The following is a 72,089-nucleotide window of genomic DNA, read 5'->3' as shown; positions in this document are numbered from 1 at the left end:
GGACTTTCGGTCCCCCGTTCTCCTTATCGCTGCCAGCGATCACACATGTATCCCCTATCTTGTGGATGTTGTTACCTACAGGGGGGGTTTAGGGCTGTATGGCGTTATCTCAAGGGGGGGTTTGGGGCTGTATGACGTTATCTACAGGGGGAGGGCTGTATGGCATTACCTACAGGGGGGTTTAGGGCTGTATGGTGTTATCTCAAGGGGGGGTTTAGGGCTGTATGACATTATATACAGGGGGAGGACTATTTGGCGTTATCTACAGGGGGAGGGCTGTATGGTGTTATTTACAGGGGGAGGGCTGTATTGGGTTATCTACAGGGGGGCTGTATGGTGTTATCTACAGGGGGAGGGCTGTATGGGGTTATCTACAGGGAGAGGGCTGTATGGCGTTATCTACAGGGGAGGGCTGTATGGCGTTATCTACACGGGGAGGGCTGTATGGCATTATCTACAGGGGGAGGGCTGTAAGGCGTTATCTACAGCGGGAGGGCTGTATGGAGTTATCTACAAGGGGGCTGTATAACATTATCTACAGCGGGGCTGTATGATGTTATCTAGAAGGGGCTGTATGGTGCTATTTATAGGGGGCGCTGTGTGGCGGAATCTACAGGGAGGCTTTATCTACAAGGGGGGGTTGTGTGATACCCAGGGGAGGGGGCCCCAGTCAAAAGTTTGCTATGGGGCCCAGTCTTTCCTAGTTACGCCCCTGTTCTTATGCTATAATAAAAAATGGGGCTAATTTACTAAGCCAAAGGTGGCAGAATTCTAGCTCCCATTCCACCAAAAATCTGGCGCACATGCATGTTTTAGACACCTTTTGCGTTTTATAAAGTGTCTACAAAAAGGGGAATGCTAAATGGAGTCTCAAAATGTGGCAGATTTATTATTGGTATGCGCCACAATTTTTGCTAAAAAAACTTGAGTGCAGAAAGCCAGTGAAGAGGTGGTGTAAAGAAGAGAAAAGTATCTTACATGTCTAGCAAGATGCGCCAAATCTATCACACAGCGTCACCACTGAGATAAATTTGGCGCATCTTCTGCCTGCTTGGTCTCGTTTTAAGCTGTCTACATTTAAAACAGTATTACTAAATGTGCCCCAGTGTTTAATATATGCTATGGGGCCCCATGGCAGAACAAAGAAAAACAAGTACTGTATGAACTATGGCTGTAATTTTTTTATTTATTTTAATTATTACTTTTCTCCATTCTAAATGTAACTGTTAATCAAATACTTCACACAACAATAGAATTAGCCAAATAGTAAAACATGAATTGTATTTACTTTGCATAGCTACTACATAAGAGCGTCAAAATGTTTAATGTTCATACCATAAGTGTCATTTAATTTATGTTTGCAAATGAAATATAATTAAAATATAATTTGCAGGGGAATATGATGTCACATAAAAAATAAGTTAGTATTTTATAATAGAAATATAATGGTAGTTGAACATAAACAATCACCTGGTATATAGGTCTAACCATCATGTGACAAAAGGACATTCTAGGACATAATGTTAATTTCAAACTTGGTTGAAAATGTCTAAGCCGAAAGGGGCAAAAAAGGACATTAAACTTTAAAATGTTAATTTAAAAACGTCTAACCTTTTAAGAATGATAAACTGGACCAAAGTATTCAATGAAAAAAATATACTTAAGGGGAATGAATGCTTGTTAATATGGTAAATGAACAAGCATAAAAAAAAACAGGATATGTTCATGCACTAGAAAATTTGCTTTAAAATGTAAAAAATATTAATGGTTAGAAATGCAGTGTCAGACTGGGGTGCCGAGGGCCAACCAGTGGAATTGCTTCTGGGCACCCAACTCGCATTAAACTCGCCTAACCCCCTTCTTATGATGAGATGCTGGGTCTTCTGCCTGCGCCGGGACATCAGGCTGACATTTTCCCAATCTCTAGTAGGCCACAGCAAGTGCATTTGCCTTTGGGTTCTGGCGGGACTCCCTGTGTATTGGGAAGCTGCCGTAGCAATCAGTTGTTCTCCTCCACTAACTAGTGGAAGACAACAGCTGAGCACTGTAGTAGCCATTCGCTCTATGTGTTAGGCCTTATTCAAACGCACGTAAAAAATGCAGCATTTTTCTTGCGTTGCAGTTTTATGTGACATCCGTGTACCGTGCGCGTCTGCGTTTTTTACGTGCATCATGTCATCCGTATGTCACACGTTTTGTTATGTCAGCAAGAAAAACTGAAGCAGGTTTTTTTTTTCCCCCCTCATTTCTTTAGCAACTGTTGCGTGAATCATGAGCAGCACATGGATGACGTCCTTGTGCTGTCTGTTTTTTTCACGCACCCATTGTCTTCAATGGGCTGCGTGATGCGCAAAAATGCACCAAAATAGGACATGCAGTGAGTTTCACGCAACGGACACACGCTGCATGAAAAACAATGAATGTCTGAATAGCCCCATTGATTTTCATATGTCCATGTGGTGTCAATGAAAAAAATAAACAGCACACGGACGTGATATATGCTCGTGTGAATAAGTCCTTAGGCCGAGGCCCACAGAGGGATTTACCATCTCACAGTTGGGCCAGTCTGAGCCTAGAAACACAGTAGATTTAATACAAAAAGGTATAAAAAAATGTAATGCAGTAAGAGCCAGGTCCAGGACCACACTTAATGATATTGAAGCCTATTTAATAATATTTAAAATATGGTTTCTGAATTACAAAAGAAGTCGAGATACCTTTCAGCATTTGTATGTTAACTCTACCAAATAAAAATATTTTAACATTCCATGTAAATGAATAAAGCAAAGTAATAGGTAAATGTCACAGAGCCCATGGATATTAGAGACTATAACGGGGCCGAAAGATGATGGTGTGGACGCACTGTGTTGCCAACAGCTTTCGCGTAGGCCTAAACTGAGGTGCACTGTCTAATGGTTAGCTAAGTGCCCACATTCAATCTCCGGACGGAGAAGTGGATTGGTCACTATTATCCCCAGGTTGGTACCATTATAGTAGACTCTGTTGGTACCATTATAGTAGACTCTGTTGACAAATGAGGTACAATGACAGCAGAGAGATACAAGATCCAAACAAAGGCATAGGTCATAGCAGGCGGCAGGCGGGGATGGTTAAGTTCAAGCAGGATTAGTAACAGTAAATCCAATAGTAAACAGCAGAGAAGTACCAGCAAGCTAGACTAAAAAACCTAATTGATCAGGTAAAGAGCAATGGGGCAAGGGAACCTTATATACCCAGGAAAGCGGTTTTTGATGTGCGAAGACCCTTTAAGAGAAGAGTGGTCAGCGCTCACACTTTGGGAAATGCCAGGGTAGCAGAAGGAGAGTGGCAGTGGAGGAGTCTGTGTACCGGGCAGCCAGGGGGAGGAGCGCGATGATGGCTTAAACACAGCAGACGCCAAGAAACATCAGGAATGGGGGGTGACGGACGGACCGGCGGTCATGTTAGTAAAGCATTCTTTTTTCTTTATTTTTTTTACTATTTTAGCTGATCAATAGTATAACATGCTTCTTTTTTTACAAAAAATGTAAAAGGGCCTATGACACTAAACACTGTGCTTATGTTAACAGTTTCTAGTTTTAATAATGATATATTTATGTACTAATGTTAACTGTTTGTGATTTATTGGTGGCTGATTGATGGTTGCATGAGTGAATTGCATAAGTCCCCTCATGTATTTTAGTGTGATCTAAAAGACAAGTACTTGTGTGTACCTGACCTAGCTGTTGAGTTTGCCATCTGTGTGCTACTAATGTCTCTGTTAAGAAAAATATATGGTGCACGGTCCTACCCTTGCTCACACAGTAACATCTGGCTTTTAGGAATGGTCCCCTTAGACAAATAGTGGGTGTCTACTCCAAGCATCAGTTCTTGGAGAGGGCCAGTCTTATGGTAATAGGAGGTAATCTGGTATGTCTACAATACTGCTACCATTTTTCAGTCATCAAAACTTTCTATTGGTTGTTTGTGAGAGGGAGCAGTGCAGGGAAATTGACAGTCAGGAGAAGAGGGATAGACTTATCAAAGGACTAGTAGAGATAAACAACTTGTTAACTATATTACTGCAAATCTAAGTGGATATATATAACCATTAGCTAATACTGGAAATCAATTGTATAAAATGTGGTAGTGGCAAAGTACTATATCTTAAATGCTATGTAAACCTTTGAATAGCATTTTTATATATATATATATATATATATATATATATATATATATATATATATATATATATATATATTGTGCAACTTTATAAAGAGTTCTTTATTTAAAAAAATTTTTACTTTTTGAGATACAGCTGCTCTGTATTCTCCATACGGAGCAGCTGTATTTAGCGCTGACAGGTTCAGTGTCAACGGGTCCTGCGTATCTCTGACATACAGGATTCACCTGTAATCGATCACATCTATGTTGGTGGATCCTGTTTGTCAGAGACATGTATAACTCGCTTTCACTGAACCCGTCAGTCCCATGGACCTTACGGGAGCAGGATTTAGCGAACGATACAGCTACTCTGTATAGAGAATACAGAGCAGCCGTATCTAAAAAAGTAAAACAAATTTTTAATAAAAGCTATTTATAAAGTTGCACTAATCACACTGACCTTTTTATATAAAACAAATGCTATTCAAAGGTTTACAACATAGCCTTTAAAGCTACAATGATAACTAAAGCAGGCACAATAACTGACTTAAACGGGATTCACTATGACAACAGTGTGATTTGGTGAGAATGCTAAGATCAAAACCTCAAGCTCTGCATACAGTACATTTAAGTACTGTATAGTCAACAATATTGTGCCACAGAGATATCTGTACAGTTAAAGTAATGTCTTTTCACCCAAAACGTCAACTTGGCCATATGTTAGTATGGCATTACCAATAAGATCATTATGATGATATATCTGCCACACCAGCAGCAGGAGCATGGCTGTTATACACAATCCTGCTCCTGCCGCAACTGGTAGGATTAAAGAAAACTCAGATCCATCAGCTAGCTATTTCAGTGCTGTGATCGCAACACTGTGCAAGGTGAGGGGGGCCCGCTTGTAATGGCAAACTGACTTGCTGTCTCATGTAATTGCCTATAAGGACATACTGATAGTAAGCACAAACAGGTGCCTGTGCATATTACTATTTATAGGCAAATAATGCTGGCTTACAAAAGTTAAGGGGCAAAAATAAAATGATAAAGTTTAGCGGATTAAAACTGTAAACAACAGTGACAGACATTTTTTTAAATAAAATATATTTTATTTAATAAAAACTATATTGCATATAATTGCCACATATGTGGTATCCCCGTCACCGTAATAAACTGTACTATAAATATATACACTTAGTTTAGGTCAGCATCATTCAAGGTAAAAAAAAGTGGAAATATTTTTAGTTTTGTACCTGTCACGATCTAGGTGTGTGTGAACCCACTAGGCTGCTCCAAAGTAGCGGAGAGGCAGCTGACCAAGTCACAGTCTAAGCAAAAATCCATACGAGTTCGTAGCACGACGGTACCTGAAATAGTCCAGATGATGGCAGGGGCTCTGGCACGGATGGTAGTAGGTGCAGCAGGTTGCACCAGACATGGTGAATGATAGCAGGTGCAGTAGGTTGCGCCAGACATGGTGGATGACAACGGGTGCAGTAGGTTGCACCAGACGTGGCGGATGACAACGGGTGCAGTAGGTTGCGTCTGATAAAAACACCAATAAAAGGCCATACTTACAAATATACACAGCCAAGTCAGAAATGCTGATGAAGGAGAGTGAGCAGGTGCTTTAAATAATAATAGCCACTCCCACTAGTCTTGAGGGGAGTGGTGTGTGGTGCATGGGATGTGTAGTAAGAAATAATAAATGAATAGTGTATGTGCAAGTGTAATAATATAAGTGAAATATAGGGGGCAGTAATGAGTAAAGTGCCTCAATAAAAAGAAATGAATAATGGGGTGCAAGTGTGTGAAACATGGAGGGATAGTGTGTAAGTCATGAGGCGCAACGTGTATAGCCAGGTAGAAGCCTATTTGTGACGCCTTGATAATTCATAGAGCGTGCTACCCTGCTTGCTAAGCCAAACAACAACACACCATGCTCTCCCAGCATCAAAGACCCGGCTGTGTCCAAAAGAAGCAAATATAAGTAATAATGAAAAATACCTGGGGTATTAGTGATCATTTTGGCCAAAAGGACGCAAGCTCGCAATCCACGACAAGGATCCCCAGACTTGCGAGTCTTCGATGCTGGGAGAGCATGGTGTGTTGTTGTTTGGCTTAGCAAGCAGGGTAGCCCACTCTATGAATTATCAAGGCATCACAAATAGGCTTCTACCTGGCTATACACGTTGCGCCTCATGACTTACACACTATCCCTCCATGTTTCACACACTTGCACCCCATTATTCATTTCTTTTTATTGAGGCACTTTACTCATTACTGCCCCCTATATTTCACTTATATTATTACACTTGCACATACACTATTCATTTATTATTTCTTACTACACATCCCATGCACCACACACCACTCCCCTGAAGACTAGTGGGAGTGGCTATTATAGGTTGCGCCAGATGTGGCGGATGACAACGGGTGCAGTAGGACACAACTCCAATCACTAAACAGGCTCAGGATACAGGTAGCTGGGCACAGAACACTGGGAACGGGACAACACTAAGGAACCATTTGCAAGACTAACTTGGGAATTACAAACAACGCTCAGGCAAGGATCAGAAGGGCAGGGCCCTTTTTATAGTTCATGGTGATCAGGGAATAATTAATTAATTATTTATATATGCGTGCGCTGGCCCTTTAAAGCCGGGAACCAGCGCACGCACGCCCTCTAGTGAGCACTACGGGACAGAGCGGACGCATGTTCTGGTGTCTACAGGGAGGGAGACGCCGGCAGGAAGAGGAAGATTTGCGGGAGGCAGGTAAGTGGAGGTCGCGGTCCATGACCGCAGCCGTAACGTAACAGTACCCTCAAGATTAAATTAATAATAATTTAAAAAGTGTCTTGAGAGTGAATAGACATCACCTGCAGCCAGGACGCGATTTCTATTCACAATCCCGACACTTCGGTGACGCTTGTGTGGGACTTAATGACAGCAAGCGAGATAACGCTTGCTGTCATTAACTCCCACACAAACGTTACCGAAGTGTCGGGAATGTGAATAGACATTACGTCCTGGCTGGAGGCAATGTCTATTCACTGTCAAGACACTTCAGTAACGTTAATGTGTGAGTATTAAGAAAGTCATTAACATAAATCTAAAATAGGTCATAACTCCATCAAAATTGATCATTTTTCTAAATAAAAAATACTGCTGTAATCTACATTACAGCGCCGATCACATTATGTAGAAGATAGGGCACTTATAGTATGGTGACAGAGCCTCTTTAAGGGGTCAAGAAGAACTCTACGGCACATATTGTCAGCTGATCATAACAGCAATGAAAATAATAGTGATGATGATGATAAAAGTAATAATAATCATAATAATATTTAAAACAATAACATGTTATACAGTATACTTTTTTTACTAAAAACACTAAAACTAAGAAGGTAAAAGTAATTTCTACTAACCATAAAGAGCAGGCAGTGATAAAACAAGCAAGAACTTCTGAAGTACAAGAGCTCAGGGTAACTTCCCTCTTGACAATAATTGTGAGATACAGACAAGACATATTTTAATATAATTTCCAGTCATCCATAGATAAAAAATTAGAAAAACAAAAAAGTCAGATCAAAAAAGCAAAGTCAGCCATTTCTGGTTCATGCTTAAGGAATTTGTTGGCTTTGCTTTCAGCTCCAATAACAGTAAGCATCAGTCACTAATGAACTAAATAAAGAGCTTAGGTTCATTCTCACAGCAATGCTTTTGTGAATGACTTCTCGTGCATAGCATTAACCCAGGATTCCACAAGCTATGGCACTGATTCTCTTCACTCAATTGCACTACAGCAAAAGAAATAGGTCTCAACTATTCCAACAAATTAAAGTACAACTGCAGTATAGACTGAAACCTTCAGCTATAGTCTAAGAGGACATTCCACTGTGACAGTTACTATCTTAAGAGCTTGTGATTTGCAATATATTTAATTAATAACTATTATAATAATAACATCATAAATAGACCTTAGCAAGCTGTTTCGTCACTTGCAAGATTCACAACAAAAAAGGCTCATTCGTGAGGTTGGACAACAAGGACGACATTTCGATTGCAATGGCAAATTTTATTAGCCAATCAGGTCCCTCCTTTGAGAGCATGTAATGCACAACACAAGATCATTTATCAGCAAAAAATTGTTGCTATTCATTTTAAGGTGTCAAATGCAGCATGGCTATCGGAACAGATGTATGTGTTTCTACCGATTTCTAGTCCGTGGCCTAGTCAGTCATTTTAACAAGCAGTGTTAGGTAAAGATAGATAGGGAATTACTTTAGCTATTAGCTAGGCTATTACTGTGCAGGTCTGGGTTGGTAAGGGCTGTGGTTAGAAAAACAGAATTATGCCTCACTCTCTCATTGTAATGATGCTGGTTCACTGGTCTGTAAATCGAATAGGCGAAGCAATGACACAGTTCACAATAACAGTCAGTGTTAATGCAGATTTCGCAGCACTTTGTACTTCAAGGAGTTGTAGTGCATCAAACTGGAATGAGGAATAGCCATAATTGGGTTAGCACAGGCTAATCTGTGGTGCGAAGTCTAAAATATCTTCAACCGCAAGGGGGTATGGACTATGTTGCAAGAGAATAGCTAAATCATGGTCCCCAGGATAGTCCAAAAATTAAAACTGGGCTGCAGGTGTTGGAGTACTATGGAGAGAGGGGGATCAACCGCGGTCCAATGTCTGCAGAGTTCAGTACACAGGAGCGGAAGATCAGCCATAGTAAAACATATGCAGAGTTTAGTACATAGGAGAGCAATGGTGGTTAAGCACAAGGAAGCTTGAGTACTGGCAAGTCATATTAATCAGGCACAGGAAATACAAATCTGTGAGCAAATATGGGGCAGCAATCCATAACTAATCACCAAGAGCAACAAACACATGGCTGGGGCAAAGATTTAATCAAAGCCCTCTGTAGCAAAGCAGTAAAGGCTGCAAAGCAAGACCAGAGAGTCCAGAGTTGAAGTTCAGTTCCTGTCACTTATTTATGATTCTCTGCCTCTGGTAAAATCCCAACAAGAGATTGTGTGCAATTTGTGAATGTAGGCATTAGTTGGGTATTGCCAATTTTTAAGGAGTCCTCATTGGAAATGAGGAAAAAAAGTTCTATGGTTAATCACAAGTAACAGCATACATCCAGCATTTGTTTGTGCTGCGTATGTGCTCGCATTAGCACGGTGTAATTCCTCTTTAGAGAAATAAATAATTGTTCTATCCATACCATTAGGAAAATAAAAAAAAAAGATTGCTAGTGAATAACAAGTCCTGGTACGTAGGCAAACTTTATATAAGAGATTCAGTAAAGAAACACTAATCTTGCCATTTTTCGCACACTTATTGGACAGTTCAGTAGTGTCCATCATAAATTTCTCCATTTTCGTATCATACTTACTTTTTTAAACAGGTTGTATAAGATTAGAAAACCATAACTTCTTTCTTACATAAACAGTGACACTCTTGTCCATGGACTGTGTCTTGTACTGCTGCTCAATTGAAAGGGCCCCAGCTACCATACCAGACATAACCCATGGACAAGAGTATCGCTGTTTCTGAAAGAAAGCTGCCATGTATTTTTTTTAAATGTTTTTATTCTCATAAAACCCTTTTAAATCAGTCTAGCAAGATCACTGAAATGGCTGCGTTACTGTAGTCACAAACTATATGACGTGTGCCCTAGGATTATCGACAATAGTGAAGGGGCTTATGTTTATGACCTTTCAATTTAGAGACCATAGTTGAGCAAATAAAAAAATAAAAAGATTGAGATTAAAATACTAATAAAAAAGAAACGCTATTGCTGAAACTGCATGCTGAAAGTGGCATCAAATAAACCAAATTTTACTTTTCAGTCTGCAAAGCGTAAAATGCTTTGCAAAATATATTAAATTCTAAGAACATTTTACTGTATTATGTCAAGGAGTAACAGTATTTGCCCATTGCTCTGTATATTATAAGAAATATTGTACTTTGCAAAAAAAAAATTTAGAAAAAAAAATCTACTTTTACATCTGTCAACTTGTATAAAATACCCCAAAGTGATGATCTACTTTTATTATCTCTGTCTTACCGTGTACTAAATATGCGGAGAAAGCAGCTACTGAATCTGTTCAGTTTTGTAATAAAGCATTCACATTTCACAAATGTTCAGTTACATTAACCTTCCACATTTTCCTTGTAGCTATTTTAGTCAGAATTTAAAAGCATGCAAGCTAAATATAAAGATATTTAAAAGGTACTAAGTGAATATCAGACAAGGAAATACAAGCATGACATACAGGTTTTACTTTATGATTGGAGGCAAAAAAAACATAAAAGACATTATGAAGTTATGCTGCTATTATCAAGATTGAACACATTTTTTGTACTTTTTGTTTCCTTAAATATTTTACCAAAACCCAATAGACTTTACTTTACAATTTATATATTTTATTTTAACCGGTTCAGGTTAGCCGATTTAATGCAAGTTAGTTTAGCTTTTTAGTTTTTTAGACTATCAACGTGAATTTTGTCACCTTTTTTTCCGGAACAATAAAACTTTCCCCCTCTCACTTTTTTTTTTTATAATTTAGAACTATTAGACCTATAGTTTGTAAAAATAGCAAAGAATATATTATATTCTATCTTCCAGATGAATCCGTCTTTATCTTGACTTTTAACGCATTAAATACACAGTCGCAAGATTCTTTATCTTAACTTTTTCAATGACTTTTCAATGGCTTTTTTTGTGTGATAACACGCTGCAGCAAGATAAAGATGGCTACCTCCGTAGTTTTGTTTCTAGTAATCATAGCTCCAAATTTGTTATATTATTATTTGTTATTAAAAACATTTCATTTCTATAAATTACATTTACACTTTAGGGTAAATCGGTCAGTGCCAGTGCTATGGCGTTATGGTGCTAGCGCTATATTATTTACTTTATTTGTTTTTTAATTTATGTATGTTTTTTTTTTCATAATCTCACAATGAATTTATAATTTCATTATTTAGTTATTGTTTTTTACAGTCTGATTTTTTTTTCATAATCTCATAATGAATTTATAATTTAATTATTTAGTTATTGTTTTTTACAGTCTGATTTGCCAACAGCCTCATTTAAAGGGGAAATCAGCCCTATTATTGTGGCAATTGTCACTGCTAGGGCCTAGATCTAGCTGGACCCTGAAGCTGCCTCTGTGTACCAGTGTTATCAGTGATCAGTCATGTGACCACCGGGATAAATAAGGGCTTCAACACTACTGCTCCCTATATTCAGTACACAGCTCTCAGAAATCAGAGTATACAGAAGCCCTCTAGTGGCAGCTTCAGGCAGACATAATTTGATCATGTTATTGTATGGCTATGTAAAGGTAACGAAAAGATTTGGAGCTCCATCCCCTATATTGTTTTTAACCCTTTCACCATCTTAAACAATTAAATATTAACACATAACCTGTTTAAAGCACCATGTATAATATATGTCAACCCCTCTATTAATATAGACCAACACAGATATTTGGTATTACCTGCTACATCACTCTAGACGTCCAGGAGTAGAACAGGAATAGTATAATTGACCCCTATAACACACTATGTAAAATGTTTGATGCAATTAAAGAGAACCTTTCACCTGCCCATACACCGGCCTTAGGGGTGTGCGACCTATGCCTTTGCACAGGGTGCATCACTCCAGCAGGTGGAAGGGGGTGCTGCGCTGGCTCTCTTCCCCAGCTTGTTTCAGAAGCGCCCGAGCCCGGCAACTCAGCAGTCGCCTTTTTGCCCGGGCGCTTCTTCACTCAGTAGCGTCACTACCGCTGTAGCAGCCATAGCGGCTGCTAGTGGCAACACCGGGCATGAGGATGCCCACGCTGGGCTCCTGGAGTGCTCCGTTTGATGTCTCTGTCCATATATGAACAGTGTCATCAGGGGAAACTCCTGAAGTGGAATCCCCGTCCACAGCGTTGCCGAATCTGTGACCGGGGATTCCACTCCTGGAGAAGCCAATGACGTCACTGTCCATAAATGGACACAGACAACAAGAGCTTCTCCTGGAGTGGAATCCCAGGTCACAGCGTCGGCAATGCTGTGGACTGGCATTCCGCTTCAAGAGCTGCCCCTAATGTCACTGTCCATATATGGACAGAGACATCAAGCGAAGCGCTCCAGGAGCGGAACTCCTGGCCACACAAGGATTCCGCTCCTTTAGAGAGCTACAGTGGTGCTATCTACAGGAAGGGGTAGGGGTGCTATCTACAAGGGGGCTGTGGGCTGTGTGGCACTACGAACAAGGGGGCTGTGTGAAACTACCTACCAGGACGCTGTGTGGAACTACCTACCAGGACGCTGTGTGGTACTCCGTACCAGGGTGCTGTATGGCACTACCTACAAGGGGCTGTTTGGCACTACCTACAGGGGGCTGTGTGGCACTCTCTACAGGGGGCTGTATGGCACTCTACAGGGGGCTGTGTGGCACTATCTACAAGGGGGCTGTGTAGCACTGTCTACAAGGGGGTTGTGTGGCGCTATCTACAAGGAGGCTGTGTGGCGCTATCTACAAGGGGGCTGTGTGGCGCTATTTACAAGGGGCTGTGTGATGCTATCTACAAGGGGGCTGTGTGGCGCTATCTACAAGGGGTCTTTGTGCCGTTACCTATAAGGGGGCTTTGTGGCGCTACCTACAAGGGGGCTGTGTGGCACTACCTACAAGGGGCTGTGTGGCTCTACCTACAAGGGGCTGTGTGGCACTACCTACAAGGGGCTGTGTAGCACTACCTACAGGGGGAATCTGTGAGTTGTGGACTGATGGTCATTTTACTGTGAGTGGTGGGCTGATGCTCATTTTACTGTGAGTGGCGGGCTGATGGTCATTTTACTGTGAGTGGGGAGCTGATGGTCATTTTACTGTGAGTGGCAGGCTGATGGTCATTTTACTGTGAGTGGCAGGCTGATGGTCATTCTATTGTCAGTGGGGGCTGATGGATATTTTACTGTTAGTGGGGGGCTGATGGTCATTTTACTGTGCGTGGCGGGCTGATGGTTATTTTACTGTGAGTAGGGGGCTCATGGTCATTTTACTGTGAGTTGGGGGCTGATGGTCATTTTACTGTGAGTGAGGGGCTGATTGTAATTTTACTGTGAGTGGGGGGCTGATGGTCTTCAAGTGGTTTCCACCTCTGATCTCCAATTTAAATTAATGGGAGCCAGAAAATACCTGTGTCGCTTGTTTAGAGCTTTTATGCCTGCGACTTTTGCATTAGCTTCAACGACTTAAGAAAAAACTAAAAAAAAAAAAGGTCAAACAACGCTGTCAATTCTTGAAGGAATTTTAACCCCTTCAGGACACAGCCTGTTTTGGCCTTGTGGACGCAGCCGATTTTTTCAAATCTGACATGTGTTAGTTTATGTGGTAATAACTTCAGAATGCTTTTACCTATCCAAGCGATTCTGAGATTGTTTTCTTGTGACATATTGTACTTTACACCAGTGAAAAAATTGGGTCGATAAATTCAGTATTTATTTGTGAAAAACACCACAATTTAGAGAAAATTTGCAAAAATTTGCATTTTTCTAAATTTGAATGTATCTGCTTGCAAAACAGTAATACCACACAAAATAGTTACTAGTTTACATTTCCCATATGTCTACTTTATGTTTGCATAGGATTTTGAACGTCCTTTTATTTTTCTAGGACGTTACAAGGCTTATAAGTTTAGCATAAATTTCTCACATTTTCAAGAAATTTCCAAAACATATTTTTTCATTTACCAGTTCATTTCTGAAGTGGCTTTGAGGGCCTTATACACTACCATTCAAAAGTTTACTGAATATCTGACACAACATTCTAAGAAAACTGCTATTGATTTGTGTGGTAATTTACTAATTTTGCTATGTTGTAAAATTAGTTACTTGTTTTCGTAGCAGATTATAATAAGTTCATTAAATAGGTATTGGTTTGAAAATTAGGTTTGCAACATTTTTATGGGGTTACTGTGAGTAAAGAAAGACCTGTATGTTTCATGCGTAGAAGAAGTTGAATGGCAGATTTGGTATAGACCCTACCCACCAGGTCCAACCTGTTCAATCGCCAAGCGCGCTTTACCCGTTACTGTTTATGGGAGTGCCACTGGTCATGATCGACTGGGTACCTGTAGCTTGCATCTCCCATTCCATACTTAGTGCAGAACCTAGTGGTAAGGCAGCAGCACAGAATACAGCTATATTACTTAGTTTCTTAATTGGGTTTTCGGCTCTTTAGGCAACTACCTGGCAATGCTATGACATGTGTATTTTAATGTTGTATGATTGTATTATTAGGACATTATATGGTTCACCATAAGGGGGACAAAAATAGGAGATACTGCACAGGGCGCCGTAATATTCAGGACCGGACCTGCTCCTAACACATATAATCTTCAGTCATCATAAAAATGTGGTATATCCGAAAAGAGCTATGCCACCTAGGTTTGAAATTGGGATCTGTTTTACAAGTTTAATATACACTACCGTTCAAAAGTTTAGGGTCACTTAGAAATGTCCTTATTTTTGAAAGAAAAGCACAGTTTTTTTCAATAAAGACAACATTAAATTAATCAGAAATACACTCTATACATTGTTAATGTGCTAAATTACTATTCTAGCTGCAAACGTCTGGTTTTTAATGCAATATCTATAAAGGTGTATAGAGGCCCATTTCCAGCAACCATCACTCCAGTGTTCTAATGGTACATTGTGTTTGCTAACTGTGTTAGAAGGCTAATGGATGATTAGAAAACACTTGAAAGCCCTTGTGCAATTATGTTAGCACCGCTGTAAACAGTTTTGCTGTTTAGAGGAGCTATAAAACTGACCTTCCTTTGAGCTAGTTGAGAATCTGGAGCATTACATTTGTGGGTACGATTAAACTCTCAAAATGGCTAGAAAAAGAGAGCTTTCATGTGAAACTCGACAGTTTATTCTTGTTCTTAGAAATGAAGGCTATTCCATGCGAGAAATTGCCAAGAAACTGAAGATTTCCTACAACGGTGTGTACTACTCCCTTCAGAGGACAGCACACACAGGCTCTGACCAGAGTAGAAAGAGAAGTGGGAGGCCCCACTGCACAACTGAGCAACAAAACAAGTACATTAGAGTCTCTAGTTTGAGAAATAGACACCTCACAGGTCCTCAACTGGCAGCTTCATTAAATAGTACCCGCAAAACACCAGTGTCAACATCTGGACAGACGAATCGAAGTTTGAGGTGTTTGGATCACACAGAAGAACATTTGTGAGACGCAGAACAACTGAAAAGATGCTGGAAGTTTGCCTGACGCCATCTGTCAAGCATGGTGGAGGTAATGTGATGGTCTGGGGTTGCTTTGGTGCTGGTAAAGTGGGAGATTTGTACAAGGTAAAAGGGATTTTGAATAAGGAAGGCTATCACTCCATTTTGCAACGCCATGCCATACCCTGTGGACAGCGCTTGATTGGAGCCAATTTCATCCTACAACAGGACAATGACCCAAAGCACACCTCCAAATTATGCAAGAACTATTTAGGGAAGAAGCAGGCAGCTGGTATTCTATCTGTAATGGAGTGGCCAGCGCAGTCACCAGATCTCAACCCCATAGAGCTGTTGTGGGAGCAGCTTGACCGTATGGTACGCAAGAAGTGCCCATCAAGCCAATCCAACTTGTGGGAGGGCCTTCTGGAAGCATGGGGTGAAATTTCTCCCGATTACCTCAGCAAATTAACAGCTAGAATGCCAAAGGTCTGCAATGCTGTAATTGCTGCAAATGGAGCATTCTTTGACGAAAGCAAAGTTTAAGGAGAAAATTATTATTTGAAATAAAAATCATTATTTCTAACCTTGTCAATGTCTTGACTATATTTTCTAGTCATTTTGCAACTCATTTGATAAATATAAGTGTGAGTTTTCATGGAAAATACAAAATTGTCTGGATGACCCCAAACTTTTGAACGGTAGTGTATATTAGAAACTTCCCATAAATCATTTTAAAGACTGCACCCCTCAAATTATTCAAAACTGCGTTAAGAAAATTTCTTATCCCTTTAGGCGTTTCACAGGAATTAAAGCATGTAGAGGTGTAATTTACAAATGTAATTTTTTTTGCAGAAATTCATTTGTAATAAAAAAAAATCTGTAACACAGAAGGTTTTACATGAGAAACGCAACTCAATATTTATTGCCCAGATTCTGCAGTTTTTAGAAATATCCCACATGTGGCCCTAGTGTGCTACTGGGCTGATACACCGGCCTCAGAAGCAAAGAAGCACCTAGTGGATTTTGGGGCCTCATTTTTATTACAATATATTTTAGACTCCATGTCTGGTTTGAAGAGGTCTTGTGGTGCCTAAACAGTGGAAACCCCCAAAAAGTGACCACATTTTGGAAACTACACCCCTCAAGGAATTATCTAGTTATATAATGAGCATTTTAACCCCATAGATTCTTTGCTGAATTCATTGGAATTAGTCTGTGAAAATGAAAATCTACATTTCTTCTGAAGAAATATAGACATTTTTAATTTTTACACGGAATAAAAAAGAAAAAGCACCCCAACATTTGTAAAAAATAAATTCTCCCGATTACGGCAATACCCCATATGTGGTCATAAACTTATGTTTGAACACACGACAGCCCTCAGAAGGGAAGAAACGACATTTGGCTTTTGGAGCTCAAATTTTGCTATAATGGTTTTCGGTGCCATGTCGCATTTGCAACGCCCTCTAGAGACCAAAACAGCGGAAACCCCCCAAATGTGACCCCATTCATTATCAGAATACAAGAGAGCAAATGCCTCTTCAGCAGTATATAACTTGTGTGCCATTTTTTTACGTATTTTCTTTTAAACTTATTTTTTGTAACAATTTTAATAAAAGTAACAAAGAAAAAGTCCACAAATCAATTGATCAATAACTTTATAAACGACCCTAATAATTAATCAATTAGTATCTAGAATTAATAGAACTGTAAAATATAGGAAGAAATTATTTTATCTAAATTTGTGTATATGTATTTATTACGTATGCACATATAATCAATTGAATCTTCACAACTAATCAATTGTTGAACGACTAATAATTAATAACTTTATGAACGACCCTAACAATCAATTATTTGATATGTAGAATTAATAAAATTAATAATTTATATGAATGTTTGTATATGTATATATTACGTGTGCGTATATCTATACCCCATTATAGATATATATATGTAATTAATTCAATCACAACTAAATTATGCCAACCCTAATAAATAATACATTTATGAACAACCCTAACAATGAATCAATGTATTTAGAATTTACAGACGTGTAAAATATATGAAGAGATTTATGTAAGTATATGTGTGTATATGTATATATTACATGTATGTATGTATACATCTATATGATGTTATAGATATATAACATCCCTAATTATAAATTTTTTGTATTAACCAATTTCAAATATATGACTATATATAATGTAGACACATATTACGTGTGTGTGTGTGTATATATATATATATATATATATATATATATACAGTGAAGGAAATAAGTATTTGATCCCTTGCTGATTTTGTAAGTCTTCCCACTGTCAAATACATGAACAGTGTAGAATTTTTAGGCTAGGTTAATTTTACCAGTGAGAGATAGATTATATTAAAAAAAACAACAGAAAATCACATAGTCAAAATTATATATATTTATTTGCATTGTGCACAGAGAAATAAGTATTTGATCCCTTTGGCAAACAAGATTTAATACTTGGTGGCAAAACCCTTGTTGGCAAGCACAGCAGTCAGACATTTTTTGTAGTTGATGATGAGGTTTGCACACATGTTAGATGGAATTCTGGCCCACTCCTCTTTGCAGATCATCTGTAAATCATTAAGATTTCGAGGCTGTCGCTTAGCAACTCGGATCTTCAGCTCCCTCCATAAGTTTTCGATGGGATTAAGGCCTGGAGACTGGCTAGGCCACTCCATGACCTTAATGTGCTTCTTTTTGAGCCACTCCTTTGTTGCCTTGGCTGTATGTTTCCGGTCATTGTCGTGCTGGAAGACCCAGCCACGAGCCATTTTTAATGTCCTGGTGGAGGGAAGGAGGTTGTCACTCAGGATTTGACGGTACATGGCTCCATTCATTCTCCCATTGATGCGGTGAAGTAGTCCTGTGCCCTTAGCAGAAAAACACTCCCAAAACATAATGTTTCCACCTCCATGCTTGAGAGTGGGGACAGTGTTCTTTGGGTCATAGGCAGCATTTCTCTTCCTCCAAACACGGCGAGTTGAGTTAATGCCAAAGAGCTCAAATTTAGTCTCATCTGACCACAGCACCTTCTCCCAATCACTCTCAGAATCATCCAGAAGTTCACAGACGGACCTGTACATGTGCCTTCTTGAGCAGGGGGACCTTGCGGGCACTGCAGGATTTTAATCCATTACGGCGTAATGTGTTACCAATGGTTTTCTTGGTGACTGTGGTCCCAGCTGCCTTGAGATCATTAACAAGTTCCCCCCGTGTAGTTTTCTGCTGAGCTCTCACCTTCCTCAGGATCAAGGACACCCCACGAGGTGAGATTTTGCATGGAGCCCCAGATCGATGTCGATTGACAGTCATTTTGTATGTCTTCCATTTTCTTACTATTGCACCAACAGTTGTCTCCTTCTCACCCAGCGTCTTACTTATTGTTTTGTAGCCCATTCCAGCCTTGTGCAGGTCTATGATCTTGTCCCTGACATCCTTAGAAAGCTCTTTGGTCTTGCCCATGTTGTAGAGGTTAGGGTCAGACTGATTAATTGAGTCTGTGGACAGGAGTCTTTTATACAGGTGACCATTTAAGACAGCTGCCTTAATGCAGGCACCAAGTTGATTTGGAGAGTGTAACTGGTCTGGAGGAGGCTGAACTCTTAATGGTTGGTAGGGGATCAAATACTTCTTTCTCTGTGCACAATGCAAATAAATATATATAATTTTGACTATGTGATTTTCTTTTTTTTTTTATATATATAATCTATCTCTCACTGGTAAAATTAACCTAGCCTAAAAATTTTAGACTGTTCATGACTTTGACAGTGGGCAAACTTACAAAATCAGCAAGGGATCAAATACTTATTTCCTCCACTGTATATATATATATATATATATATATATATATATATATATATATATATATATTCAGAAGAAATAAATCTTGCAGCACTCCAACAGGATGAATGAAAAAGCTGTGATTTATTCATTCATCCTGTTGGAGTGCTGCAAGATTTATTTCTTCTGAATATTGATACAATCCTAGGATCTGGACTGCTTGCTTGTAACCCAGCAAAAGGATTGTATGGCATTGAGAAATGGGAGGTTGTGGCCGGCCACTAGAGGGCGCTGTGAGGTTAGTACATCGACAGTGTTTAGTGTGTGGAGTGATATACAAGAGAGGTCTAGTAAGGAAGTGTCGGGGGAGAGGTCTGAGAAGCGCTGGACAGGAAGAGACAGAGACTGGACTGAGAGAGCTGCAGCAAGTAAGGAAGACATTGTGACTCAGATAACTGTAAAAGATAAAGAGCATTCTGGCCAGCAGCAGAGCATAAGTAATGTGAAGTATCAGACACGCATTTACTGGAGTTCCAAGTTAAGGAGATCCGGCTGAGTTAAGAGGAGAGTGTTTAGAGCAAGAAGCTGAAGACGCCATTTTTGAGCATAAGGTAACATAGAGCATTAAGTGCCGGATCATCAGAGAGTGCATTGTATTACATTGCCGGACCTCAAAGATCACATTACACTAAACCTGGAAGCTAAGAGACTTTATTATCCTAAGGCACAAGATAAAGAGAACATATTTTAATCATTACGGATTATAAGAGACTGTGTTATATTGAAGTGCCGGATAAAAAGCAGAGACTGTATTGTTTACCGAGCACCAGTTATATTTTGCCTAGAGCTCAAGTTTTCACTGTTGTCATATTTTCTGCATGTTCAGTAAAGACAAAACGAATATAATCCCGGTGTCAGTAATTATTGTCCTTAAAGTCATATTACAACTTGGCGTAGTGCGGCAGGATGGATGCAGATACAATGGACGAGACAACATTATCATCCAGTGTGACCCATCCAATGATACCGGTGGGAGCCCTCTTAAATCATTTGCCAAAGTTTAATGGATCTGATCTATTGTTGGAAGATTGGAGTGAACGGCTGGAAGGAGCGGCACGGCTCTGTAATGTCGCTCCACATTTAAAAGTAGAATTGGCGCTAAGTACCTTAGAAGGAGAAGCTAGGAAAACCGTTTTGTTACAGCCAGCACGACATCGACAAACCTTCGAACAAATTCGGCAGCTATTAGATGATGTGTATGGGGATACGTCCTCTGAGGGCATGATAAGGAAGCGATTCTTTGCCCGCCAGCAGAAAGAAGAAGAGACACTGGCGCAGTTTGCAAATGGATTACAGGAAATAATGGCAATGTTGCAACGTAAAGAAGAACAATCAGCCGGGTCCTTTACCAATGTACACGTAGTATTGCGGGATCAGTTTGTAATAGGTCTCAAGAATCCACCGTTAAGGAGAACTCTGAAGGAAAAGTTAAAGAAAGAACCAGATATGACGATTCATCAATTATTGACGGAAGCTATCGCATTGGAAAAAGAGGAATCGGCCAGCACTGATACGGTGGTCAGGCAAGCAGAAATTGTAACCAAGAAGAACCCCGAAATGGAGGCAAGGATGGAGTCATTGGAAGGTGCCATGAGAGAGTTGAAAGCCGCTATTACTAATAAGCCTGACCCTGGAACTCCAGTTCGATACTCACAAGAGAGACAGTCGTTTGCGGATAGAAGGAATCAAGGTAGGAATGCTCCAGACCCTACCATCTGCTATAATTGTGGCCGAGCAGGACACATTGCTAGAAATTGCATGCGTTCTCACTATCAGAGCAATCGCAGGAATTTAAACTAGAACGACCTGTAGTTGAGGGGCAAACTACAGGAGAGTCCACGGATACATGCCCTGTGTTAGATGCTACAGATATAGTGGGGGAATGTCCCGTCGTTGTAGCAAAATTCAATGGCGTTGAGTTGTCATGTTTAATCGATACTGGATCTCAAGTGACCACTATGGATAAAGTTGTGTTTGAAACTTATTTCCCTTCCTTGTTATGTGAGAAGAGTGACACTTGGATAAGACTCAAGGCAGCTAATAGTTTACCTATCCCTATCCTGGGAGTTATACAAATGGACATTTCAATATGGAATCGTGATTTGAACAAAAAGGGGGTTATCATAGTAGAAAAAGCTATGGACTCTGACATTCCCGTGATTCTAGGAATGAATATATTGCGGGACTTAGATGGAGTAATGTCACAAGAGCTGGGCCCAAAATACTGGAAACAAATACCCACTCAACGACCTTCTCAAATGGCTTTACAGCGCACTTTAAAACATTGTCGCATTAATGGAGAACTGTTAAATTGGCCTGGAAGGGTAGGACTGGTTAAGATACCAGCCTCTCGAAGTATACAAGTACCAGCAGGCCATGAAATGTTGTTACCCTTGCCAGTGGGTACTAATAAAGTGTTAAAGGGCACCACTGTGTTAATTGAATCAGCTCTGCAGAAAGAAGGAGTAGCCGTGGCCCGGTCGATATGCAAGGTACAGGCTGGACAAGTATTATTACGAGTGGTTAATATCACGAAACAAAATGTAACCTTATTTCCCCGGGAACTAGTAGCTGAAGTGTTTCCGGTGAGGGAGGAACAAGTGGAAAGCCGTTCAGATTGGCAAGTGAGTTATCCTTGTGAAAGTGTAGCTGTGGTTACAGTGTGTCGAGCCACCACTCAAGCTAATGACACCATTGGGAGGCGATTGCTGGAGCAAATACCTTTAGAAGGAACGGATTTGACTACCAGGCAAATAGATGAAGTGGCGGGAGTGTTAGGAGAGCACTACAAGGCTTTTTCCAAGAATGAAGCAGACTTTGGGTTGACAACAACTTTAGAACATGAAATACATACGGGAAATGCTCACCCGGTACGAGAACGATACCGTACCATTCCGCCCGCTTTTTATCAAGAAGCCAAAGTGTTGCTAAAACGCATGCTAGACAGTCATGTTATCCGACCCAGTAAGAGTCCATGGGCTTCTCCCATAGTATTAGTAAAGAAGAAAGATGGAAGCTTGCGGTTCTGTGTAGATTACCGGCGATTGAATGCCTGCACCGTCAGAGATGCATACCCTTTACCACGAATAGAAGACTCTTTGCTGGCTTTGGGTAAGGCCAAATACTTCTCTACCCTGGATTTGGCCAGTGGGTACTGGCAAGTACCAGTTGCAGAAGAAGATCAAGAAAAGACTGCATTTATCACCCCTATGGGGTTATACGAATTTTTGAGAATGCCGTTCGGTCTAACCAATGCACCAGCTACATTTCAGCGCTTGATGGAAGTTTGTTTGGGAGATTTAAACTTTGAATGTTTGCTCATCTACCTAGATGACATCATTATCTTCTCAGCCACTTTCACAGAACATTTGGAAAGATTGAAAGTGATACTTACGCGTATCGAAGAACATGGTCTAAAACTAAAACCGGGCAAATGTCACTTGTTTAAAGAAAGAATTGAGTACCTGGGACACGTGGTTACTAGAGATGGTGTACAACCAATGGATGCCAAAGTACGAGCCGTGCAACAATGGCCGGTACCAAAGACAGTAACAGAGCTTAGAAGTTTCCTAGGACTGATTGGATATTACAGCCGGTTCAAGTACCAGAGAGACAAGAAAGTACCAGTGAAGTACAAGAAGAGAATGTTACTCCTGTGGAAGAAGAGTTGTCGCAGGTACGTCATTCTCAACGATCCAATTTTGGAAGACTTCCTTCTAGGTTTGAAGGATTTGTGACGCCACAGCAAGTTGCCGGGACGGCAACTGATAAACCTGGGGGAAAAGATGTAACCCAGCAAAAGGATTGTATGGCATTGAGAAATGGGAGGTTGTGGCCGGCCACTAGAGGGCGCTGTGAGGTTAGTACATCGACAGTGTTTAGTGTGTGGAGTGATATACAAGAGAGGTCTAGTAAGGAAGTGTCGGGGGAGAGGTCTGAGAAGCGCTGGACAGGAAGAGACAGAGACTGGACTGAGAGAGCTGCAGCAAGTAAGGAAGACATTGTGACTCAGATAACTGTAAAAGATAAAGAGCATTCTGGCCAGCAGCAGAGCATAAGTAATGTGAAGTATCAGACACGCATTTACTGGAGTTCCAAGTTAAGGAGATCCGGCTGAGTTAAGAGGAGAGTGTTTAGAGCAAGAAGCTGAAGACGCCATTTTTGAGCATAAGGTAACATAGAGCATTAAGTGCCGGATCATCAGAGAGTGCATTGTATTACATTGCCGGACCTCAAAGATCACATTACACTAAACCTGGAAGCTAAGAGACTTTATTATCCTAAGGCACAAGATAAAGAGAACATATTTTAATCATTACGGATTATAAGAGACTGTGTTATATTGAAGTGCCGGATAAAAAGCAGAGACTGTATTGTTTACCGAGCACCAGTTATATTTTGCCTAGAGCTCAAGTTTTCACTGTTGTCATATTTTCTGCATGTTCAGTAAAGACAAAACGAATATAATCCCGGTGTCAGTAATTATTGTCCTTAAAGTCATATTACATGCTGGCACCCGTTCACATATGTAAGCCTTCTCTCATTGAGATTGAGTGCTGCTGCTTTCTCTGTTTCAATATATAAATATATAGACACACAGTATATGAATATATATGATTTTATAGATAAACATTTATTATAAGCCCTAATTCATATTTAATTAACAAATTAATTGCCCTAATCTGAGTACTATCTAAGCTATCTACCTAACAGACTACCTAAACTATAACTAGCTGCCTACACGAAACTATCTATGTGGAGGTGGTTTTTATGTGTTTTTCACAGTCGGTGTGTCTTTATACGAGACACACAGCAGCTGCTCGGCACGGTGCTTCTTCTCTCTTACTGTCTCAGAACGATCTGACAGGGAGGGAGGAGAAACATTGTAACTAACATCACAAAAGTTTGTTGCTGCAACAAACTTTACTGTGAACACCATCATAGGTTTATCATGGTGATCACGTCATCGTGACCAGCACAAATCCGGCCCTGATGTCTTCTCTCAGCACTAAGGCTGCTAGTAGCAGAGTGTGCTGAGAGATTCAGGGCATAGGGAGAGCTCTGTGCACTCTGTTCTGACACCACGTAGATTAACGGGCTGCAGGACAAGGGACCAGCACTGCAGCCCGTTAATCTACGTGGGCTGGTCGTGAAGGGGTTAAGGCAGATTTTTTTTTTTGCCTTACAAAAAACGCTGTGTGAACATACCCTACGAGTGTAGTGCTTCTTTTTAGCCATTTTCTGTTTCTCTAAAGATTTTTTGGTAGGGGTGCCCTGAGGAAATTTTATTTTTCCAGTGCTGCGTCCAGTCCGAAAAGGTTGGGAAACTCTGTACTAGGCTACAGGATCACGCCGGCCTACACAAGGATCCCATTGTGGAGCAGCTCACTTAGTTGTGGGAACGGGGCCTATGTGAGGTACAATTTATGTTTTTGTTTGAGAGCACTGTCTACAAGGGGGAGGTGTGGAGGGCTGTATGGCACGATCTGCAAAGAGGAAGTGGGGGATCATGACACTGTCTACAGGGAGGCTTTATGGAAAAATCTACAGGGGGCACTATACTGTGTGGGGCCCACTAAGCGGACATTATACTGTGTAGGAATACTACAGGGGGCATAATATTCTGGGCACAATTAAAGGTCAAAATACTGTGTCCTTGACGGGGTGGTAATATATTATATTATTAAATATTATTATTATTATACTGTATGGGGCACTAAAGGGGCATTATAATTTTTTTATGGGCTATTCTTTTTAATGATGGGGTGGGGCACCAAAAATCATTTTGCATGGGGCGCATTCTATCCTAAGGCCGGCCCTGCATGTGAAGCTGAGTGCACCATGTAATAGGCAGTGTTGCACAAATACTGTCTCACTTTAATAAAAAAATCCTATCCTCCTCCGTTATTTAGACATCGGTGCCATTATATTTGGCACCTGATATGTAAATAACCTACTGAACTGTCAATGGGGCGTGTAAATGGAAATGGGGCATGTTCCGTGGTGATGGCGGAGCTGTGCGCGCGCTTGCTCTCCTCTCCATCTCTTGTCAGACAGTGAGGGAAACACTGTGTGATCTCGCGAGAAAGATCACACACCACAAGCAGCTGTGACACTGTCCGTAGCTGATTGGACAGTGTCACAGCAATAGTAACACGCCCCCTTGCCATTTACACGCCTCATTGGCTGTTCAGGGTATTATTTACATATCAGGCGCCAAACATAATGGCACCGATATCTAAATAACGGAGGAGGATAGGAAAAAAAAATTCAAGTGAGACAAGTGTTTGGGCAGGTGAAAGGTTCTCTTTAATGTAGAAAGCTGGCAAAGCCTGTTTAATCGGAGGAACTTTGCCAACTCCATTGTGGCCGCCAACACACTTGGAAAACCCTAATTCAAAATCCCATGTTTTCCCCTGTCATCCTCCTATCTAAAAAAAGCAAAAAAAAAGCAGTAAAGAATTTTGAATTTTAGTGAAGTGTCCCTGCATATTTAGTTAATTAAATTAATGCAGTAATACAAACATATATTTTGTACATTCAAATAAATTTGCCTTTATAATCCAAGGGCGATATTGCTGCTGTTTTGCTGTGCCAGACTATATATATATCATTCTTGATTGGGCACCTATATTGTTATTTTAGCAATCCTTTTAAAATGATTTGGTTGCTATATATAATGCAATTAAAATAATTGTAGAATTCAAAGGAACAATTTAGTTGACTAATTAAAAAGTCATCCATCTGTCAAGCTTATTATTCCAATTGCAGTAATTGGTGCTGTAGTTACTAAGTAGTTTAGTGCTATACCTCTTTTATACATTTGTACCAGTTTCTCACTTAAATTGTGTAGTGTTATCAATGACTTGATGAGTTGATGTGACACATTTATTAAACCCTCTGGAGACATGGCCTCGTGCGGAATATCTTATCCCTCTTGACCTAGAGGCCACCAGTTCCAACTGCACAGCATACCTATACAGCTGACAAGGCATATAATCTTCATCAGCAGATCTAATTAAACCATAATGACCATAATAACCAATGAAATGTAGTAGATGTGTTTTCTGGATCATTAAAGGCTGAGCAGCGAGCACTTTGTCATAAATAGACAATAAAACATATGCACAAGATGATAACACCTAATAGCAAATAAATATATGAATGTCATAGGTGAAATATGCAGAAATGTATGTATTATTCTGGACTTATTTTCTTATGTGTGCTATCCATATTCTCTAACCTGACAGACCTTTAACCCTTTCAGGACCAAGGTCATTTTGGCCCTTGGGGACCAGCCCCATTTTTTTAAATCTGATATGTGTCATTTTATGTGGTAATCCAAGCGATTCTGAGATAGTTTTCTTGTGACTTGTAAAACAGATAGTAATACCACACAAAATTGTTGCTAATTAACATCAGCCATATATGTCTACTTTATATTTGCATAGTTTTTTGAACATTATTTAATTTTTCTAGGACATTGCAAGGCTTAGAACTTTAGCAGCAATTTCCGACATTTTCAAGAAAATCTCAAAAGGCTATTTTTTCAAGGTCCCGTTCAGTTCTGAAGTGCAGTTCTGAAGTTAAAACTTCACCCCTCAAAGCATTCAAAACAGCATTCTGAAAGTGTTTTAACCATTTAGGCATCTCACAGGAATTAAAGCAAAGTAAAGGTGAAATTTACAAATTTCATTTTTTTTGCAGAAATTAATTGATAATAAAAAAAAAATCTGTAACACAGAAGGTTTTACCAGAGAAACACAACTCAATATTTATTGCCCAGATTCTCCAGTTTTTAGAAATATCCCATATGTGGCCCTAGTGTGCTACTGGACTGAAACACCGGCCTCAGAAGCAAAGAAGCACCTAGTGGATTTTGGGGCCTCCTTTTTTTTAGAATATATTTTAGGCACCATCTCAGGTTTGAAGAGGTCTTGTGGTGCCAAAACAGTGGAAATTCCCCAAAAATTACATGGTTTTGGAAACTACACACCTCAAGGAATTTATCTATGGGTAAGGTTAGCATCTTGACTCCACAGTTCTTTTGCTATATTTATTGGATTTGTTTGTGAAAATTAAAAGCACCCCACAACTTGTAAAGCTATTTCTCCCGATACCCATATGTGGTAATAAACTGCTGTTTGGACCCACGGCAGAGCTCAGAACGGGGGGAGCGCCATTTGGCTTTTGGAGCGCAGATGTTGCTTGGTAGTAGTTTGGTTTGGAGTTTTGCTGGTATTTCAATTTATAATGTTGGGGCGTATGTAAGCTGGGCAGAGTACATTAGGGCATAATAAAAGGGTATAATAATGGGGTAAACAAATAATAATTCATAGCTATGTGGCCGGTGTCACACTGATAAATGGTGCCGGATGTTTTCCGCTTTTGGAATGCTCTACACAATTTCTGTCGCTATATTCTGAGTGCCAGAACTTTTTTATTTTCTCTCCACCAGAGCTGTCTGAGGGCTTATGTGTTCCGTTACAATCTGTAGTTTTAATTGGTACAATTTTAGGGTACATCACTTTTTGTTCGATTTTTTGGGCAAGCAAAAGTAACAAAAAAACATACATTTTGACAATGTTTTTTGTCTTTTTTGAAAAATTTTTTTTTACAGTTTCCACCGTGCCTTATAAATGACATTTTACTTTATTCTGCGGGTCGATACGATTACGGCGATACCACATGTATATAGGTTTTTTTTATGTGTTGTGGCGCTTGCGCAATAAAATCACTTTTCTATAAAATTATTTTTTTTGTGTGTCACTACACAACTTTTTTATTTGTCAGTCAAAAAAGCTGTGTAAGGGCTTGTTTTTTGCGGGATGGGTTGTAGTTTTTATTAATACTATTTTGGGGTACATGCGACTTTTTTATCTCTTTTTATTCTATATTTTGGGAGGGGTGATGACCACAATAATAGTGATGCTGGCAATGGTTTTTTTAATTGTTTTTTTGCGGGAAAAATAATATCATAGTTTTATAGTTTGGGTCGTTACGAATGTGGTGATACCAAATATGTGTACTTTTTTAACGTTTTAATTTTTTCCCTAAAATAAAAGACTTATAGGAAAAAAAGCATTTTTTTGATTTTACACTTTTATAAAACATTTTTAATATATATATTTTTTTTACTTTTTTTATTAAAGACCTGCCACACTGATCGCTGCTATAATACATGACACTACCTAGGTAGTGTAACGTGTTATAAACTTTCATTGTGACGCTGAGAGTCACACTGACAGGAAGCCTCCGACTGGTCCTCATAGGCTTCTGTGCATGGCAGATCCAGAGGCCGTTGCCATGCAACCGACGGCAGCACCCGCAGGTCCCCAGCTACAACAAACTTTCCCTGCGACCAATCAGGCCCCGATCATGTCTTCGGTACCAGAGGCAGGGTTTAACAGTGCGATCCGGGTGTCAGCACTACTCTAAGACACCCGGATCGTGCTTTTAATACCCACTGTGAATTCACGTCGGCGCTGCACAGAGCCCAGCAACCACCGACGTGAATTTACTGTGGGCGGTCGGGAAACAGTTAAAAATGGTGATCATATTCTCTGCAGCCGAACCAATCGGTTCAGCTGTCAGAGAACAGGTTGCTGAGGAGCTGCGGACACTGACACCGCTGGCGTCAGAGCTATCTCCCCAGCGCTATGCTGGCAAAAGCAAGGGTCTGCAGATTCTTGTCTTTGCTGCAAGGGGTATATGCGAATGGGAAGTGAATCTACAGATTGTCGGCGTGAAAGCGTTAAACCGGTGTTCCCATCTTGACAAATATACCTATAAAGATTAACAACAAAAAATTAGGCATTTTTGTAAATACCTTCTTTTTGTAACCCCTTAATGACCAGCCTATTTTAAACCTTAATGACCAAGGTATTTTTCACGTTTTTCCATCGTTGCATTCCAAGAGCTATAACTTTTTTATTTTTGCGTCGACATAGCTGTATAAGGTCTTGTTTTTTGCAGGACAAGTTGTATTTTTTAATAGCACCATTTTGAGATACGTATTATTTATTGATTAACTTTTATTAACTTTTTTGGGGGGAATAGAAAAAAATAAGAAATTTTGCCACATTTTTTTGCGTCCTAAATCTATGTCGTTTACCGTGTGGTATACATAACACAATATTTTTATTCAGTGAGTTGTTACGATTGCAATGATACTACATTTGTTAGATTTTGTATGTTTTACTACTTTTACACAGTAAAAACGCATTTTTTTTCAAAATTATTTTTTTTGTGTCTCCATATTTGAAGAGCCATAACTTTTTTATTGTTCCGTCGATGCAACTGTATGAGGGCTTTTTTTTTGCAGGAAGACTTGTAGTTTTTATTGGTACCATTTTGGAATAGATGCGACTTTTTGATCACGTTTTATAAAAAAAATTTAAGTCAGGATTCACAGAAAACAGCAATTTTTCCATAGTTTTTTTATTACATTTTTTACGGCGTTCACCATGCGGGTTAAATAATGTAATAGCTTTATAGTCTGGGTCATTACGGATGTGGTGATACCAAATATGCATGACTTTTTAACTTTATTTTGTTTTTTTTAATATTAAAGCAGTTTGTAAGGGGAAAAAGTGGGTTTTTAATTTTTTTTTCACATTTTCTTTTTATTAACTTTATTAAACTTTTTTTTTACTAGTCCCACTAGGGACATAAACACCAGCCACATAAACACACTATAACATTACTGCAGTGTCCTGACAATGAATATACATTACCTCCAGCCAGGACGTAATGTCTAGTCAGAATCCTGACACTTCTGTAGCGTCTGTGTGATATTTACAGCAAGGCAAGAGTAGTCTCGTGAGATTACGATGTAACCTGTCATTTAAAATGAGATTACAGAGAATCACAGGTTTATTACCATTTGTCTTGTTTCCAGTATACTACTGTAGTGTGCTGGCATCAAGGGCATACATAGCATCTGCTGTTTTTATGCTATGGGGCACCTGGGTCCCCATTTTAATTGGTGATAAGAACCTGCACAGGGATGTGATCTCCACTAGTACTACAATTATAGAAAACAAAGAAATGCAAACAAGGGCGGATTGTAATGAGGGCAATCTGGCCAAGTGCCCAGGGCCCAAGGCTGAAAGGGGGCCAAGTTCACCCCAGTTCTCCCATACCGGCTGTTAAAATTACAGCTTGTTCAGAGAACCAGGGTGAAGCAGGACCCCTCACCCAATTGTATCCATGTCCTTAGGAAGCAGATACAATTGCTTACTTAAGCGCTGGTGAGACAGGGAACTATCCGTTCCCTTCCTCCCATTCGGCGCATTACTAATGACTCAGTTGGCACGATGATGTCATCACGACGACTGCGCTGTTACGCTGGATGATGCTGCATGGTCTCTGAACAGTCCTGCGTCGCTGGAGGAAGGCGCGGGAACGGGGACAGGTGAGAATGTTTTTTTCTTTTTTTACGGAAACCTCTAACAATTTAAAGCTCCTGACCTCTTTCGTGTCTCTAAGTATTCAGCTTTTTCTCTTCTGGATGGCTCATTCTGCTTTTACATCGAATTCAAAACAGTGCCAGATCTGTGGCCGCCTAAACTGAAATCTGCAAATATAAAGCACAGCGTCTTCAGTGTTTATGGGGGGCCACACTATGTGAACTGCCTGGGGCCCATGGTACACTTAATCCGACCCTTAATGTAAAATGTGGAGTTATGAAATTGGAATGGGGCATCAGGATCTCCTGATTCTGGTTTCAAGCAGCACCAGGAAGGGACCTGACTGTTATTTTTGTTTTATGTTGTTCCATCCTCTATGTACACCATTGGCAGCAGTAATATGGTTGAGAGGAATGTAAATTGTGTACAGCATAGGGGTAATTTATTAACTTTTCGACAGCAGTTATCTGTCATAGAAAAGTTTCAAAATGCCCTAAAAGTCACAATTTGTGGTGCAAATTGTGACTTTTGGCCATTTTGAACCACCCTTGCCACTTTTGTGGAAATGGGGCATGACCGCTGGAAAGGGGGACATGGCCACCATAGCTCGACAATTTTTTTTATAATTTATGCCAGAGAACTGGAGTACAGTATAGTGTAAATCTTCGCCAGCTACTAGTTTTCACTCTATTGGGGCGTAGCAAAGTAGAGTACCGCACTGGGCCCCCATCTTGCCACCCCCCAACCAGACTACTCTTCTACTCTTCTTTCCTTCGGTTCCTTCATCACTCCAGCTCATACAAGGACCTGAGGCTGGGCAGCATCAGGACATTGCATGCGATGCAGCACTGATGACGTTGAAGTGCTGCGTCGCATATAAGGGCCTGACGCTGCTCGGTGTCAGGTCCTTGTGTGACCAGCTTTAGAAGGATGAAGGAGCTGGAAAAGTGAAGAGGAGTGATATGGTGAGTATGAATGTGTTTTAGTTTTTTGGGCCAAAGGGGGGGAATGTATGGTGCAAGGGGCACGACCTGTCCAAAAGATGCAACACATTTATTAAAAGGCTTTTTCCTTTTAATAAATGTGTCGGAGTTTACTCCAACATTTCAGTCCATTAAGACTGTCGTATAAAACACCAGTCTTAATAATTTCCCCCTATGTCTTTGGAAACAGCTTGTCAAAACATATCCATAAAAGCTAAAATTTGAAGAGTAGTATTGTAAAGTGTGCTTTAATGTGATATACAGAGAAAAGTTCATAGAACACTTATGCTATGCCAAGAATCTCATTGCTTAATTGTAAAAAAAATGGTATTATTGATAAATAGTCATAACATTATCTTATATTGTATATAGTGGTTAAAACAAATGGGTGCTATTTATCCCTGTCTGTTTATTAATGCAAAAGGTCCTGTTTAACCCCAGCAGATGGTGCCTTTTCAAATACCTTGGTATGATCATTACCCCCTTTTAGGCTGAGTCTCATTTTCCCCTAATTCCTTGGGTAAGGGACAAAACCAAACTATGGAGGAAATTACCTCTCTCTGCGGTGGGGCAGGTGAACTTAATGCAAGGAGGGAGGAAGGAAAGGAGAGGGGGGAATGGGCAAGGGGATAAGGAGTACACATAGGATAACCACTGGTAAATAGGCACTCGGCTCAGCGTTTTTATAAAAATGTATTAACAATGAGTTAAAATATAACAGGAAATAGCACTAAGTGCAATCCTGTATTAAAGTGACAAATAAGCACAACATAACAATCCAGACAATAAACAAAATTAGACACCACAGGACCGGCCGGGTCACTAATTAGTAGCTCACATAAATCATCTCTACTATTCATAGATAATAATATGTCAAAAAAATTGTAGCATAAATTAGAGAATCTAATATATGAATATAGTGAGCTAGAGATAGACCCGTTGAGTAAAGAGTAGTGTGCAGACCATCCAGTTAATTGGTCAATATATTCCACATGGTAATGAGGAATTTTTATAAACTGTGGGTGTGGGGCAAATACAATCCATTGCTGCACAATATAACTGCATACATATATGTAGCCCATAAGCCTAGTTTACACAAACAATATAATTGGTCTGAAGTGCAATTAGTTATATAAACGTAATATACAGATTTAGAACCAATAAAAATCATTCAATGACACATGTCAGATCATATACTGATCGCCAAGTAGTGTGGCTTCTGAAGTGTGAATCAGCGCATAGTCGCTAGGTTCCATACATGATGTCCATCTATTGGTTTGCAGGATTTATGTTTCTCACCAGTCCGTATCGTAGCTGACAGCCAACACAAGACCATAAGAGAACCCCGAAGGCAGTGATAGCCAAAGGAAAATGATCATCCGTTCCAGTAGAGAGTTCCTTGGGGAACCGTATGGTATACGGAGTTAGTTGGAGTGGAAAAAAGGGGGGATAACACGAGCCGCATGTATGTCGGCCAGGTCAATCAGTTCATCCCATTCTCGTCGGCAAAGACGTAATGCAATTGGATCGTACATGTGCAGCAAGTAATTCCACAGGTGAGTTTGCACACTACTCGGCGTGTGATGTCAGAAAAGGGGGCGTACGCTGACACGTTTCGTCACCACGTGACTTCCTCAGAATGTAGCAAGACTAACATTAGTCACCTATTTCAATAGACCAACAACCAATCAGAAGTTCGAATCAATATTATTCGATTCAATTCAATCCTAGGTGCATAACGTAATCTCAGGTAAGTATACAAATTTGTTTTTATATTAGTGCTTCATTTTAGGTCAGCGATAAATGGATATCTACAAAAGGATAAAAAAATAGTAAAATTAAGTAAAAGGGGATTAAATTGAAGAGTGGAAAAAGGAAGAAGGGGAAACAAAGAAAGATAAGAAAAAGAGGAAAAATAGGGAAAGAAAGACAAAAGAAAAGAAAAAAGAGAAATACAAAACACACACAAAAGACACAAAAGATGCAGGCTGGGTCCCAGGAGTCGAATCACACACTGGCTACAGTTGTATGAAAAGAGTCTGTAACTTGAGTTCATTCTTCAAGCCCAGGGGATGAATAGTTTTGAGGTTGTAAATCCACATACTCTCTTTTTGTAGTAGCAGCCAATCACGGCTGCCACCCCTATTGCCTCTAGGAAGCTGGTAAATAGACATGAACGATAGTCCCTCTGTTGATTGTTTGTGGCATTCTTTAAAGTGCATGGCTTAGGGGCTCTTCTCCCCTCCCTTCTTTATATCTCTTACATGTTCAGAGATTCTCACCTGTACCTCCCTTATTATTTTCCCTACATAGATTTTTTTGCAAGGACAATATATCAAATAGACAACCATTGAAGAACCTTCTCCTCTCTCTTATCGCAGCTGTCTGTTACCATGACGACAGTGACGCTACTCTGTAACTTCAGTGTAACATTTCCTGCTGCCGACTACACATCTTTCTGTTTCCATAAGTTTACAGTGATACAAAGTGAGTAACATCTACTACATTCACTGGTTAATGTTACCTTCATAGTATCTAATACATAGATTGTTCTCCTTTTTTTACATATGTGGTTTTTAAATATTTATATTTATATCGTTTTAAATTAGACCGTCCGTACTACTTACACGGCTTCTAATCTAACCCACCATCTCACACTTATTTCATTACATTTGATTGTACATTTGATTGTACTCATGATTTTAATGTCAATTTCTGTTACAGTTTCAAACTCTGACGTCATCACTGATCTTTAATCTATACAGATTTGGCGGTTTTTTTCTTCTGCTTTATCTGATGTGCTGTGTATATAGGCTGTAACAATCAGTGTGTTTTTGCTTGGCCTGATGAAGACATCAGTTCGATGTCGTAACGCGTAGGCTACCTACCAATAAAACATTTATTTATTTATATACCTTGATTTTAAAACTTCATTATAGCAGCACCGTTATAAGTCCTTATTTGGTCTTTTTCTCACATTACTCTGGCGGTAACAATCCTTGTTTCCCAGATCGGACCTTGGCAGCAGCTATTCTTCTATTAACCCATGCACACATCAGAGTTGTGCCTGACCTAGCACAACTCCTATAGGTGAGCTTATACTTCACCCTGTGTTTTATTTTTGTTTTTTACCATTTTTATCTGCACTATTGTGGCGCCTTGCATGTTTTTCTTGTTCTCCCTTACATATTTTGTATTTTGTCACTGAGAGTTAGATGTGACCAATTCTTTTGCAGGATTTCCCTTATTATTCCCCAATGTTGTCCATATCTGGATATAAATCTGACTTTATTTTGTGTTTTAGATGTTGCGTTCATGTTTTTAAAAAAAATATCATTTATTTTTTCTTGACTTTGATCATATAGGAGATCTAATGTAATGCCCTATTGTATCCTCTTTTGATGCTTTTTCTCAAATATCCCCTTTGTTTAAACCTAAGTGCAAGATCTTGGGCTTCCCTTTTAAAGTGATTGAAATCAGACCAGTTTCTGCGAAGGCGGAGAATCTGTCCTACCGATATGCCCCGTGTAAGGGACTTTGGATGGTGGCTTTGTGCTAGCAAAAGAGTGTTGCCCGCAGTGGACTTTCTGAAAGTGCTATTCTCCAATTTATCATTGTTTTTTCGAATCAAAAGATCAAGAAAGCTGATCTCCTGAGGGATAACAGTATATGTCAGTAGAATATTACAATTGTTCGAATTGAGCACTCCCACAAAGTCCTTTAACTGCTCACTTGTGTCTTTCCAAATCATAAAGACATCGTCGATGTATCTATACAAGCAAAAAAAGTGTCTTTTAAATTGTTCACAAGGATAGACAGCCACCGATTCCAAATATCCCAGGTGAAGGCATGCATAAGAGGGAGCACAAGATGATCCCATTGCAGTGCCTTCCAACTGCAGGTAATATTTGTTATCAAAGCAGAAACAGTTATGAGTCAAAACGACTTCCAACATAGCCTCAATAAACTCATTCTGATGAGAGGACTGTGGTCGATATCTATCAAGATAATGTTCAGCAGCTTTTAAGCCAGCCCAATGGGGGATTGAGGTATAGAGGGACTCGACATCAAGTCCCACCAAAAGACAGTCAGGGGGGATATGTAGATCATACAATTTAGTTAGAATATCACCAGTGTCCAAAACAAATGATGGTAGCATTTTCACAAAGGTTTTAAGTTTTAGATCCACAAACTTGCCAAGTCTGTCTGTGGGTCCATCTGTCCCCGAAATTATTGGGCGTCCGGGTGGTAGCTGTCTATCCTTGTGAACCTTCGGAAGAATATATATAGTAGGCATATTAGGTTCCTTAAGTTTAAGATATTTGTACTCGTTTTTAGTGATCAACCCCTCTTCGAAAGCAAAATGTAGTTTCCGATTTAATTTTTTAGTAATGTCAATCAGAGGGTTTTCCTGAACCCGTCTATAGTTTTTGGATTCTAATTCTTTTACTATTTCCCCAATATAATATTTCTCTTTCAGGAGAACAACATTGCCCCCTTTGTCACTGGGTTTTATGACAATTCCTTTAAGTTCTCATAATTCATTTAAGGCTATCCGTTTGATATATGGAAGGTTGTATTCTTTGGGGTTTCCTTCCCTGAGTCGTGCTCAGTCTTTGTTGAGTGAAATAGTAACAAAAGTATTTTCCGTACAAATAGTTGGATGTCTTTATAGACTTCAAATTCATTCCCTCCCACAGTGGGCAAAAAGGACAGACCACAATTCAGTAAAGTAATATGCGCCGAAGTAAGTCTAAAGTCAGTAAAATTAATGATGTTATTTTCACATCCTAACCCGCCAGTTATTTGAGTCTCTGACGGCTTCTCCCTCGTGTAATTCTTCCCTCGTCTGATCTTGCCTCTTCTAAAAAACCCACATGGTTTGAATGAGTATTTTGTACCTTAGTTTTGCTTTGTGACAGGGGTATCCTACCTTGACTGTCCTCCCTATCACTGGAGGTATTGTGACTAGTATTATAATCATGTGAAGGTGATCTAGGTTGTGTCAATTGTCCATCACTTTTAAGTCTCTGTCTGTATTGGGTTTTATTTCTATTTTTATCTCGACCGGTTTGATTTAAGGGGGACATATTAAATGAAAAAATTTGATTATGTTCAAAATCTAGAGTATCTCTGTGGAATTTCTTCTTTTTACGTCCAGAGATCTCTTTAAGTTCTATCTCTAGCTCCTTTTTAAGATTCATATTTAATTTCTCAAATTCTGGATGGGTTTTAAATTCATCTAATTTACAAACACTCTGTGAGATTTCCATATCAAGGGTCTTAAGTTGTTCAGTTTCCTCCTCTATTATCAAGTTCATAAGGCGTTTAATATGGGCTAAGCTTTCATTGTCCCATTTTTTCATAAAAGAATCACTACGTAGATGGTTTGCTGGGAGTACCCATCTGCGCAATCCCCTTGGTGCCAGATCAGAGCTCAGGTATGTACTCTTAAACATCCCATTTTCTTCGTAGATGACTAAAAATCAATTTGCGGTGAACTTTGAACAGCCCGAATAAAGCATGAGTGGATTCTTCCTGATGCTGATTCAATTGGCTATTCAAAGCTGCTGTAATCTCAGCATCCACCGTGTCATCCAATACATATGCCATGGCAGGATAAAGACAGAGACAAAGAAAAGGGAGAGAAGGGGATAACAGAAAAAAGAGGAAAAAAAAAGGGGAAAGCCAAAGGAAGAAAAGGAAAAATAAGAAAAAGAAAAAAATGAAAAAGAAAAGAGATATCTAATTAACCCCTTCCCGCAATTTCACGTACAGTTACGTAATGGGAGCTGGTGTTTTCCCGCAATTCCACGTAACTGTACGTGAAAGAGATGGAGCTGGCTCAGGAGCTGAGCCAGCGACATCACCGCCGGGTGACAGCTGTATGTTACAGCTGGCACCCTGAGGTATCGGCCAGGACTGCAGCTAGCCTCCGATCCGACCGATTAACCCCTCACATGCTGCGTTCAATAGAGATCGCAGCATGTGAGGAGTTTATACCCACCGGCACCCCAGCAACATTATCGCTGGGTTGCCGGTGGCTGCAAAGGCGATCGGAGGCCTAATACTTACCTCCCAGTCTGCCAGTAACGGAATCCTCCTATGCCCCGTCGTCGACGGGGCCAAAAAAGGCTTCCGGTACCATCGGCAAGGTGGCGCCGGCTCAGCTTTCAGCTCAATTGCTGAGCCGGCGTCATCAGCAGTGGGTGACCGCTGTATGTTACAGCGGACATCCCACTGTAAAGGCAGGAACCGGAGCTAGCTCCGATTCCTGCCATTAACCCCTTCAATGCAGCGATCCAATGAAATCGCTGCATCAAAGTGGTTTGTATGAAATCGGCAGCCTGCCATGCAATGGCAAGGCTGGCGACTGCTACCATGGCAACAGGAGGCCTAACAATGGCTTCCTATCTGCCATTACGGAAGCCGATTAGGCCCCGTCCGGAGGCGGAGCCTGATCTGCTTGCTGTCAGTGAACAACTGACAGTTCAAATACATTGCACTACATAGGTAGTGCAATGTATTAGAACATCAAACAAACAGTTGGAGCTTCAAGTCCTCTAGTGGGACTAAAGAATAGTGTAAAAAAAAAAAGTGTAAAAAAAGTAAACATAAAAGTTGTAAAAAATACAATAAAAGTTTCAAATAATAAAATAAAACACAAATCGCCCTTTTTCTCTTATCAAGTCATCGCTGCGATTTTTCATCAGCAATGTGGCACTGCAATGGGGAGTCCTGCTGCTCCCACCTATGCAAATTTATTTCTTGGCTGGTGGGAGGAGACAATTGTCTTTGGGGACAATTTTGCTAAATGGACTTCGTCCGTTGGACTATGGATTAGATATATTGATGACGTGCTGCTTCTCTGGAACTCTACAGCAGAGGAGTTCCATAGCTTTGTAGCAGCCCTCAATACTAATGATATAGGGCTAAGGTTCACATGTGAGATCAGTGAAAAAGAATTGTCTTTTCTGGATTTGAAAATTATAAAAACAGGAGAAGGCACAATTCGTACCAAGGTACACCGGAAAGAAACAGCAACCAATAGTTTCTTGCAATGGAACAGTTGTCATCCTTATCCCCTCAAACGTGGCATTCCAAAAGGTCAATTTATGAGAGTACGCAGGAATTGTAGCTCCATGGGTGATTTTGAGTGTCAGGCTCAGGAACTCAAGACAAGATTGAAGGATAGAGGTTTCCCCAAGGGTGTAATCAGAAAGGCCTATGAGGGAGCAAGGGACGCAGACAGGCAATGTCTTCTGGTTCCTAAAAAACGTAAAGAAGAACAAGTTACGAGACTCATAGGCACCTATGATTCTAAACAAAATGATATTATGCAAATCCTGAAAAGGTACTGGCGTATTCTCAGTTCTGATACAGATTTGGTTGATCAGATCACACAGTGGCCCTCTGTCACGTATCGGAGAGGGAAAAACATTAGGGACAGAGTCATGCACAGCTGTTTTGACCCCATTTTACCTAGGGGAACATGGCTGGATAGACAAATACCAGGCACTTTTAGATGTGGTAGCTGTAAAGCTTGTGACTTCATTCTCAAAGGGAATAGCTTTACCAGTGTTGCAACACAGGAAAAGTACTACATTCGGGATTTTGTCAATTGCAAAACAGCGGGGGTAGTTTACCTTATTACATGCCCATGCCCCCTAAATTATGTGGGTAAAACGTCACGACAATTTCGGCGCCGGATAAGGGAGCATGTTGGAGACATTATCCATGCTAGGGACACCCCAATATCTAAGCATGTGCATGCTAAACACCAAGGCCATGCAGCATGTTTAAAGTTTCAAGCAATTGAACTCATTAGACCCCCAAAAAGAGGAGGTGACTGGGACAATTTAATTCTACGCAAAGAAGCCCAATGGATCCATAGACTGTCATGCATACAACCAGCGGGTTTAAACGAGCAGACTAATTATACGTGTTTTATCTAATATGTAATACCATTCCTCTTTAGGCGGCCAATATTCACCATGGGTTGCCTTTTGGGTGGGTGGTTTTATCCTGCATAGTGTACTATGTTTGATATGGCCATATTGGCCAGCCAACATATAAAGAGATCTTTTGTCAGAAATTCTAAATGGGAGGTTCTCCTTAATCTTGTCCACCTAATATGTGTTTATAAACTAGAGAGTTGTTTTTTGAGGTAGTCTACTTGCGGTGGGTAACTGTCCCGCAAGATATACTTACAATCAAATTATCGTTTTGCTCTTACCTTTCTCTTACTTGGCAGTCCGGGCGATACGTCCTTGACTTCCACTGCGCCTGCGCGTTCGGCTTGATGCGGTCGATGATGACCCCTGGCTGTCAGCTGACGGCGGGGGGTCACATGGGCAGGTGTCACGAATCGAGAGGGTGCTGTGATTGGTCAGTTCATGTAGCGCCGCCAAATACGAGGGGTGGAGTTATGGTGCTTATAGTAACCCAGCGCCTGCAATGAAGTATGCCGTTGACATCGATACGAGCATCTTCCCGTGACGCACAGCAGAATTCTGCTGTTGAATACTATTATCGCTGGTGATGAGGCCAGAGTGACCAAGATACGGACCCCTGAGGATGAGTATCTGAAACGCGTAGAGTCTTTCATTGTATATGGAATGTCTGCATAGGGGACAGTAGCATTGTGTTACACCCAGCGCTAGGAGATCCGGTGTTTGTTTACGGACTCTGGTGCATTTTGGGGATTGTACTACTGTTGTGCCCACGATAAATGCTGGTTCCAGTGAAACATTGTTGCAAAACACTGAGATATATTTATCATAATGACTCAGTGTTTCTTGTTTAATACGTTTTTAAATTTTCACGGTGGGGCTTACTTCACAGTGGTGTGTTACCCCTGTTTTTAAAACGAGTTACTATTAAAAGGTATATTTTACTCAGTTGTCACTTCAGTGAACAAGTCATCGCTGCGACCGTAACGACCTGAACTATAAAAATATTATGTTATTTATTCCGCACAGTGAACGCCGTGAAATAAATAAATAAATAAATACTGACATAATTGCTATTTTTTTTCCAAAAATTGAAATAAAAGTGATCAAAAAGTCGCATGTACCCAAAAATGAAACCTATAAAAACTATAACTCATTTCGCTAAAAACAAGCCCTCATACAGCTCCGTCGACATAAAAATTAAAACCGTTATGGCTCTCACAACTTGGCGACAGAAAAAATCCATTCTCTTTACAAAAGTTATTTTATTGTGCAAAAAGTTGTAAAACATAAAAAAGTGGTATAAATTAGGTATCTCCGGAATCGGAGTGACCCGCAGAATAAAGGTAATATGTAATTTATAATGCGTGGTGAACGCTATATAAAAAAAACTAAAAACATATGCCAGAATTGCTGTTTTTTGGTCACCTTGCCTCCAAAAAAAAAAAGGATAACAAGTGATCAAAAAGTCATATGTACCCCAAAATGGTACCAATAAAAACTACAGCTCGTCCTGCAAAAAAAAACAAACAGCCTTCATACCACTACGTCTATGAAAAAATAAAATTAGTTAAGGCTCCAATAAGTCAGGAAAGAAAATATATGCAGTTGTGCTGACGCGAGGGGAAAATTTCTTCTGTTTCAAGTGGCAAATTATCAAGGCCCCTAAAATTAGGGAACCAGGAAGGGGAGGGCCCAAACATATCTGCTGGGAGTGAGGGTGCCCGTATTATACCAGGACAACACTTCCCAGCAAAATTCCTCAAACTGCAAAGATGCCGAGTGTGGACCAAACGGGGAATAAGTAAGGACCATTTATTAGTGCAACACCGGCCTCTGCAGAAAGGATTGTGTCACAGCGTAACAAATATCTATAGATTATTTAATTGTTTTTTTTTTACCCCATTATTATACCACCTGACTATGCCCCTTATATACTCCGCCTGGCTTACATGTACCCCCACATTATAAATGGAACACCAGTAAGACTCCAAACAAAACTACTACCAAGCAAAATCCACACTCCAAAAGCCAACTGGTGCTACCTCCCTTCTGAAACCTACAGTGTGCCCAAACAGCAGTTTACTTCCACATAAATGGCATCACCATACCCGGAAGAACCCTTTTAACAATTTTTGGGGTGTGTGTCTCCAGTGGCATAAGCTGGGCACGACATATTTCCCACTATAATGGCATATCTAGGTTAAAAATTGAAATTTTTACTTTGCACCTTCCGCAGCGCAATCATTCATGGAAAAGGCCTGTGCGGTGAAAATGCTCACTACACCCCTTAATAAATGCCTTGAGGGGTGCAGTTTCCAAAATGGGGTCACTTCTCAGCAGTTTCTTTTATTATTTCACATCAGAGCCTCTGCAATTGTGATCCAATACTTTGTAAATTGCCAAATTAGGCCTTTATTTTACATGGTACACTTTCACTCCTGAGCCTGGTCGAATGTCCAGGCAAAAGATTAGGGCCACACGTAGGGTGTTTCTAAAACCGGGAAAAACAGCATAATAATTAGAGAGCTGTCTTGTTATGGTGGCACAAGCTGGGCACCAGATATTGGCATATCTATGGAAAAAAATCCGATTTTCACTCTGCAACATCGAGTGCACACCAATTTCTGCCAATCACCTGTGGGGTTAATATGCTCACTACACCCCTAGGTGAATACCTTGAGGGGTGTAGTTTCCAAAATGGGGTCACTTCTGGGGGGGATAGACTGTTTTGGTCCCACAGGGACTTTGCAAATGCGACATAGCGCCCAGAAACCAATCCAGCAAAATCTGTACTCCAATAGCCAAATGGTGCTCCTTCCCTTCTGAGCCCTACTCTGTGCCCAGACAGCAGTTTATGACCACATATGTGGTATTGCTGTACACAGAAGAAGTTGCTTAACCCCTTCCCGACATTTGACGTACATGTACGTCATGGAAAGTACTGACTTCCCGCATCTTGCCGTACATGTACGTCAAACGTTTGGCACCGGCTCAGAAGCTGAGCCGGTCCCATCATCACCGGATCTCAGCTGTATCTTACAGCTGACATCCGACTGTAACGGCGGGGACCGAAATTAGCTTCGATCCCCGCCATTAACCCCTTAAGTGCAGCGCTCAAACGCGATCGCTGCACTTAAGGTGTTTGCAGCTCATCGGAACCCCAGTAATGAAATTGCCGGTGTTCCGGTGGCTGCAATGGCAACCGGAGGCCTAATACTGGCCTCCCGGTCTGCCTAGCACCGAAGCCGGTCAAGATCCGCCCGGCGGCGGAGCCTGATCGGCTTCCGTAGCTGCCGGCAAGATGGCGCCGGGTCAGGAGCTGATCCGGCGTCATCAGCGGTGGAAGTCAGCTGTACTGTACAGCTGACATCCACCTGTAACGGCAGGAACCGGAGCTAGCTCCGATCCCTGCCATTAACCCCTTCGATGCAGCAATCGAAAGCGATTGCTGCATCGTAGCGGTTACAAGCAGATCGCCAGCCCTGACAGGCAATCGGGACTGGCGACTGCTGTTATGGCAACAGGAGACACAATGGTCTCCTGCTCTGCCATTACGGAAGCCGATTTAGGCCCCGCCGGGAGGCGAAGCCTAAACGGCTTGCTGTCAGTGAATGACTGACAGATCTAATACATTGCACTACATAGGTAGTGCAATGTATTAGAAAAAAAAAAATCTGACCGTTGGACCTTCAAGTCCCCTAGTGGGACTTGAGAAAAAGTGTAAAAAAAGTATAAAAAAGTGTAAAAAAAAGTGCAAAAAATAAAAGTTTGAAAACAATAAAAGTTTCAAGTAATCAAATAACACACAATCCCCCTTTTACTCTTATCAAGTCCTTTATTATTGAAAAATAATAATAAACCATATGTATTTGGTATCGCCACGACCGTAACGACCGGAGGTATCAAAATATTATATTATTTATTGCACGCGGTGAACAGCGTAAAAAAAACCCGTAAAAAACGTTACCAGAGTTTCTGTTTTTTAGTCACTTTGCCCTACAAATATTACAATAAAAAGTGATCAAAAAGTCGCACGTATCCAAAAATGGTACCTATAAAAACTATAGCTCGTCCCGCAAAAAACAAGCCCTCATACAACTCCGTCGACAAAAAAATTAAAACGTTATGGTTCTCACAACTTGGCGACAGAAAAAATACATTCTTTTTACAAAAGTAATTTTATTGTGCAAAAAGTTGTGAAACATAAAAAAGTTCTATAAATGAGGTATCGCCGGAATCGTACTGACCCGCAGAATAAAGGTAACATGTAGTTTATAATGCGTGGTGAACTCTGTATAAAAAAAAACCAAAAAAAGCTGTGCCAGAATTGCGTTTTTTGGTTTACCTGGCATCCCAAAAAATAGGATAAAAGGTGATCAAAAAGTCACATGTACCCCAAAATGGTACCAATAATAACTACAGCTCGTCCCGCAACAAACCAGCCCTCATACCGCTACGTCTATGAAAAATAAAATTAGTTATGGCTCCAATAAGTCAGGAAATAAAAAAATATGCAGTTGTGCCCGAGGAGAACATTTCTTCTGTTTCAAGAGGCGATTTATCAAGGACCTAAAATTAGGGAACCAGGAAGGGAGGGCCCAATCATATCCGATGGAAGCGACGGTGCCCGTATTATACCAGGGTAATACTTTCCCAGCAAAATTCCCCAAACTACAAAGGCGCGGAGTGTGGACCAAAAGGGGGATAAGAAATGACACCATTTATCAGTGCGACACCGGCCTGTGCAGAAAGGATTGCTTCACAGCGTAACACACATCTATGGATTATTTTTATTTTTTTATACCACCTGACTATGCCCCTTATATACTCCGCCCCGCTTACATGTACCCCCACATTATAAAACACCAGCAATACTCAAACAAATATAGTACCAAGCAAAATCCGCTCTCCAAAAGCCAAATGGTGCTCCCTCGGCCCTGAACCCTACAGCGTGCCCAAACAGCAGTTTCCTTCCACATATATGGCATCGTCATACCCGGGAGAACCCTTTTAGCAATTTTTGGGGTGTGTGTCTCCAGCGTCATAAGCTGGGCATGACATATTTGCCACTGAATGGCATATCTAGGGAAAAATATAAATTTTTAATTTGCACCATCCGCAGCGCATTCATTTATGGAAAAGACCTGTGGGGTGAAAATGCTCACTACACCCCTTAATAAATGCCTTGAGGGGTGCAGTTCCATAATGGGGTCACTTATCAGGGGTTTCTTTTTATTATTTCACATCTGAGCCTCTGCAGTTGTGAACCAATACTTTGTAAATCGCCAAATTAGGCCTCCACTCCGCATGGTACTCTTCACTTCTGAGCCCTGTCATATGTCCAGACAAAAGATTAGGGCCACATGTAGGGTGTTTCTAAAACCGGGAAACACCGCATAATAATTAGAGAGCTGTCTTGTTATGGTGGCACAAGCCGGGCACCACATATTGGCATATCTATGGAAAAAAATCCCATTTTCACTCCAACATTGAGCGCACACTAATTTCTACAAAACACCTGCAGGGTTAAAATGCTTACTACACCCCTTGGTAAATGCATTGAGGGGTGTAGTTTACAAAATGGGGTCACTTCTGGGGGGTTTCCACTGTTTTGGGCCCACAGGTGCCCAGAAACCAATCCAGCAACATCTGCACTCCAAATGGCGGTCCTTCCCTTCTGAGCCCTGCCGTTTGCCCAAACAGCAGTTTATGACCACATATGGGGTATTGCCGTACTCGGGAGAAATAGCTTTACAAATGTTGGGTTCTTTTTTTCCTTTATTTGTTGAGAAAATGAAAAAATTTGCGCTAAAGCTACGTCTTATTGAAGAAAAAGGACTGTTTTTATTTTCACTGCCTAATTCTAATAAATTCTATGAAACATCTGTGGGGTCAAAATGCTCACTACACCCCTAGATGCATTCTTCAAGAGGTGTAGTTTCCTAAATGGAGTCCCTTTTTGGGCGTTTTCATTGTTTTGTCCCCTCAGGGGCTTTGCAAATGTGACCTGGCCTCCGCAAATCATTCCTGCTAAATGTGATCTCAAAAAGTCAAATAGTGCTCTTTCCCTTCTAAGCCCTGCCGTGTGTCCAAACAGCCGTTTATTACCACATGTGGGGTATTGTTTTACTCGGGAGAAATTGCTTTACAAATTTTGTGGTGCTTTTTCTCCTTTAGTCCTTCTGGAAATGAGAAAAAATTAGCTAAACCTACATTTTCTTTGAAAAAATGTAGATTATTATTTTCAGGGCCTACTTCCAATAATTTCTGCAAAAAAACTGTGGTGTCAAATCGCTCACTATACCCCTAGATAATTTCCTCAATGGGTGTTGTTTCCAAAATGGGGTCACTTGTGGGGGGTTTCCACTGTTTTGTCCCCTCAGGGGCTTTGTAAATGTAACATGGCCTCCGCAAACCATTCCTGCTAAATTTGAGTTCCAAAAGCCAAATGGCGCTCTTTCCCTTCTCAGCCTCGCCGTGTGTCCAAACAGCCGTTTATTACCACATGTGGGGTACTGTTTTACTCGGGAGAAATTTCTTTACAAATTTTATGGTGATTTTTCTCCTTTAGTCCTTGTGGAAATGAAAAAAAATTAGCTAAACCTACATTTTATTTGAAAAAATGTAGATTTTCATTTTCACAGCCTACTTGCAAAAATTTCTGCAAAAAACCTGTGGGGTCAAAATGCTCACTATACCCCTAGATAATTTCCTCAAGGGGTATAGTTTCCAAAATGGGGTCACTTGTTTGGGGTTTTCACTGTTTTGTCCCCTCAGGGGCTTTGTAAATGTGACATGGCCTCCGCAAACCATTCCTGCTAAATGTGAACTCCAAAAGCCAAATGGCGCTCTTTCCCTTCTCAGCCACGCCGTGTCTCCAAACAACCGTTTATTACCACATGTGAGGTATTGTTTTACTCGGGAGAAATTGCTTTACAAATTTTGCGGTGCTTTTTCTCCTTTAGTCCTTGTGGAAATGAGAAAAAAAATCGCTAAACCTACATTTTCTTTGAAGAAATGTTGATTTTAATTTTCACGGCCTACTTCCAATAATTTCTGTAAAAAACCTGTGCGGTGAAAATGCTCACTACACCCCTAGATAATTTCCTTGAGGTGTCTAGTTTCCCAGATGGGGTCACTTTTGGGGGATTTTGACTGTTTTGGCACCGCAAGAGCCCTTCAAACCTGACATGGTGCCTAAAATATATTCTAACAAAAATAAGGCCCCAAAATCCACTAGGTGCTCCTTTGCTTCTGAGGCCGGTGCTTCATTCCAGTAGCACGCTACGGCCACATGTGGGATATTTCCTAAAACTGCAAAAACTGGGCAACAAATATTGAGTTGCATTTCTCTGGTAAAACCTTCTGTGTTATAAAAAAAATTGTATTAAAAATGTATTTCTGCAGAAAAATATGAAATTTGTAAATTTCACCTCTACTTTGCTTTAATTCCTGTGAAATGTTTAAAGGGTTAAGACATTTTCTAAATGCTGTTTTGAATACTTTGAGGGGTGAAGTTTTTAAAATGGGGTGACTTTTTTGGGGTTTCTAATATATAAGGCCCTCAAAACCACTTCACAACTGAACTGGCCCCTGTAAAAATAGCCTTTTGAAATTTTCTTGAAAATGTGAGAAATTGCTGCTAAAGTTCTAAGCCTTGTGAGGTCATAGAAAAATAAAAGGATGTTCAAAAAACGATGCCAATCTAAAGTAGACATATGGGGGATGTTAATTAGCAACAATTTTGTGTATTATAACTGCCTGTCTTACAAGCAGATACATTTAAATTGAGAAAAATGCTAATTTTTGCAATTTTTCGCTAAATTTTGGTGTTTTTCACAATTAAATACTGAACATATCGAGCAAATTTTGCCAGTAACATAAAGTCCAATGTGTCACGAGAAAACAATCTCAGAATCGCTTGGATAGGTGAAAGCATTCCGGAGTTATTACCACATAAAGTGACACATGTCAGATTTGAAAAATGAGGCTCTGTCAGGAAGGTCAAAAGTGGCTAAAGAGGGAAGGGGTTAATAAGTGTTGGGGTGCTTTTTTTCATTTATTTGTTGAGAAAATGAAACATTTTCAGCTAAAACTACGTCTTATTGAAGAAAAAGGATTTTTTTTATTTTCACTGTCCAATTCAAATAAAATCTATGAAACACCTGTGGGGTCAAAATGCTTACTACACCCCTAGATGAATTCCTCAAGGGGTGAAGTTTCATGAATCGAGTCACTTTTGGGGAGTTTCCACTGTACTGGTACCTTAGGAGCTTTGCAAAAGTGACATGGTGTCAAGAAACCAATCCAGCAAAATCTGTGCTCCAAAAGCCAAATGGCGCTCCTTCTCTTCTGATCCTTGCCGTGTGCCCAATCAGCAGTTTATGACCACAAATGGGGTATTGCCGTACTCCAGAGAAGTTGCTTTACAAATGTTGTGGTTCTTTTATTCCTTTATTTATTGAGAAAATGAAAAATTTTGAGCTAAAGCTACGTCTTATTGAAATAAATGGATTTTTTTAATCTTCACTGCCGAATTCTAATAAAATCTATGAAACCCCTGTGGGTTCAAAATGCTCACTACACCCCTAGATGGATTCTTCAAGGGGTGTAGTTTCCTAAATGTAGTAACTTTTTTGGTGTTTTCACTGTTTTGGTCACTTAGCGGCTTTGCAAATGTGACGTCGTCTCCGCAAACCATTCCTGCTAAATTTGAGCTCCAAAAGCCAAATGGTGATCTATCCCTTCTAAGCCCTGCCGTGTGTCCAAACAGCCCTTTATGACCACATGCGGGGTATTGTTTTACTCGGGAGAAATTGCTTTACAAATGTAGTGGTGCATTTTCTCCTTTTAGTCCTTGTGGAAATTAGAAAAAATTAGCTAAATCTACATTTTCTTTGAAAGAATGTAGATTTCCATTTTCACGACCTACTTCCAATAATTTCTGCAAAAAACCTGCGGTGTCAAAATGCTCACTATACCCCTAGATAATTTCCTCAAGGGGTATAGTTTCCAAAATGTTTCCACTGTTTTGGCACTGCAAAAGCCTTTCAAACCCGACATGGTGCCTAAATTATTTTCTAATAAAAAGGAAGCCCCAAAATCCTCTAGGTATTCCTCTGTTTCTGAGGCCTGTGCTTCAGTCAATAAGGGCCACATATGGAGTATTTCTAAAAACTGCAGAATCTGGGCAATAGATATTGAGTTGCGTTTCTCTGGTAAAACTTTCTGTGTTACAAAAAAAAAATTGATGAAAAATGAATTTCTGCAAAAAAAGAAAGAAATGTGAAAATTTCACATCTACGTTGCCTTAATTCATGTGAAACATCTAAAGGGTTAAGAAACTTTCTAAATGCTGTTTTGAATACTTTGAGGGGTAAAGTTTTTAAAATGGGGTGACTTACTGAGGGTTTCTAATATATAAGGCCCTAAAATCCACTTCACACCTGAACTGCTCACTCTAAAAATAGCCTTTTGAAATTTTATTGAAAATGTGAGAAATTGCTGCTAAATTTCTAAGCCTTGTGATGTCATAGAAAAATAAAAGGATGTTCAAAAAACAATGCCAATCTAAAGTAGACATATGGGTGATGTTAATTAGCAACAATTTTGTGTGGTATTGCTATCTGTCTTACAAGCAGATACATATAAATTTAGAAAAATGCTAATTTTTGCAATTTTTCGCTAAATTTTGGTGTTTTTCGCAATTACATACTTAATGTATCGAGCAAATTTTGCCAGTAACATAAAGTCCAATGTGTCACGAGAAAACAATCTCAGAATCGCTTGGATAGGTAAAAGCATTCCCAAGTTATTACCACATAAAGTGAAACATGTCAGATTTGAAAATATTGGCTGCGTCCTGAAGGCCAAAACAGGCTGCATCCTGAAGGGGTTAAGATCCAATGCGCTAAAGTAGTTTTATAATTTTCAGAAAGACAACAGTGCTATAATTGTACTAAAGATCCAAAAGAAAAGAGGCAGCAGCCCCTATTATAATATAAAATAAATATGAGGTCAGATCATATCAAATGCTAGAGCTCAGTACAAGTCGTACGGTGCCAACCAGTGAATAATAGTAATTATAATGCAAGGAGGGAGGAAGGAAAGGAGAGGGGGGAAATGGGCAAGGGGATAAGGAGTACACATAGGATAACCACTGATAAATAGGCACTCGGCTCAGTGTTTTTATAAAAATATCAAAATTTATTAACAATGAGTTAAAATATACCAGGAAATAGCACTAAGTGCGATCCTGTATTAAAGTGACAAAATAAGCACAACATAACAATACATACAATAAACAAAAATAGACACCACAGGCCCGGTCGGGTCACTAATTAGTAGCTCACATAAATCATCTCTATTATTCATAGATAATAATATGGCAAAAAAATTGTAGCATCAATTAGAGAATCTAATATATGAATATGGTGAGCTAGAGATAAACCTGGTCAAAATGCGGATCCATCCCAAGCTCCTGTATGTACTCCAGCACACTTGGGTGCCTATATCTAAGTCCTTCTTCTAAGGCCTATATAGTCTTCTGGGGGCCAGATTTGGCACCCTAAAAATATTGGGGGCTTGGCGCTCCCCAACCTCCATTATTACCTTGCCTCACAGCTTATTTATCTGGGTCCATGGTTCTCCTCTACAGGATACACCGGAGATACATGTATGGTGCTGGGCCCAGTAGTTTTGTTCAGCTTGCACATATACTTGGATGGTAGCTCTCAGGAATTAAGTGACACTCCTACTTCCTCACCCTGCTTTTGCTGGCTAAACAGGTTTGGGTTCACATTAAAAAGATTTACAATATAGCGGGAGTCACTTTGAAAAAATCTGCAGTTAAGTGAACTGATCCATTTCCAGGGGCTTGAGTTCTGGACATTACTAGGCTTCACACAGCACAAACACTTAGTGCGACAGGAGATCTAGCTCAATTTTGACAAGCTTCAAAATAAAATACTAGATAACGCAACCAGCCCCCACCAATACTAGAGTTGGTTACTGGCACTAACAGGGTGGTTGAGTTTTCAAACCTATATAAGGTCAATTCACACCAGATTTATAGCACAAGTGTTGACTTGGCACATTCAGGCAGCGTACCTCAAGATTCTGTTGTTTTTTTTTGTATTAATTTGTTTAATTGAAGTTTTTTGAGTCAGTTAATAGAAAATCCTTCTTAATCTTCCATAATTTGTCTGTTATCCACATCATCCAAGTCTATATAGGCCTTTGGTTGTCTACTGGTGACCATATGTAGCGCAAAAAAATTCTGCATACAGTCTTCTAGTAATACTAGGGGCAGAAGCAGTGCTGTGGAGCGCAACGTTGAGGCTCATGGATCAGATGCACTGACATCAGCAACAAGCGACCTTCGTCAGCCAATCTTTATCTACTGTTTTCTCCCCTCATAGTCAGGATATTTGCAAGATGCAAGGAGGTAATGGAACTCCGTTTTACATATGACAGCTTCAAGCATGTCAACACACCCGGATTTCCCTTCCACCCTGCGGAGACAAATACATATACGTATTTTTTCTTAATGACCTTTTTTCTATGATCTCTGAGCCACACTACTGCAGAGGCAGACAGCATTGCAGCACAGGGATCTCAGACAGTGCTGCGACCCACCACTCCCTCGAGTTTGGTTCCCATTAAGGGCTCCTCCTCTAGGCGCCGGAAAAAGAAGGATTGAGAAGCCTGTACGAGTGGTGCAGAGAAACATGGGCAGTAAGGGAACTGTGCATCATTCACATTTCCAGTACTACGAGTCAAAACGCGGAAGAGCTCGCCCATTTGCATGATGGAGAAAGAACATTTTTCATTTAACATGCCTAAGATTCTCCTCCGGAATATACATGTTTTTCTGCAAATACCTCATAGATAGAATTTCTTCTATTACCATAAATTCATAAATACAGTATATGTTTCACCACTAGGGTACACCGTGTTCTCAAATTAAAATTACCTAGGGACAATTTATACCTTTTTCTACAAAAATTCTAATAATTGTTCTACATATGAATATGAAAATGCATAGATTATTCTGAGGTAATAACAGTTAAAAAGCCCATATAATAGGTTTTACCGGCTTAAATGCGAACAGTGTTTTATAAGAATTCTGCATTTAAATAGACTGTACTAGAAACTTTTACAAATATGGAAAGAATCTCTTTAACTGCCACCTCTATGCTGTAGACTATACATCTTGTCTGTCATCATTTTTGTAAAGACAGCTATTAATTTTACTCTATAGTCCTGCACAGACAAATGAAATGATAATTAATACCGACAGCTCCTTGATTGGAACATTTATATACAGTAAGTCTTCTGATGCTCTGACACAGGCATCTCATGCTAGCAAGATGGGGAAAAAAAATCCACTAACTTAATAGTGCTTAACCCCATCTGACACTAAGTAAGTCATTTTATCAGGCAATAATGCTGAATTGTAAATGTCAAGTCAATAGATGTTAAATATCTGAATATATATATATGATACACTGTACAGTATAAGCAAGCTATGGCAGTAAATGAAGTAAAATGAATCCAGGTCTGCTCTGCTCATCTAAAGTCAGCCTATTAGAGTTAAATTCCCAGCACAATGCAATATCTGTATATTTATGGCCTTATGAGTGTTGAATTATTGGAGCTAGTGAATGTGCCGCTGAGATTATTGCTTATATCAATCTTCTCATGGCACGTAAGCAATAATTGGTGAAATTTGGTGGAGTCCTTCAAGCTGTATAACATCTCGGCTCGGATGTGACACCATTATCTGTTTGTTTCAAGAGAGCAGCTGCTTCATCACCATCATATTATCATTATAAACACTAAACAGTTAGAATTTGAAGGCGCATAGTCTCTGAATTTGACTCCAATGCACAGATAATTTTCTTGATAGATGCTGCAATTTTACAGCAATAATGCTCTGTACAGACTTAAAAAATGCATGAAATAGTCCTGATACATCACAAGCTACAGGATCAGTACATGCGAGGCAGAGTCTGGACTATCTTTATTGCTTTCTAGTCACATTGAAATTGTGCATCAGAAATCAGTGAATACTATTCTATGGCAATTTTGGAGGTATATTAGAGAGGGCCTTAAAATATGGCTGGTGTTCATGACAATCTAACATGAGTAATAAAAAAAGTAAATGAAATGTATAGGCTGAAGAATCCAGTGAATAAAAATGAGTACTATTATATTAGAGTTTATCTTAGTGCATGAAAAAGGACTCATATATATATAATATATAAATAATATATATATATATATATATATATATATATATATATATATATATATATATATATATATATACTCACTACAAGGGCTGGTATAATAGTGGGTTTCTACCTACTTGTGACACCCACTATTACTACCTCCTTTATAATCAGGGTCACTAGGGTTATGCCTAGTTCCCCTACCTTTTCCTTATACTAACGTCTACTTGCTTTGCTTCTACTCAACGGAATAAGACCATACAATAAATACAATTGTATAGTAAATAAAGAGTAATATTTATTACTAACAATAATCACTCACACTTATATCTAAAATACACCAACTAAACACAGAACACAGTAACTGATCACAGTATAGTATCAGTATACCCCAATACATATAACACGTTAATATATACTGAGTATACTCACACTACACGTAGTACAGTATAAGCACGGTATCCTATGTTATGCCTCCACCCACAAACCTAAACATACATATGAATACAGTTACGTTACAATACAATACACACGCAATATTTCTGTCCCACTTTCCCTATACACTAAGGTTTAATAATCAGGATAAGGAGAAACAAGGGGAATGAGTTTCTGTGTATCTGGGGATGTGCAGGTCAAGGTTAACTGCAGGGTAGTGCAGCAATGGTAAACAGGGAACAAGAAGGATGGGGGGACCAGGGGTATGGGAATGTGCAGGTAGGGGTACAGGTAATGTGGGGGCGGCAGGAAAGGGTTACTGGGGAGTATAGGGGAGAAGATACTTAGCAGTTCATATGGTCCAAAGTTGGTATGGGGCCATCAGGGCCATGAGGTAAGAGCAGACCAGGAGGGAAGGGGAGTCCCTTAGTGCAGCCGGGGAGCAGGAACAAGAGACAGAGTGTGAGGCCGTTGACCCTCTTATACCTTGTCCGTGCACTTCTGCGTGACATCACAACTCATGCACATGAAAGGGGCGGGCCTGGGCCTCATGGCTACCTCATGGAATACCATTATCTAGTAGGGGGATGGAGGGGCAGTTGGAACTTCCTGCTTCCTGGATTAGTTCACTGTTTATGGCTCCCATCCCCCAGGGTGTCTGATTACATGGTAGGGAGATGAATATACACCTTTCTGGAGGGACAAATATATATAATGTGAGGGTTTAGCATCAGTAGAGGTTGGTACAACGGTTTCTTTGTAGCCAGAGAAAGGGACACCGTGCATTAAAAGTCATAACATGGCTTTGCCTGTGTTTTTATTCTTGTCAAAGAAACAGCCTCTTGTACAACAAGGCAAAATACAAAATAAATGCTGCTCGTCTGAGCACTAACTAAACAAGATATTATCTAACTATCGCAAGTGCCTTCCTACCAGGCACTGGACACAGAGTAACACAGGTCTTTACTCACATAGAATACAGGCTACTCCAGCCTTAGTAGTCTCCAGTCTGAGTCAGGGGTGAGACTCACACACACTGTGTCTGCACCTTTTTATACACAGGCTACAGGTGCAGCTAATTGAGCAGCAGCCTTGTCCTACAAACAGAGATGGACTAGGGATTGGGGAACCCGCCCTGCTCTTCTCCAATCCAACTCCAGTCCCTTTTTCCGGCTTTTCCTTAAGCCGAGTTTGGAAAGCTAGAGCTTTCTATTTCAAGAACTACTCATTCCCTGGAGCCTAGGATACATATGACAGGATTCTAGGGGAAATGTACCTTCCCTCAATGACTTTACCTGTCACTGTCTCACATACCCTCTTCCTCTGTTCGAGCCCGTGGGATCGGACACATTTAGCTACAAGGCAGTGTGTCCTAGACAAAGCGTCAGCATTGCCCTGCAGTTTTCCTGCTCTGTGTTCCACAGTATATTTGAAGTTCTGCAAAGTAAGAAACCACCGATAGGTCACAAGATGTTCCTCACCACCCACCTCTTGTGACAGAACTGCTCCGAGCCCCACATTAGAAGCATCAGTTTGGACAACAAACTCCTTTTTGAAGTCAGGAGTGACTAAGCCTGGTTGGTTACACAGGGCCAATTTCAACTCTTGAAAGGCGCTTTCAGCCTTCGTGTCCCACTTGACCATGACAGACTTACTTCCCTTGGTAAGATCTGTCAGGGGCGCTGCTGTGCTGGCAAAGTTTGGAATGAACCTGCGGTAATAACCTACAATTCCTAGAAAAGCTCTGACCTGCTTTTTGGTTGAGGGCTGGGGCCAGTTTTGGATAGCCTCAACTTTGTTGACCTGTGGCTTTATCACCCCTCTCCCAATTATGTACCCCAGATACCGTGCTTCCTCCAAGCCTAAGGAACATTTCTTTGGGTTTGCTGTTAACCCCGCGGCTCTGAGGGAGTTTAGTACTGCTTGTACTTTTGGTAAGTGGCTTTCCCAGTCATCACTAAAGATTATAATGTCGTCCAGATATGCCGAAGCATACCGACGATGGGGTTTGAGGACTATGTCCATTAACCTTTGAAAGGTCGCTGGAGCCCCATGTAGCCCAAATGGTAAACAAATATATTGAAACAGACCATCCGGGGTGATGAACACAGTTTTCTCTTTGGCGCCCTCCGTGAGGGGTACTTGCCAATAGCCTTTGGTTAAATCAAGTGTTGAAAAATACCTTGAATGGCCCAGTCTCTCTATTAACTCGTCAACTCTTGGCATTGGGTATGCGTCAAACTTTGACATTTCATTTAACTTACGGAAGTCGTTACAGAAACGCAATGACCCATCTGGTTTCGGAATCAATACAATGGGACTTGACCATTCACTTTTTGACTCTTCAATAATCCCAAGGTCTAGCATTTTCTTGACCTCCTCAGATATGGCTTGTCTACGAGCTTCAGGGACTCTGTAGGGTTTCAAGTGGACCCGAACCTGAGGCTCGGTCACAATGTCATGTTTTATTATACTGGTCTGTCCTGGCAGTTCTGAAAACACGTCTGTGTTTCTCTGCACAAACTCTTTTGTCTCCTGTTTCTGTGGCTTTGCGAGGGATTCTGACACATACACATCTGGGTTAGGACTATAGGGGGTCCTTACTGCCACGAGGGTCTCTCTTTCTTTCCATGGCTTAATTAAGTTTACATGGTATAACTGCACTGTCTTCCTTTTACCTGGTTGGTAAACTTTATAATTTACATCCCCCACCTTTTCAATTATCTCATACGGCCCTTGCCATCTAGCAAGAAATTTGCTTTCTACGGTTGGCACTAAGACCAACACTCGATCACCAGAGTTAAAATTTCTAACTTTAGCAGTTCGGTTATACACCCTGCTCTGAGCATCCTGAGCTTGCTCCAAGTGTTCCTTAACTATCGGCATGACTGCAGCGATTCGGTCTTGCATCAACGTGACATGCTCAATTACACTCCTATAAGGTGTGGACTCTTGCTCCCAGGTTTCCTTGGCTATGTCCAGGAGACCACGGGGTTGTCTGCCGTATACAAGTTCGAAAGGAGAAAACCCTGTGGATGATTGAGGAACTTCACGTACAGCGAACATCAAATAGGGCAGAAGACAGTCCCAATCCTTCCCATCCTTACTAACCACCCTCCTCAACATGCCTTTTAATGTCTTATTGAATCTTTCGACAAGACCATCAGTTTGAGGGTGATATATAGAGGTTCGCAGGTGTTTAATTTTCAGCAGTTTACATAATTCCTTGGTGATTTTGGACATAAAGGGAGTTCCCTGATCGGTAAGGATTTCCTTAGGTAAACCAGTACGGGAAAACATGTAAAACAACTCTCTTGCAATGGCTTTTGAAGAGGAATTTCGCAAAGGGACTGCCTCAGGGTAGCATGTGGCATAGTCCAACACCACTAGGATATATTTATGTCCTCTAGAGGATTTGACTAAAGGGCCGACCAGATCCATGGCAATTCTTTCAAAAGGGATCCCAATGATAGGAAAAGGCACCAGCGGACTCCTAAAATGTGGCATAGGAGCCGTTATCTGACACTCCGGGCAGGACTCGCAATACCTCTGAACTTCCGTATATACCCCCGGCCAGAAGAATCGTTGTAAGATACGCTCTCTGGTCTTTTCGCAACCTAGATGTCCACCCAGCATGTGTTTATGAGCCAGGTCCAACACCGTTCTACGATACGGTTGGGGTATCACCAGCTGTTCAACAACCTCCCCACGTACGTTATCTATCCGATACAGCAAATCCTGGTTAACCGCCATGTGTGGAAACACCTTATCAGCCCCTGGATGTTGAGGCACTCCATTTAATACCTTAGTATTTTCCCTGGCTTTTACCAATGTGGGATCGCTAAGTTGAGCGGTCCCAAAATTGTTACGTGATACATTTAACTCTGGTATCTCAGAAATTTCCTCCTGCTCATCTGTTTCACCAGCAAAAACAGCCAGAGGAAATTTATCAGGCTCAGTGGTAACCCCTACTGCTGGCACCTCAGCATCTTCGTTAAAGGGTTCTGGGCTAATCACAGCACACACATTAATACCATCATTAACATTTACAGTGGAGGTTACATCTTTCTTCCTCCACAAGTCCCAGAACACTGGGAAGTCTCTCCCCAGGATCACACTGTGCATCAGGGACTTGACCACACCCACTTCATGGCAAGCGGTTCCACAGGAAGTCTCTAGAGTGACCAAAGCAGTGGGGTATTCTTTAGTGTCCCCATGTATGCACAGGACCCCTATACTATGTCCGCTGAATGTTCCAGGGTCTATCAGGCTGGCATGCACCAGGGTAACCAGACTCCCAGAATCCAGCAAGGCACTCACAGTACACCCTTCCACTTTTACGACACACATTTGTTGCTCAGTCTCGTAAACCATCTCAGCAGAACAAACAGGACGTGCAAACAAGGATATTCGCCTTGCTGCATCACACTCCATTGGCTCAGTAGTCAGGGGACAATTGGCAGCAATATGCCCAGGTCCATAACACCGCCAGCACTGTATGCGGCCCCGGTCTCCAACTTGAGACCCTGGTCTGGCCTTCAGTGTCTCTCTGGGATTTCTTCCCTCCGTCTGCTCCCCTTCTCAGCCACCTCCCTTAAAGACATTTCTCACCCCTCTAGTAAATGGAACAGTCTTACCGGGTGCTCCGCATGATTTGCTGTTCCTGGGGTTAGAACATCCAGGCGGTACTTCTTGGAGTAGATCCTGAGTAGCTCTGTACCTTTCAATCAGGTTCACCAGCTGTTCCGCATCTGTAGGATCTCCTTGACCGACCCAACGCTGAACCTTCGGTGGTAAGGAGCGGATGTATTTGTCAAGCACCACTCTCTCCACGATCTGCGCAGGGGTTGATTCCTCTGGCTGTAGCCATTTCCTTGCAAGATGGACAAGATCATACATTTGTGATCGCGCAGGTAGGTGTTCCACGAAAGTCCAGTTGTGCACCCGTCGAGCACGCACATTCATATTAACACCCAGACGGGCAAGGATCTTACCCTTCAGCTTGGAGTAATCCTTGGCATCCTGCTCATTGAGATCAAAGTACGCCTTTTGCGGCTCTCCGGTTAGGAAAGGTGCCACCACTGCTGCCCACTGATCTGTAGGTAACTTCCCTCGTTCTGCCACTCGCTCAAACACCATGAGATAGGCCTCAACGTCGTCGGTGGATGTCATCTTCTGCAGAGATGTCTGTACCGCTGCACGAGTGGTTTGGCGCAAACCATGAGGCCCCGCTGACCTCTCCACTGAGGCCTGAATTTGGTCTTGCAAATAGCGATTAATTTGCTGCTGTTCTTTTAAGGCCAGTCTGTGGGCTTCACCCAGCAGAATATTGGTTTCAGCCTGTGCACGCATGGCTTCCTCATGCACCATTCGCTGAGTCGCGCTGGCTTCTTGCAGAGCTGTGCTTATCTTCCCCTGGTTGATATTAGCCTGAATCAGCTGTTTAAGTATTTCATCCATTTTAACAGTCTCTTTTAGCCCTGTTGCCGCCTTCACCCAAGACATACACTTCCAAGCACTCTCGGGGAGAAAAAATTGTGTTGTTGCCCCTAGCAACGATTTTCCACTTGGAGCAGCAAAAGTCCTTTTAAATAGGTGTATGTCTCTTTAAGACCGCGCCCGCATCGGCCACCATATGTGAGGGATTAGCATCAGGAGAGGTTGGTACAGCAGTTTCTTTGTAGCCAGAGACAGGGACACCGTGCATTAAAAGTCATAACAGGGCTTTGCCTGTGTTTTTATTCTTGTCAAAGAAACAGCCTTTTGTACAACAAGGCAAAACACAAAATAAATGCTGCTCGTCTGAGCACTAACTAAACAAGATATTATCGAACTATACCAAGTGCCTTCCTACCAGGCACTGGACATAGAGTAACACAGGTCTTTACTCACATAGAATACAGGCTACTCCAGCCTTAGTAGTCTCCAGTCTGAGTCAGGGGTGAGACTCACACACACTGTGTCTGCACCTTTTTATACACAGGCTACAGGTGCAGCTAATTGAGCAGCAGCCTTGTCCTACAAACAGAGATGGACTAGGGATTGGGGAACCCGCCCTGCTTTTCTCCAATCCAACTCCAGGCCCTTTTTCCGGCTTTTCCTTAAGCCGAGATTGGAAAGCTAGAGCTTTCTATTGCAAGAACTACTCATTCCCTGGAGCCTAGGATACATATGACAGGATTCTAGGGGAAATGTACCTTCCCTCAATGACTTTACCTGTCACTGTCTCACAATATATATATATATATAAATATATATATATATATATATATATATATATATATATATATATATATCTACACTCAAATGTACATGGATAGAAATATATAAAACACTTCCCTTTACAGTGCACATATGTTAATATTAACCCCTGAATGAAATGGCCTATTTTGGGCATTGAGCGTTAAGAATGAAATATTTTTTTTTGGTGTAATTCCACAGTCTGAGAGCCAAAACGTAATATTTTCCTGTCATCGTTGCTGTATGAGGGCTTGCTTTTTGCAGGATAATTTTTATTATTTAACGGACAAATTTTGGGGTACATATAACTAACAGATTCACTTTTATAATTTTTTTGAGGAATTTAAAATAACAGCAAATTCACTGTTTATATTTTGTATTGTATATGTCTTCTTTTGCTTTTTCTTCAAAGGCAAGCTTTGAGTTATCAAAATTTGATTATATTGAGGGTAATCTATAGTCCGATTAATGCTTAGTAGAAATAAAATCGGCAACGCAGTAGGGTGTATGTATTTCACTAATTCAATATAAGCAGTTGTTGATAGCGACTCCACGCTTACCGCTTGTTATGTATTCTTTTAAGTGGAGGAAAACACATGCCACTTTGTTTCTTTTCAGATATTTATAAATAGTCTTTTCTTAAATAGACGAAGTAGGTTCATTATTTCAATCATTTCAAAGTTTATGCCTTCTAAACATTGTAGGGCAATGAATAGCAAATGTCCATGCCTGGGATATTTTCCTCCAGTGTTCTTTCCCGCCCAAGAACTAGGGCACGCTGCAATGTCTCCGAGGTCCTTGAGAAAGGGGAAGGACTCCCGAAATGTTTCAGCATTCCCTTATCTGTTGGCGTGAAAGAATGCTGGAGGAAAACATACCTAGCATGGACATTTGCTATTCATTTCCCAACAATGTTTTGTAAGCATGGACTTTGAAATAATGGAAATATTAGAAAAGGAAGAACCTAATTTCTCAATTATTTATACGCTTTTGTCTATTTCACAAAACTTTTTCCGCTATAGTATTGATATTAGAGAAGTGATTCACTGCGTTCAAGGTTTGATATCCACATGCTCAATGTTGCAAATGTCTCTATATCCTCTGAGTGCAGGCTGAGGTAGACAAAGGCTGTGCAGGACGTATACAGAAAGGATTACAGAAAACAAGAATTCTTACAATTACTGTAACGTCCGTGGTCGCTGACCACAAACTCCTTCCATCCAGTCGACGCCCTTTTCTCCTGAGATGTCTGCACATACGGCCGTCCTGTTCCACAGTGACCACCAGGGTGCGCTCACGAGCTCATTTCAGACTTAAGATGCCAAAGCGCATGCAGGTGGGAGATTGAGCTGATTGCTCCCAGAGCACCCTGGGCTATAAGAAGGTCCCAGTCCCTTCCTCCCATGCCTGAGCGATGTTTGTCATATCCTAGTTTGTCTATGCAGATGGTCTCCTAGTGTCTTCCAGTTCCTAGTGTTTCCCGTACCTGTATCCTATATCCTGTATCCCGTGCTATCCTGGTAAAGTGCCGTGCTGAGCTTTAGTCATGCTGTGCTGCATACCATGCCTGTCCTGCTACACCACGCCTGACGTCTGCCTGTTGCCTAGTCCCAGCTGAGCCTGGCTTGCTACTGTCCGAGCTGCCACAGGTACCCTATACGAACTATAGACTGTTTTCTGCGCCCTGTTGGCCAGCTGCCATACCGCCAAGGCGGTACGGTCCAGTGCGTCCACAAACCCAACGTGACAATTATTAAATATAAAATAATTGAATGTCTAATTATTTTACACTTGCAAGTCAGTAATTAATAGAGGCAGCTTTGGCTTTAGTCTAGTTGTAACATCCCCCCATTTTCTTTGGAAAAAATTATTCTAGGTCTAGTTTTTATTTAGACAAACCTCCCTAGGGCATACTGCAAAGAAATTTTCCCAATGTATGCTGTTGCTACCTCTATGGTATAGGGGAAAATGGTATGCTTGTGTTGTTTGTTGGTATTTTTTGTAATGACCAAAAAGCTAGACAATACAGCCTTTTTCTTTTTGATTTCAGAGACTTCCACAACGTTTTTGGCAAACTGTAGCTGAGATGTTTGGCGTTTTACTTCCAACACTGCTACCATCCCATAAAGCTTTAAATACATTGTTCAAATGACCAATTCGATAATGAACAATTTATAAAATATGTTTAGTATGTTTTGTGTTTAATAAATGCCTGGATACTAATAGTATAATTATTTTCTGCATATTTTGTTCCATAGTAGTATACAATATTCAGTTTCCAGCAGCACCCATATCGTCATTGTTTTTCACTCTTAGGACATGTAGCAGCGGTGACAAACCTAACCAGCCACCCCAAGAGAAGAGCAGCAGCTGATGGAGCTATATTACCTTATGCCATTATCAAGGTTGTGCCTGCCATTGCATAACCACCAAAGGTGAACACATTACCTATCAAGGCACCACTTACCTTGTCAAACTGAGTAGATCAACACCATGAGGCGCTGTTGTCATTTTTCTCATTATAGAACATTTTCCACAATATAAATAAGACCTTAAGAAGAGTCAATACAATACTCTGTAACCAGCAGCAAGCACAAATATCTTTAAAAAGATGGAACACTTAACAGAGTTCATAAGCAGGCCTAAAAAACAAGGATATAAGGACTTTCCTTGTTTTTATCAATACAGGGTTTAACAAACCATATGGGCCAAAATAGAGTATGATAATGCATTAGTATCCAGCCTGTCATGAAAAGATTGATGTCTCTAACCATACAGACTTCTAATCAAAAAAGACCTAAACAAAGTTGACAGCAAAACAGCTGATAACGGGGACATTATTACAAACTTTTCGTTTTTCTAACTACATGGATTGAGCTCCTAATATGTAGAGATGATTTCCCAGGATGCTTCCATTCTAACTACTGTAATAACAACTCTGTCAGTCCCCAGAATTGTGATTACCTTCTATTAAATGTTTGTATGTAACTATTGTAGCAATTAAGGAAATCATAGAATCGATTTGATTACGGCTCTGCAAGAAGCAACATCAGTATTGCCAAGCTTCTCTCTCATAGAGAGAAATTATACATGATTATTTTAAAGGGTAACTGCTAACTTATCATGGTAAAATTTTGGGAATCTGGGTGCTGAAACCTCATGATCACTTTGCAAAAGTATAAATGTTTATCCTTGGTGTTTTTTAATACTGCAAATGACAACATTTTTTTCAATATGTGCAATAATAGGAAATAGATCCATGGACGCCATTATATTATTTATTAATGAATTTTCAAAAAGGTACATATATATATAAGCAACGTTTCGGTTCAGACCTGAACCTTTCTCAAGCTTGAGAAAGGTTCAGGTGTGAACCGAAACATTGCTCATTCTTTCCACCTGGTGGTGAATAAAACAACATCTCCCCAACATTGAAGTCCTGGTGCCGTTACTTGTTCTTTGTTCCTGCTATTTCATTCCAAGGACTTGATTCATCCTTACAATGGTAACGTGCACATGGCCTGATTTCCAGTCTACATTGAGTGCTGTGTTTCTTGCATCTATTTGAACTATATATATATATATATATATATATATATACACAGTGCCCACCAAAAGTTCCGGAACACCCTCATAACTTTTGAACGGCTCAAGGTAGAGGGTTGAAATTTGGTGGGATTGAATGGGGTCATAAAATCTACCACTTAACGCCCAAAAAAAAACAACCCCCCAACCCCTTGGGGGCGGTGGGGTGGGCGGGGGCAGAAAAATATTAAATGGCACGGCGGGTCGAATGGGGGCTCATTTGAAAGCTATTTTCAATATGAAAACAATGCCGCAATCGATTTTGAAATATTTAACTTTAAAGTTATCATCTTCATTATCGGCTACCGCCGGTGTTAGCATTACCCAAAATGTACCGCGCTGGTAAAATCCTAAATGTGTGTGGGCGCATGGGCATGCATGTGTGAGCTTGGAAATGTCACATCAAGGTGAGTTTAAATTACATATTATTACAATTGGCCTCGGCAATACAAAATGGACTTTGTCTAGGATTGTAACATGATTTCACGTGTAAACATTTCGGAAGCTGGTTGTGAATTTCAGAGAGAGCTAATTCGGAGAGTAATTTACATTTTTGTACATTTCTATTGTCATATCCCAAAATGCATTTGACCGAAATGGAAAGGATCACTTTATTGATGATGAGAGGGTATGGCGAAGAAAAAATAAGATCCTATCGAGAAGTAGCGGCTTTATTCAATGCCACTTATAATATCCGTGATCCAATTTCATTGTCAACTATTAAAAGAACTGTTCATCGTTTCAAAATAACCTGTTCAATTAAAGAGGCACCAAGATCCGGAAGACCCAAACATGCTAGTAATGATGAAAAAGCTTTAGATGTTCTGCTCACTGTACATGATAATCCTCATACATCTGTCTCGAGTGGAGCACAACAAAATGATATCAACGCCACATCAGTCTGTCGAAATTTGAAGTGGCATCATTATCATCCTTATAATATACGTCTAGTTCAGGAGTCATCCGAAGATGATTATGACAGAAGAGTGGAATTTTGCAATCCAATGATGACACAATTTGATGATAATCATCAGATTTTCAACTGGACCTGTTTTTCGGATGAAGCTACGTTTGAACTAAACGGTTCTGTAAATTGACAGAACATGAGGTATTGGGCAGACGAAAATCCACATTGGATGAGAGACAGTCATACCCAGTATCCTCAGAAGATTAACGTTTTTTTTCATTGAAGGAAACATAAATGCAGAAAATTACTGCAATTTGCTAAGAAACCAAGTGATACCGGCTATTCAAAATATTGCTGGAGAAGCTTTCTGCAATGTTTGATATCAGCAGGATGGAGCTCCAGCTCATTTTTCTTTGCGAGCTCGAAATCTTCTGAACGATAATTTTCCTGATCAATGGATTGGTAGAAGAGGCCCGATAGAATGGCCACAGAGATCACCAGATATGACCCCATTGGACTTTTTTTTTACTGGGGTTATTTAAAAAGTAAAGTCTATGAGACTAGGATTGCAAACGTAGGCCGTTTTCACGTATTTCACGTGAAAATCACGCGCGTCGCATGGACCTATGCAAGTCAATGGGGCCATTCAGACAATCAGTGTTTTTCACGCAGTGTGTGTCCGCTGCGTGAAAGTTACTGCATGTCCTATACCTGTGCGTTTTTCACGCATCACGCACCCATTGTAGTCAATGGGTTCGTGAAAATCACGGACGGCACACGGACACACATCCGTGTGCTGTGCGTGATTCACGCAACAGATGCTAAAGAAATTATGAAAAATAGAAAAACACCTCCTTCAGTTTATTTTGCTTACATGATATGCATGACATACTGATGACATACGCGCGTAAAAAACGCAGACACGCACAATACACTGATGGCACATGGAACTGCAACGCAGGAAAAACGCTGCATTTTTTATGTGCGCAAAACAGACACGTTCGTGTGAATTAGGCCTTAGACGAGCTGCGGGAAAGAATAGTGAACATTTCGAATTCAATCACAGCAGATGTTATAAATAATGTCATCGATACATTTTACGTGTACTTGGGAAACTGTCAAGTTGTTGAAGGACATCAGTTCGAATATTTGATTTAATACAGTAATTGTTATATTTGTACTAATACACATAATACATGTCCTCGGTCTTGCTTTGGTTGGCCAGACAACACACACACACAGTGCAAAGAGGGTTTGGAGTCGTTAAATACTTGGGGCATGACGGGGGAATGTCCTTATCTCGGGTTGTGTACACACACACGCACGCGCGCGCACACACACACACACAAAAGTGAGAGGCAAGTGGACACATTAATCTAGCACCCTGATGAGATGTAAATCCAACCGTGCGACCTCCGCAGGGTACATTTTGGGTAATGCTAACACCGGCGGTAGCCGATAATGAAGATGATAACTTTAACGTTAAATATCTCAGCTAAAAAAATCTTTGCAGCATCGTTTTTGTATTGAAAATAGCTTTCAAATGAGCCCATACTCGACCCACCGTGTCATTTAAGATTTTGCTGCCCCCGTCCAACCCACCACCCCCATTAAATTCCGCCACATTCAACCCTCTACCTCGAGCCGTTCAAAAGTTATGAGGGTGTTCCGGAACTTTTGGTGGACACTGTATATATATATCCCACTGAGATGGATTGAAATGTTGATACTGGGGTGAATTATACACACCACCTTTTCTTCACAATATTGGAGTGCTGCCTGTATTCTTTTTGCCATTGGGATTTTTGTTGACTCGTAGCCCCAAGTCTGGGAGGATTGACTTGCACCCATTCATCGAAGCTGTGCTGCATTCTTTTTCTCTTCCTACAATATATATATTGTAGGAATGGTTTAGTCGGGATGAAATCTTGCATTTTTCTTTAAACATTGTACAGTATGGGATAGCTTTGTATCTAGTTAAAGATACATCAGTGACTTTTTGTCTCTATATTGCTTGGCACCAGGCAACTGTACAGAAAAAACAGGACATGGTCTTATCTTTAACCAGACATGAAGCTAGCACAATCTCACCATGAGTGACTGATTGTTAAATACAAGAGAGCTGAAGTCTTAATAAGCGGGCTTATATAGCGACACAGATAATGCTCTTATTTTTATCTCACCTTACCCATGATGAGTTCTGCCCATCAGTCATCACCCTTGATATCCCCAATTCGAATTAGTCATTGCAGTGATAGGACATTGTGTTATTTGGTTTATTTTTACTTGTTAGATCTAAGACTATGAGGTGTTGATTAGATTTATAAAATACACAAAATGATACCCATTTACTTTCTTTCAAGCTTACAAAGATATTCCCTGATAGTCCTCATGTTGCAACCTTTAGAAATAGAGTCATCACCATCAGGACACTTTACGTTTCTTGGCAATGGCCTTAATATATTCCCCACCTATGATTAAGATGTCCTAATTCTATTTTCTTTGAAAATTAAACTGGGACTCAGACATGCCTCAGTGCAAATGAACTTTTTCCTCTTTGATAACAGAGGTAATAGATGAACTGCTCTCTACACATATTTCCATTAAAAACAAAATAAACAATCAGATTTATCATTCAGATATGGAATTTAAAAAATCTTACTAGATTTAACCTACAGTTATAAGAATAGGGTGAATCACATGAAGGATTTACATAACATGATTTTCAATGTATTATTTAATGATTAAAGTTGCTGGATTAGACTTGAGCCTCATAAGGGCAAGGTAATTAAATAATTTAAAGTTTGTAAAATGATGGAGTATTTTTAGATCATAAAGGTTACAGCTTCTTTCTCTGTGTACTAATCTTGAGTTTTACAGTGACATTTATAGAGTAACTTATCCAACCAAAGAAATTAAACTTAAGATCATAAGAAAGTTTTGAAGTTATGAAGTGATTCGTTTTCAAAAACCATTCCAAAGAAGATGGTCCAGTTTTTTAAGAAAACTTTCCAAAGGGATCAAAGATCTTAGCATGCCATCCAGTGTCTATTTTATTCTGCCACACAGTTCAAGGACAACATTTCATCTCATTGAAGCCAAAATGTATTTTTGAACTGTTAAGCAGAATAAAATATACACTAAGAGGCATGCTGACATCTTTGATCTATTTATTTAAATAGAGCATGTCATAAAGAAAATATTCAAACCACTTCTTAGGCAGTCTGTAGATGTATATTAGATGGAGTTCAGCCAGAAATGTTGTGTCTAACCTTTGTCTAATGTTGAACCTCCCCTCTGCTTCATTTCTGTAAAAGTACATTTCTCTCTAATACTGCGAGTGGACAAGCTCTTAGTGTGGAGCTGGAAAGCTGTATAGTGTTGCCTGAGTCAATAAGATGCCTACCCCTCTTGCTCCTCCTCCTCCACTCTCACAGCATTCTGTAGATGTACTTTTCTCCACATCTGTGAGTGGATAGTGTGACAGAAAGACTGCAACATGTTCTAATCCCTCCTCTGTTTTTATTTAACTGTAGATAGTAGAATAGTCATAATCATTCCGTAAGTCTATTAAAGAAATTCATGGTACTCTTCCAATTATACTGAAAAAAACATTAATACATTTTGTTAAACAAACTAGACAAGGTGAAATCAGGGATGACTTAATGGCAGAATGTTTTTGTCCACCTCATCACAAGTGTAAGCCCATGAGGGGAAAGAAGACAAACACCATGAACTACTAAGCGATTTGAGTCCCTAGAGGTCCAGAACAGGACCAAAATGCTCTGTCTTGATGTCATAATTGATTTCATTTTGTATGAAATAAATTTTCTACCTAATTGCAGTATAATTGGATGAGTGCAATGTTTATAGATTTACTGTGTAACCGAAGGCAAGGTTTTTATTGACTAAAGATTTTTTAGAGAGCCTGCAGGGAGCCTGCAGGCAAGGAACGTGGAACCTCAAATTGCTGAAAGCTGAGAAAGATGCCACTTTCTCACAATTAGTATTTACATGTACTACTTTGCGACAGTTACACTTTAAGGCAAATTCTATTATCCCCTGTAAGCAATGTAATATGTATTGCGAGCATACCACAATATTTTTTCATCAAGAACCTAACAGAGAAAGGCCTTTGTATGAAATGGAAGGCATAGTATGGTATAGTAATGTCCCATGCACTATTATGGAAGTCCTATCTCAGCCCCCTACAACACAGAGCTGTAAAATGGCCATGTGTATAACACTTCACAACAATAAGATGGAATTAGGTTTGTCTATAATCTTCAAACTAGAACCGATCGCCTTCGAGTATCATTAGATTGTGCCCCGACACACCAATCACATGCAGCGTACACTCATAGTTGAAAGCAGGATTACATACATTTTCTAATTATCATTTCACATATAAATAATAGATGAATAGTAGACCCTGTAAAGTACAAAGCATGATGACTAAAATTGTACTGCACAGTACCATGCAATCATAACTATATTTCATAACACAGAAATAAATCTATTTTTCTTACCTGTACAATGTTTCATAAGCGCACAATTGATATGAATGTGAATTTGAAGGGAGCATACATTATTTTTAATATGTCAACTATCCCAAATATAAAAGTGTGACATCCTTGAAGTGAAAAATTATAAAGAAGTACATTTATCAAACCATTTACATGGAGAAATTAAATGCTAATGCAAAATGTTATGCATCTCATTACAATGTATGTGTTATGCAGAGCTGTCAAGGTGCCAAACTCATTTTGCATAAAGCTGACACCTTGACTCTAATGAGATTTGCATGACACCACATTGTTTGGTATTCAACTGGCTGCTGGACTTGTCTGTAAAAGGGATGAAGAGGGACTTTTGATATAGTTTTTATATAACAGCAAAGGAGGGGCTATTTAATCATGAAGAAGAATGAATCATATCCGCATAGGACTGGATTAATTTGTATATTTTGTGGCTGATTGCGACTAATTCCATTTGCTGCTTTTAAAACAGATGTCCTCTCTGGGAAATTCCTTTTTCTAGAAGGGTCCTGGTTACAGATTGTCTTATTGCTGGGATCCCAAGTAATCAGCTGCAATCTGTAAAAGAACACCACAGCAATTGTTCAATTTCCCTGCAGTGCCACCACAGGCAGCATCGGACTGGCCCACCAGAGGACAGAAGGATCCTCCAGTGGGCCCAGGCAGCAAGCTACTTTTATCCTGCATTGGAGCAGAGAGACAATGTCTCTCTGCCCCGCTGCTTACTCTTGTAGACAGGGCCGCCCGTCCGATAACATTTATGGGCCGGGCGGCAGGGGCCCCCTCATGCCCGGTTGCTTTGCTAGCCTACGTTAGGCCTGCAGCCTATAAAGCACTGGGAAGAATCCCTGCGCAGGCTAGTGTGATGACCTCACTGCATCACGCTGGCCTACGCAAGGGTCCCATCTCCATCCGTCCGTCAGTCACAGCTCCGTCCATCCATCACTATCTACAGTTGGGGGTTGTGTGGCACTGTCTACAGTGGGGGGCTGTGTGGCACTGTCTACAGTTGGGGCTGTGTGCGGCGCTATCTACAAGAGCGGAGGGGCTGTGTGGCACTGTCTACAAGAGTGGGGTCTGTGTGGCACTATCTACAAAAGGGCTGGCTGCGTGACATTATCTACAAGAGGGTGGCTGTGTGGCACGTTATACAAGAGGGGAACTGTGTGGTACTATCTAATAGGGGGAGCTGTGTGGCACTGTCTACAAGATTGGGGGCTGTGTGGCACTATCTACAAGAGGGGGGCTGTGTGACACTATCTACAAGAGGAGAGGGGCTGAGTGGCACTATCTACAAGAGGAGAGGGGCTGAGTGGCACTATCTACAAGAGGAGGGCTGTGTGTGGCACTATCCATAAGATCGGTTTGTGTGGTGCTATGTACAAGAGGGGGCTGTGTGGCGCTATCTATAAGAGGGGGGTTGTGTGGCACTATATACAAGAGGGGAGGCTGTGTGGTACTATCTACAGTGGAGGGGGGGGGCTGTGTGGCACTGTCTACAGTGGGGACCTGTGTGTGGCATTATCTACAATGGTGGACAGTGTGGCACTGTCCACAAGAGTGGGGGCTGTGTTGCACTATCTACTAGCGGGAGCTGTAAGGCACTGTCTACAAGAGTGGGGGTTGTGTGGCACTATCTACAAGAGGGGGGCTGTGTGCGACGCTATCTTAAAGAGGAGAGGGGTTGTGTGGCACTATCTACCAGAGGAGAGGGCTGTGTGGCACTATCTACAAGAGGGGGGCTGTGTATGGCACTATCTACAAGAGGTGGGCTGTGTGTGCCCCTTTCTACAAGAGGGGGGCTGTGTGGAGCACTATCTACAAGAGGGGGCTGTGTGGCGCTATCTACAAGTGGGGCTGTGTGGCACTATCTACTAGAGGGGAGGCTGTTTGGCACTATCTACAGTGGGGGGGGGGCTGTGTGGCACTGTCTACAGTGGGGGGCTGTGTGTGGCACTATCTACAAGAGGGGTCTGTGTGGCATTGTCTACAAGAGTGGGGGCTGAGGGTACTATCTACAAGAGGGGGGCTGTGTGGCACTACAAGAGGGAAACATATGGCACTATCTACAAGAGGTTGGGGGCTGTGTGGCGTTATCTACAAGAAGGGGGGCTGTGTGTGGCACTATCTATAAGAGGGGACTGTGTGTGGCACTATCTACAGGAGGGGGCTGTGTGTGACGCTATCTACAAGATGGGGGCTGTGTGTGGCGCTTTCTACAAGAGGGGGTTGTATGACGCTATCTACAAGAGGGGGTGCTGTGTAGCCCTATGTACAAGAGGGTGGTATTATCTACAAGGGGAGGGCTGTGTGGCCCTATCTACAAGAGGGGGCTGTGTGGTGCTATCTACAAGAGGGGGGGGCTGTGTGGCACTATCTACAAGGGGGTGCTGTGTGGCCCTATCTACAAGAGGGAAGCTGTGTGGCCCTATCTACAAGAGAGGAGCTGTGTGGCCCTATCTGTAAGAGGGAGTGTGTGACACTATCTACAAGAGGGGGGCTGTATGTGTGGCACTACCTACAGGGTGCTGTGTGTGGCACTAATACTGTGTGGGGCCTAAAGGGGGGTACTATTATAGTGTGTGGCACTGAGGCGGCATTATTTCCATCTTGGGCACTATAAATGGTGAGGTTTTTGTAGAGGGTGGGGAGGTGCTGGAAAGTGAGATGCCAAAGATGTTTTTGTTGCAAATCTGAAGAGGCGATTCGTAGTCGGGAGAAGGCATCAGGGCAATCTGGGCCAGATGAAGAAGAAAAGGTAAAGTGAGTGACTCCAATCTGAGAAGACGTCACCGGTGAGTCACTGGATTTTACTGCATTTTTTTAAAGGAGTTTTCCTATCTTAGACATTTATGGCATATCCACAGGAAATGGCAAAAATGTCTCATAGATGTGGGTCTCAGCTGTGGGACCTGCACCTATATCAAGAACTGACTGCAGAATTCAGATGGAGACTAGTGGGGAGAGGGTCACACTTGCATGCAGCTCTCTCTATTCTGTTGTATAGTTGCTATGGAAATAGACAAGTTGATCTTGTTCGGCTGTTTTCGTAACTCCCATTGAACAGAATGGAGAGAGCTGTGCCCACACGTGACCCTCTCTCCACTAGTCTCCGCCTGGATTCTGCGGCCAGTTCTAAATATAGGTGCAGGTCTCAGAGCTGGGACCCGCATCTATCAGACATTTTTGGCATTTCCTGTGGATATGCCATAAATATCTAAGATGGGAAACTCCTTTAAGTTATATGGTCTGCAGAACGCTTGTGTACGACTGGTGTCTACCACTATAAGGTCACTATGTGGTGGTAATATTGGTCTTTGGTTGACTGCACCTGTTTTACTACACAATTAAGAGTAGTTGCATTATTTCTATAAAGCTGACAGGTGGGACCCAATAATTATTTCCTCTGGTGGGTCCAAGGTACTCCAGTCCGACACTGACCCTAGAGGGTAAATAAAGCATGGCACAGTAGGAATGTATTATGTATTTACATAAAACAAATGCCAGTTTAAAAAGAAAATC

The sequence above is a fragment of the Rhinoderma darwinii genome, chromosome 2, assembly GCF_050947455.1.
Source record: "Rhinoderma darwinii isolate aRhiDar2 chromosome 2, aRhiDar2.hap1, whole genome shotgun sequence".
In the NCBI taxonomy this organism is placed as follows: domain Eukaryota; kingdom Metazoa; phylum Chordata; class Amphibia; order Anura; family Rhinodermatidae; genus Rhinoderma; species Rhinoderma darwinii.
The sequence above is the reverse complement of the archived record's forward strand: the minus strand, read 5'-3'. Positions refer to the sequence as shown.